This window comes from Callorhinus ursinus, unplaced genomic scaffold (genome assembly GCF_003265705.2).
Source record: "Callorhinus ursinus isolate GAN/ISIS: 27379988/994484 unplaced genomic scaffold, GSC_fseal_2.0 scaffold33, whole genome shotgun sequence".
NCBI lineage: Eukaryota > Metazoa > Chordata > Mammalia > Carnivora > Otariidae > Callorhinus > Callorhinus ursinus.
Window position 1 is genome coordinate 13870871 of NW_027397095.1, and position 70958 is coordinate 13941828.

Below are 70958 nucleotides of genomic sequence, written 5' to 3' on the forward strand. Positions count from 1 at the left end.
CTTGCCTCTGCCAGTGTGGAACCACCTTACCAGCCAGGACAGGGTGATCAGGGTCCCAGTATTTTCAGCCCCACAATGCTTGTTCCTGGTGTGCAGGGCTGCAAGAGTTTCTCCCTCCAGAGGTCCCAAACAGACCAGGCTCGGCCACTCACCACTGATAAAATCCAAAGGCAAAGAAATGAGTGGTAGTGAAAAAAGAAAGGAATTTATTTCAGTGAGGCCAAAACCAGGAAGACAGTGGGCTAGCATCTCAAAGACTGTCTCCAAAGTGCCGAAAATACTTCCAGGTTTGTTAGGAAAATGTGGGGCAAAGGTGGGTGGGCACTTGCAGGTAGGCAGTGAAGGTCAAATCGATCATTATCATGGAGTCAATCATGCGCGGGGTCTTGCTGGCTCAGAGCAATCTGCATGTTGGCATGTGAGAGGTGTTAGGTGTTAGGATGATGTGAAGGTTTTCACCCAAGCAACTGGAAGGATGGAGATGCCATTAAGGGATGTGGGGGATATTGGCGGAGAGGCTCAGGAGGACTTCAGTTTGGATGTGCTAAGTTTGACAGGCCTATTAGACCTCCAAAGGGAGCTGTCCAGGAGGCAGCTGGATCTGTCTGGAACCCAAAGGAAAGTTCCGGGCAGCAGGTGTCCTTGAAGAGAGTGTTTAAAGACTTGAGACTGAATGAGATCCTTGAGGAGGTGAATGCACAGAGAGGCAGTTGAAGGCCCTAGCCCTAGGGCTCTCCAACCACCAGACTCCAGAGGATGGAGGGAGGAGGAGACCACAGAAGGCACAGAGGGCTGACTGACTGGTAAGATCAGAGATAAATCAGGAGAGCTTGGTGTCCCAGAAGCCAAGGGAAGCAAGGGTGGTAAGGAAGACAGAGTGACTGACTATGTCAGATGCCACTGGGAGGTCCAGGAAGATAAGAACTCACCAGGGGGTTCATGGAGTTCACTCAAGGGAGGCCATGGATGACACTGGCAACTATGAATCCTGAGGCTTGGAAGCAGGGTGAACTTTATTAAAGTGAGTTCAAAAGACAGCGGGAAGTAAGGAATTTGGCACTGTCTTCATTTGGCTCTCTCCTCTCTGTCTCACCCCCTTCAATTCATCCTGGAAACTGCTATCAGAGATCTCTCTAAAATGCAAATCTCATCATGCAACTCTTTTGTTTAAAATCCTTCAGTGAGGGCACCTGGGTGGCTCAGTCGTTGAGCGTCTGCCTTCGGCTTGGGTCGTGGTCCCAGGGTCCTGGGATTGGGTCCCGCATCAGGCTCCCCGCTCGGCAGGGGGCCTCCTTCTCCCTCTCCCACCCCTTCTGCTGGTGTTCCCTCTCTCGCTGTGTCTCTCTCTATCAAATAAATAAATAAAATCTTAAAAAATAAAATAAAATCCTTCAGTGATAGTTGAAACAAGATTGACAAAATACTTATCATTGTTTTTTATTTCTGGGCTCTTTATTCTGTTCCATCAGTCTTAATGTCTGTCTGCCAGTACCATACTGGTTTTTTCTACAGGTTTTACTTTTTTTTTAAAGATTTTATTTATTTCTTTGACAGAGAGAGATGCAGCGAGAGAGGGAACGCAGGCAGGGGGAGTGGGAGAAGGGAGAAGCAGGCTTCCCGCGGAGCAGGGAGCCCGATGCGGGGCTCGATCCCGGGACCCTGGGATCATGACCTGAGCCGAAGGCAGACGCTTAACGACTGAGCCACCCAGGCGCCCCTCTATAGGTTTTACTTTTTAAAAAAAGATTTATTTTTAAATACTCTCTACACCCAACGTGGTCTCCAAACCACAGTCCTGAGATCAAGCGTCACATGCTCCACCAACTGAGCCAGCCAGGCAACCCAGTACCATACTGTTTTAATTATTATAGCTTTATGATATATTTCGAAATGAGGGAGTGTGATGCCTTCAACTTTGTTTTTTCTTAAGACTGTTTTGGCTAGGGCACCTGGGTGGCTCAGTTGGTTAAGCAACTGCCTTCGGCTCAGGTCATGATCCTGGTGTCCTGGGATCGAGTCCCACATCGGGCTTCCTGCTCGGCGGGGGAGTCTGCTTCTCCCTCTGACTCTCTTCCCTGTCGTGCTTTCTGGCTCTCATTCTCTCTCTTTCAAATAAATTAAATAAAATCTTTAAAAAAAAAAAGACTGTTTTGGCTATTCAGGATCCTATGTGGTTCCACATGAATTTTAGGATTGTTTTTTTCTGTAAAAAATTCCACTGCAGGGGCGCCTGGGTGGCTCAGTCGGTTAAGCGGCTGCCTTCGGCTCAGGTCATGATCCCAGGGTCCTGGGATCGAGCCCCATGTCCGGCTCCCTGCTCAGCAGAGAGCCTGCTTCTCCCTCTCCCTATGCCTGCCACTCTGCCTACTTGTGCTATCTCTCTGTCAAATGAATAAATAAAATCTTAAAAAAAAAATTCCACTGGAATTTTTTTTAAAGATTTATTTATTCATTTGAGAGAGAGAGGAGAGAGAGTGCTCACGCACACAGCGGGGGGGGGTGGGGGGGCGGGGAGTAAGGGCAGAGGGGGAGAGAGAGAGAATCCCAAGCAGACTCCACCCTGAGCACGGAGCCTGACGTGGGGCTCAGTCCCAGGACCCCAAGATCACAACCTGAGCTGAAACCAAGAGTTGGATGATTAACCAACTGAGCCACCCAGGAGCCCCCCATTGGGATTTTGATAGGGATTGCATTGACTCTGGAGATTGCTTTGGGTAAAAGGGACATTTTATTTTATTTTATTTTATTTTTTAAAGGTTTTTTTATTTATTTGACAGAGAAAGAGAGAGTGCACAAGTGGGCAGAGAGACAGGCCGGGAGGCAGGCAGAGGGAGAGGGAGAAGCAGGCTCCCCACTGAGCAGGGAACCCGATGTGGGGCTCAATCCCAGGACTCTGGGACCATGACCTGAGCTGAAGGCAGCCGCTTAACCGACTGAGCCACCCAGGCGCCCCTAATAGGGACATTTTAACAATATTCTTCCAATCCATGAACATGTGATGTCTTTCCAATTATTTGTATCTTCAATTTCTTTCATCAGTATTTTGTAGTTTTCAGTGTACAAGTCACCTCCTTAGTTAAGTTTATACCTAAGTGTTTCATTTTTTTTTGATGCTATTGTAAATGGGATTGTTTTCCTAATTTCCTTTTCAGATACATCATTGTTAGTATATAGAAATGCAACTGTTTGAGACGCCTGAGTGACTCAGTTGGTTAAGTGCCTGCCTTCAGCTTAGGTCATGATCCCAGGGTCCTAGGATGGAGTCCAGCATCGGGCTCCCTGCTCAGCAGGGAGCCTGCTTCTTCCTCTGCCTGCCACTCTCCCTGCTTGTACTCGCTTGTTCTCTCTCTCTCCTTCTCTCTGACAAATAAATAAATCTTAAAAAAAAAGAAATGCAACTAATTTTTGTATGTCAGTTTTATATCCTGCAACTTTAGTGAATTAGGGTGCCAAAAATACACAATGGGGAATGGATAGTCTTCCCAATGTTGTTGGGAAAACTGGACATCCACTTGCAAAAGATTGAAATTGGACCTTTATCTTATACCATACACAAAACGAACTCAAAATGGATTAATGACTTAAATATAAGACTTGAAACTGTAAAACTCCTAGAAGAAAACATAGGAGATAACATCATGACATTAGTCTTAACAATGATTTCATGTTAAGGACACTAAAAGCACAGGCATCAAAAACAAAAATAAACAAGTGGGACTACATTAAACTCAAAGGCTTCTGTACAGCAAAGGAAACATTCAAGAGGGTGAAAAGGCAATCTAAGGAATGGCAGAAAATATTTGCAAACTATATATCTGATAAGGGGTAAATCTCCAAAATATATAAAGGAATCCTATAACTCAATATTAAAAAAACCCAACTAAATGAATAACCCAATTAAAAAATGGGCTAAGGACTTGATTAGACATTTTTCAAAGATATACAAATGGCAACAGATATATGAAAAGATACCCAACAACACTAATCATCAGGTAAATGCAAATCAAAACTATAATATCACCTCAAACCTGTTAGGATGGCTATTAACAACAACAACAACAACAAGACAACTGTTGGCAAGGATGTGGAGAAACTGGAACCCTTGTACACTGGGAACCCTTGTGCAGCTGGTAAGGAAAACAGTATGGAAATTCTTTAAAAAATTAAAATCAAGGGACGCCTCAGTGGCTCAGCTGGTTAAGCATCTGCCTTCGACTCAGGTCATGATCCCAGGGTCCTGGGATCGAGTCCCACATTGGGCCCCCTGCTCAGCGGGGAGTCTGCTTCTCCCTCTCCCACTCCCCCTGCTTTGTGCACTCTGTCTCTCTCTGGCAAATAAATAAATAAAATTTTAAAAAAAATTGAAATTAAATTAAAATAGAACTGCCATATGATCCAGAAATCCCACTTCTGGGTATTTATCCAAGAAAATTAAAATCAAGATCTCAAAGAGATTAGCACTCTTATGTTCAGCACTATTCATAACAGCCAATATGTGGAGACCACTTAAATGTCCATCAACAGATGAATGGATAAAGAAAATGTATATACACACTATAGAATATTATTCAGCCTTAAAAAAAAAAAAAGGAAATCTGGGGCACCTGGGTGGCTCAGGTGGTTGAGTGTCTGACTCTTGATTTTGGCTCAGGTCATGATCTCAGGGTCGTGAGATCGAGCCCCATGTCTGCGCTCAGCATGGTGTCTGCTTGAGATTCTCTCACTTCCTCTCCCTCGGCCCCTTTCCCTGCTTGAGTGCGCTTTCTCACTCTCGCTCTCAAATAAATAAATAAATAAATAAATCCGATCCTAAAAAAAAAGAAGGAAATCCTGCAATAAGTGGTAACATGGATAAACCTTTAGGACATTATGATAAGTGAAATAAGCCAGTCGCAGAAGGACAAATATTGCATGATTACACTTAGATGAGGTATCTAGAATGGTCAAATACATAGGCACAGAGGATAGCATGGTACGGGGACGTGGGGAGTTGTTAATCAGTGGGTATAAAGTTTCAGTTAAGCAAGATGAATAAGTTCTAGGGCGCCTGGGTGGCTCAGTTGGTTAAGCGACTGCCTTCAGCTCAGCTCATGATCCTGGAGTCCCGGGATCGAGTCCCACATCGGGCTCCCTGCTCAGCAGGGAGTCTGCTTCTCCCTCTGACCCTCTTCCCTCTCGTGCTCTCTATCTCTCATTCTCTCCCTCTCAAATAAATAAATAAAATCTTTAAAAAAAAAAGATGAATAAGTTCTAGAAACATGCTGTACAACACTGTGCCTATAGTTAACAATACTGTATTTTACACTTAGAAATCAATACTGTATTACACACTTAAAAATCTGTTAAGAGGACAGAGCTCATGTTAAGTGTTCTTTCCTTCCATGATAAAATTTTTTAAATTTTAATTTTTTAATGTAAGTGCCAACGACACAATGAAACTGCTAGATAACATATCATTTCTTCTGCCAGCGAATAAAGTAGTAAACAATCATGCAAGCGCACTAGTTTTCTCAAAATGAAATGTTTTGATCTAATAACCTACCTTATCATCAAACTCCAATATCAAAAGTTTCACTGTTTTATTTATTTATTTATTTACTTACTTATTTAATTTATTCAAGTAATCTCTACACCCACCATAGGGCTTGACCTCATGACCCCAAAATCAAGAGTCACATACTCCTCCAACTGAGCCAGTCAAATGCCCCAAAGTTTTCCTGTTTTATTTATTTATTTATTTATTTTAAAGATTTTATTTATTCACTTGAGAGAGAAAGAGAGTGTGTGAGAGAGAGAGACAGAGAGATCACGAGCAGGGGGGAGGGATAGAGGGAGAAGCCGACACCCTGCTGATCAGGGAGCCTGATGCGGGGCTCAGTCCCTGGACTCCAGGATCATGACCTGAGCTGAAAGCAGACACTTAACCGACCTGTTCAGCGGTCGGGATTGAGTCCCGCATCGGGCTCCCTGCTCAGCAGGGAGTCTGCTTCTCCCTCTGACCCTCTTCCTTCTCGTGCTTTCTATCTCTCATTCTCTCTCTCTCTCAAATAAATAATAAAAAATAAAATCTTTAAAAAATAAATAGATAAATAATTATATGGGGTGTCTGGCTGGCTCAGTTGGTAGAGCATGCAACTCTTGATCTCAGGGTCATGAATTAGAGCCCCACACTGGGCATGGAGATTACTTTAAAAATAAAAATTAATTAGGGCGCCTGGGTGGCTCAGTTGGTTAAGCGACTGCCTTCGGCTCAGGTCATGATCCTGGAGTCCCTGGATCGAGTCCCGCATCGGGCTCCCTGCTCAGCAGGGAGTCTGCTTCTCCCTCTGACCTTTCCCCCCTCTCATGAACTCTCTCTCTCTCTCTCATTCTCTCTCTCAAATAAATAAATAAAATCTTTAAAAAAAATAAAAAAATAAAAATTAATTAATTAATTAAAAATGATAATAGATAATTATAAAAGATATGGACACACAAGGTCATTAAAACTTGCTTAGTTGAATGGAGGAATTATGAAACTAAGTACACGTGTGGAGGAAACCAACAACATATAATCCAATTTGTGCTGCAGAAACCCATCAAAGTTCAGGAACTAAAGGCCTCAGCACAAACAGTATCTCACATTATGTGCACCAACTGTAATATGCTGGGAAAAGATCTATGATTTTTGTCAGTCAAACTTACAAGTACTGCTGATACTGCTATGCTTTGTTGCCTACATTCATAATTGAAGGAAATGCTAAATTTCACATAATGGTTAGTGAAAATAAAGATGTAATTCTTTTCCATCCAAGTTCACAAGTTCAACATACCTGTGACCCAGCAAATCCACTCTTAAATATATACCCAACAGAAATACTTGCATAAAGACACATATATAAGAATGTACATAACATTACTTAATAGCCAGAAATTGGAAACAACCCAATGGTCAAAAACAGTAGAATGACATCCAGTAAACAGGAATCTAAGAAAGACAAAGTGAATTTCCGAAATAACATCTATGTAGCAAGCCTAAAGATCAATCAATCCTTACAGGAGTGGAAGGGTAGATGGCAAGAAGAAATATGTCTCCAAATAAAAAACAAAATAAAAACTAAAACTAAAAGATTACCTGATTCCTTTGACCTTGTGGAGTAGGGTTTTACATCTCCGGAGGGGTCTGATGAATAATTACTAATAGGTACAAGAAAACCAGTCAAGGGTGCCTGGGTGGCTCAGTTGGTTAAGCGACTGCCTTCGGCTCAGGTCATGATCCTGGAGTCCTGGGATCGAGTCCCACATCAGGCTCCCTGCTCGGCAGGGAGTCTGCTTCTCCCTCTGACCCTCCCCCCTCTCATGCTCTATCTCATTCTCTCTCTCAAATAAATAAATAAAATATTTTAAAAAAGAAAACCAACCAAACAAAATAACCAAAGTAATTATTAACTCTAGATGAAACAAAATGTCATATTTGAAAAGAAGTATAATAAGAGTATATAGTTAACCCTGGAATAATGCACTGGTTAAGGGCACAAAATCCCCCACACAGTCAACAGTCCGAGTAGAACTTTTGACCCCCCAAGACTTAACTCCTAACAGTCTCCTGTTGATTGGAAGCCTTACTGATAACAGAAACAGTTTGATTAACACATGTTTTGTATATGTATTACATACTGTATTCTTACAGTAAAGTAAGCTAGAGAAAAGAAATGTTATTAAGAAAATCATAAGGAAAATACAATTACAGTACTATATGTATATTTATCGAAAAAAATCCATGCATGAGTGGACCTGTGCAGTTCAAACCCATGTTGTTTGAGGGTCAACTGTATTATATGTCTCAGCTACAAACAACTTTAAATAATCATAATAACGTTAACACTGAATTATGATTTACCAAAAACTGTAATTCACTGGGCTAAGGGGAAGTATATGCAAGACTTTGCATTGTGAATAAATCCCATTAGAAATACTACTATCTTTTACTTGTGGTTTGCCAGTCTGCCATGCCTTGAGTAATTAGTAACAGATACAATTTGTGAGCTGGAACTATTTTCTACAATAGACGTGTTTGTGACATCATGAAATTCTCCAAAACATATTTTACAAGCAATTGGAGCTAATACATGCCTTAACACAGGATGGGTAAAAGCAGATTCTTTAGTAAAAGATTATAAGAACCCTTATCTCCTTATACTGAATGTCAGGGAGGTATAAAAAGAGGTCCCCTGGAGCTTATGATAAAGAACAAAACTAGTCAAATTTACTCTTACTTAGAAACTTGCCTTTGAGATGGTTAGTCAGGTATTAAGTTTTATTTAGCTCCTAGGGTCTTAAGTATTCTCCAGCTTTTTTTTATTAGTAAAATGAGAAAAGCAATCTATAGCAAAGCACATCAATTAACAGAAATTTTAGGTTGAAAAAAGGGTTTTCTGTGCGTTCAATATGCCTTGCCATTTTTCCCTTCTAATTGGGAGTAGACAGTACAAAAGGTTGTATTCTACATTTCTCCTCTCAGACACTCTAACTCGTGTGTGTTTGCTGGAGGTGGTATAGCTGTAAGAGAACTCAATGCTCACCTTCAATAAAATTCAATAGATAATCTCTTTGGCTTCTGTGTAAAGCTGAATAGAAAAGAAGGATTTGGAGAATTAGGCAAATAATCTTTTGGTTTGAGTTTCAAATTTAGGAAAAAAATAACTTTAAAAAAAAGATTTTATTTGAGAGAGAGTGAGAGCACAAGCAGCGGGAGGGGCAGAAGGCAAGGGAGAGGATCTCAAGCGACTCCTGGCTGAGCACAGAGCCAACGTGGGGCTTGATCTCATAATCCTGAGATCATGACCTGAGTCGAAGTCAAGAGTGGGACGCTCAACCATCTGAGCCACCCAGGCGCCCCCCCCAATAACTTTTTTTAAACTGTAGGGTAGGGGCCAAGGGCAAGCCATCTCAAAGTGTGCCACCTGGCATATTGATTATTTTAATTAAAAGTTACTTAAGGGGCGCCTGGGTGGCTCAGTTAGCTAAGCGTCTGCCTTTGGCTCTGGTCATGATCCCAGGGTCCTGGGATTGAGTCCCACATCAGCTCCCTGCTCCAGCGGGCAGCCTGCTTCTCCCTCTCTCTCTGTCCCTCCCCCTGCTCGTGCTCTCTCACGTGCTCTCTCAAGTAAATAAATAACATCTTAAAAAAAAAGTTACTTAAGCAATAGCCAGTGCAAGAATACTGACACTCCCCACCAACTTTGTCTCCAGAAAGCAGGAAATAAATCTTCCATGTGAAAGGTACACCCTCCCTGTACCAGGAGGTAAACAGAAATCCTTATCACCAGAGAGAGAATTCGGAGCCAAGAAGGCTGTATAAACAAACCTTATATTTTACTAATATACTACCCCAGCCCAAATTCTGTTTAGAATTCCTTACTAATTGAAGCTCCTAAACATAAGTTTTCTTTGGCCTGTCAATTCCTCACAGATGTATTATCTCGTTGTCTAAAAAGTATAAAAACTGCCTGCCTTGGTCATTTCTTTAGGTCTCAATTTCATTATTGGGCCTCTGTGCATACGTAATCCGGTTTTTTTTCCTCCTGTTAATCTTCCTCATGGCAATTTAATTCTTACACCAGCTAGAGAGTCTTGAGGATAGAGGAAAAATTTTCCTCTCCAACAGTAGCTGAAAGACTAACTTTTTAAAAAAGATTTTATTTATTTGCGAGAGAGAGCACTAGTGGGGACAGATGTAGAGGGAGAGGGAGAAGCAGACTCCCCGCTGAGCAGGGAGGGCGGGGCTCCATTCCAAGACCCTGAGATCATGACCTGAGCTGAAGGCAGATGCTTCACTGACTGAGCCACCCAGGCGCCCCAGACTTACTTTATTTTTTCTTTTTAATTTTTTTAAGTAATCTCTGCACCCAACGAGGGGCTTGAACTCACAGTCCTAAGATCAAGAGCCACATGTTCTTGAGCTAGCCAGGCACCCCAGAAAAACTAATTTTATGTATGTATGTACGTATGTATGTATGTATGTATGTATGTATGTATTTATTTATTTTTAAAGATTTTATTTTATTTATTTGACAGAGAGAGACACAGCGAGAGAGGGAACACAGCAGGGGTGAGTGAGAGAGGGAGAAGCAGGCTTCCCGCCGAGCAGGGAGCCCGATGCGGGGCTTGATCCCAGGACCCTGGGATCATGACCTGAGCCGAAGGCAGACACTTAATGACTGAGCCACCCAGGCGCCCCAAAACTAATTTTAAAGTATTCATATAGGAGGCGCCTGGGTGGCTCAGTCAGTTAAGCATCCGAATCTTGATTTCAGCTCAGGTCCCAATCACAGGGTTACAAGATCAAGCCCTGTGTTGGGCTCTGCACTGGGCATAGAGCCTGCTTAAGATTCTCTCTCTCCCTCTGACCCTCCTCTTTCTCCTCCTCTAAAAAAAATAAAGTATTCATCTTAACATCATCAAGATAAAGCTTTTCTATTTTGAATACTCTGTTCTTTGCTGATGCCTCTAAATGATTTTACTTTTTTTTTTAAAGATTTTATTTATTTATTTGACAGAGAGAGCTAGAGAGCACAAGCAGGGGAGCAGTACAAGGAGAGGGAGAAGCAGGCTTCCCGCTGAGCAAGGAGCCCGATGCGGGGCTCAATCCCAGGACCCTGGGACCATGACCTGAGCCGAAGGCAGACGCTTAACCATCTGAGCCACCCAGGCGCCCCTAAATGATTTCACTTTTAAACTCACCATTATTCATTACATACTCATATGATTATCTGAACAACCAAAGTTTAAAGTATTTGAAGCAACCAAAAGGCAAAAGATCTCTTAATGTCCATAAAGACAAAATGTGGGGGCACCTGGGTGGCTCAGTTGTTTAAGAATCTGACTCTTGGGCGCCTGGGTGGCTCAGTTGGTTAAGCTACTGCCTTCGGCTCAGGTCATGATCCTGGAGTCCCGGGATCGAGTCCCGCATCGGGCTCCCTGCTCAGCAGGGAGTCTGCTTCTCCCTCTGACCCTCCCCCCATCTCATGTGCTTTCTCTCTCATTCTCTCTGTCTCTCAAATAAATAAATAAAATCTTTAAAAAAAAAAAGAATCTGACTCTTGATTTTGGGGCTCAGGTCATGATCTCAGGGTGGTGAGACTGAGCCCCGCATCCAGCTCCTTGTTCAGCAGGGAATCTGTTTATAATCCCCCCTCCCCGCTGCTCACGCACATGCTCTCTCTCTGTCTCTCAAATAAATAAATAAATAAATCTTTAAAAAAAAGACAAAATGTGAACTATGAGACCTTTTAACATTGGAAGCTCTTTTTTTTCCCCCCCTTTGGGACACTGCCCTACTAGAAATTAGGAAAGTATTAATTTTGAACCATTTTCCCCATTAGGCTTAGTTGTGACTGCTTAGTAGTTGTTTACCATAAATAAATGAGAAACATTTCTGATCTTAATATTTTTGGGTTTGTTTTGTATATTCTTTGATTTTTCTTTTTACTTTGGGTTTTTTTTATAGCTCCAAATCCTCCCAACCTGAATTTCTCTACATTCTGTTATTTATCTAACTGTCTTCCTTTACTTCTATACCTATAGAATGTGTTACAGTACTTGTTTAATATTTGACATGAAATCTCTTCATGTTTTTGTAATCTAATATAAACATCTTTTCCTTTAATTTTTAAAATATTTTAATTTCAGTATAATTAACATATAGTATTATATTGTATTATAGGTGTACAATACAGTGTCAACAATTATATACATTACTCAGTGCTCATCATGGTAGGTGTACTCTTAATCCCCATCACCTGTTTCACCCATCCCCCACCCGCCTCCCCTCTGGTACCCAACAGTTCTCTATATTTAAGAGTCTATCTGGTTTTTTGTCTCTTTTTTCCTTTGTTTTGTTTCTTAAATACCACATATGAGTGAAATCTTATGGTATTTGTCTTCCTCTGACTGACTTATTTTGCTTTGCATTATACCCTCTAGATCCAACCATGTTGTTGCAAATGGCAAGATTTCATTCTTTTTTATGGCTGAGTAATATTCCATTAATAAATATCATCATTTATTTATTTATTTAGGGAGTGCACAAATGGGAGGGGAGGGGCAGAGGGAGAGGGAGAGAGTCCCAAGCAGGCTCCATGCTCAGTGTAGAGCCCTACTCAGGGGTTGATCTCACAACCCTGAGATCATGACCTGAGCTGAAACCAAGAGTCAGACACTTAACTAACTGAGCCACCCAGGTGCCCTGAAAGTGAATGAATTCTTTATGTCATATCATCTACTACCTCTTGTTTTTTTTTTTTTTAAGATTTTATTTAAGAGAGAGAGAGAAGAGAGAGAGAGAAAGTACATGGGGGGGGGAGGGTCAGAGGGAGAAGCAGACTCCCCGCCGAGCAGGGAGCCCGATGCGGGACTCGATCTAGGGACTCCAGGATCATGACCCGAGCCGAAGGCAGTCACTTAACCAACTGAGCCACCCAGGTGCCCGACTACCTCTTGTTTTATGTCATCAGCAGACATAGTGAATGGCTGCTTAACATCTTTTGTTATAATCCTTAGCTGATGGTAAGGTACTTCAAATAATTATACTTTGTAAGCCTCCTTTTTATGTTGGAGTCCAAAGTCCCCAAAAGGGGCACCTGAGGGGCATCTGGGTGGCTCAGTCGTTAAGCGTCTGCCTTCAACTCAGGTCATGATCCCAGGGTCCTGGGATCGAGCCCCACATCGGGTTCCCTGCTCGGCGGGAAGCCTGCTTCTCCCTCTCCCACTCCCCCTGCTTGTGCTCCTGCTCTCGCTGTGTCTCTCTCCGTCAAATAAATAAATAAACTCTTTTTAAAAAATACCTTTAACTTGGCTAATATATAAAATGAAATATTATCCTTTCCTTTACAGATAACATTAAAATCAGCAAGTATTTGTGTGAAATAATTTTCTGTACTTTACAAATTATCCAACTCCTTTCCTAATAGTCTGTTTGGGATCTGGGTAATTTCAGAGCTGGTCTGGGTCAAGAATTAATTACAAACAACAGTGAATACAAAAATGTTTAAATGAAGGTCATTTTGATCTTGAAACAGTGTTAGTCTTACAGTTCCCATTATGCTGGGTGAAGTTGAACACCAAGCAGTCCCACATGATTCCCACAAGTTTTATTTGTGAAAGGAGTTAATATGAAAGGGGCAATACAACTTATAAAAAATGGCCTGCTCAATGAAGGCCAGGGAAGAATTTCAGTAGAATTTCAGAAGAAAAACAGTAAGGTTTTTCTGTGTGTATACAGACATATTCTCTTCTGCTTTTCGGGGTGGGTGGACAACCCCAACCATGATATTGCTCAGCTTGGGAAGTGGAAAGAAGGCTCTTGGACTATACAATGAAACAGTGACAATCAATGGTGTAAGGAACTTCGGGAGAGTTCTCTCCCTCTCTCTCTTTCTGTCTTTTATTCTCCCCTTTAACTGGTGAAAAGGGGCCGTACCACACTCTACCCCCGGGTTTTGTTTTTTCTTTTTCTTTGGAATAAATAATGTATTAACATGGTGCAATAACCAAAAGATTAAAAAGATACACAATGAAAAATATATGAAAAGATGGGCAACTTCATTAATCATCAGAGAAATGCCGAGTAAAACTACAATGGGGGACTCCTGGGTGGCTCAGTCTGTTAAGCGTTTGCCTTCAACTCAAGTCATGATGCCAGGGTCCTGGGATTGAGTCCCGCATCAGGCTCCTTGTTCAGCAGGGACTCTGCTTCTCTCTCTGCTTGTTGTTCCCCCTGCTTGTGAACTTGCTCTCTCTCGGGCAAATAAATAAATAAAATCTTAACAACAACAACAACAACAACAATGGGCTACCACTATATGCTTATCCAGTTTTGGCAAGGGTATGAAGCAACTGGGACTGACACACGGCTATTAAGAATGTAAAATGGTACATGGGGCGCCGGGGTGGCTCAGTCGTTAAGCGTCTGCCTTCAGCTCAGGTCACGATCCCAGGGTCCTGGGATCGAGCCCCGCATCGGGCTCCCTGCTCCGCGGGAAGCCTGCTTCTCCCTCTCCCATTCCTCCTGTTTGTGTTCCCTCTCTTGCTGTCTCTCTCTGTCAAATAAATAAATAAAACATTTAGGAAAAAAAGAATGTAAAATGGTACAAACACATTGGAAAGCTCTTTGGCAGTGTGCAAGCCAAGGGCAGGCTGCATCAGATGTGTCACTTTGGCATAGTGACTATTTAGAATTAAAATTACTTAAGAAAGAGTCAGTGCAAGGAACATTCTGACTTCCCTTTCTCTCCAGAAAGCAGGGAATAAATCTCCCATGTGAAAGGTACCCTCCCTGTACCTGGAGGCAAAGAGACATCCTTATCATCAGAAATAAAGACTTCATAGACAAGAAGGTTGTATAAACAAGTCTTGTTACTTTTACAAGTTTACTGCCCCAACCCAAATTCTGTTTAGAATTCCTTACTAATCGAAGCTCCCAAACATAAGCTTGTTTTTTTAAAGATTTTATTTTATTTATTTGACAGAGAGATAGAGAGACAGCACAAGTAAGCAGAGAGGCAGGCAGAGAGGGAGAAGCAGGCTCACCGCTGAGCAGGGAGCCCGATGCGGGGCTCGGTCCCAGGACCCCAGGATCATGACCTGAGCCGAAGGCAGCCGCTTAACCGACTGAGCCACCCAGGCGCCCCAAGCATAAGTTTTTTTTAAAGATTTTATTTATTCATTTGAGAGAGACACAGAGAGAGAGAGACACAGAGAGAATGAGCAGGGACGAGGAGGGAGAGGGAGAAGCCGACTCCCCGCTGAGCAGGGAGCCGATGTGGGGCTCGATCCCAGGACCCTGGGATCATGACCTGAGCCGAAGGCTGCTTAACTGATTGAGCCACCCAGGCACCCCAAACATAAGTTTTCACTGTCCTGTCAATTCCTCACAGATTTGTTTGCCAAAAAAGTAAAAAAGCTGTCTGTCTTGGTCATTTCTTTGGGTCTCAATTTTATTATTAGGCCTCTGTGCACATGTAAAAAACTCTGGCTTTTTTCTCCTATTACTCTGTCTTATGTCAATTTAATTCTTAGGTCAGCTAGAAGAATCTTAACAGGTCAAGTAAAATTTTTCCTCTATTAAAATGGAACATATGCTTACTCTATGATCCAGCAATTCCAATGCTAGGTATGTATCTGATATAAATGCATACATATGATCACCAAATGATATGTATTGGAATATTCAGAGCAGCACCCCAAATAGTGAAATGGATACACTGTGGTAGATTCATGCAATGGAATATTATACAGCAATGAAAATGAACAATTCAAAGCTACACATGAGAATATAAACAAATCCCTTAGTCATAAATGTTAAGAGAAAGAAGCCAGACATAAAGAATACACACCATATAGTTTAGTTTACATAAACTTCTAAGCAGGGAAAATTAACCAATGGTGTTAGAAGTCAGGAGGGTGGTATTCTTGGTAGAGGAAGTGACCTGGAAGGGAAACAAAGGGGGCATCTAGATTGCTGGCAATACTGTTTCTTGCTCTCAGTGCTAGTTACATGAGTGTGTTCACTCTGAAAATTTATCAAGTTGTACATTTATTATTTGTGCACTTGTCTGTACATGTATTATACCTTAATTAAAAGTTTAATTAAAAAGAAACTTTACATGGGGCGCCTGGGTGGCTTAGTCGGTTAAGCGTCTGCCTTCGGCTCAGGTCATGATCCCGGGGTCCTGGGATTGAACCCTGCACCAGGCTCCTTGCTCAGTGGGAAGCCTGCATCTCCCTCTCCCTCTGCCTGCCACTCCCCCTGCTTGTGCTGTCAAATAAATAAATAAAATCTTTTTTAAAAAAAAGAAACTTTACAGTGTGTGGTAGACAATATAATGCCCCCCAAAGTTGTCTACACCCTAATCCCTAGAAGCTATGACTATGTTAAGTGTTTAAAAAAAAACAAACCCTGATATGGAGTCACTTGCCCCCCCCCAACAGAGCAAACCAAGATTTAATTCCAGTTTCAACATATCCCAGGAATGTGACCTTTTAACAGTCAAGGTGAAATTTCCTGATCAGCACTAGTGAGGTAATCTGCATGATAAACACCCTACCTTTCTTTTCCTCTCAGAAAGATGTCCTGGCCTCAAACGATCATTTCTTTCCTTTTGCTAATAACTTCCTTGCCCCACCCTCCTATCTATAAAAACCTTCCATTTTGTACAGCTCTTCTGAGCATTTCTCTATTTGCTAGAAGGGATACTGCCCAATTCAAGAACCCCTTAATAAAGCCAATTAGATCTTCAAATTTATTTGGCTGAATTTTGTTGTTTATTTTTTTTAAAGATTTTATTTATTTGAGAGAGAGAGAATGAGAGAGAGAGAAAGCACATGAGGGGAGGGAGGGTCAGAGGGAGAAGCGGACTCCCAGCCCAGCAGGGAGCCCGATGCAGGACTCGATCCAGGGACTCCAGGATCATGACCTGAGCCGAAGGCAGTCGCTTAACCAACTGAGCCACCCAGGCGCCCATCCCCCCCATATTTTAACACCTCCAAAATCAGGATGAATCTTAAAATTGATGGTGTGTCATAGTTCAATGGGCATTTTTTTCTTTCTTGCTATGTAAAATAATGGTGGTTTTTTTTTAAGATTTTTTTTTGTTTTTTTTTTCTTTTTAAAGATTTTTTTTAAGATTTTTTATTTATTTATTTGAGAGAGAGAATGAGATAGAGAGAGAGAGCATGAGAGGGGGGAGGGTCCAAGGGAGAAGCAGATTCCCCGCTGAGCAGGGAGCCCCATGTGGGACTCGATCCCGGGACTCCAGGATCATGACCTGAGCCGAAGGCAGTTGCTTAACCAACTGAGCCACCCAGGTGCCCTTTAAAGATTTTTTTTAAGGTTTTTTTAATTTGTCAGGGAGAGGGAGAGAGAGAGCACACACAAGCAGGGGGAGTGGCAGGCAGAGGGAGAAGCAGGCTCCCCACTGAGCAGGGAGCCTGATGAGGGACTCAATCCCAGGACCCTGGGATCATGACCTGAGCTGAAGGCAGATGTTTAACCAACTGAGTGACCCAGGAGTCCCTGGTGGTCTTAGATTCAAATGGTACCTTTGACTCCATGAAATACAAATGCTCTATCATTTAGGGAAATACTTTTCAAATTTTGCATTTTTTTAAACCTGAGGGGTGAACTTGGAAGTTTTAATTTACTTAAAATAAGTCACCAACTTTAAGTGTACAATTCAACAAGTTTACACAAATGTGTGCTGTCATGCAACCACCACAACCATGATAAAGAGCATTTTTATCATTCTAAAATGTTTCCTGGAGTCTCTCTGCAGTCAATCCCTTCTCCCTACCCCTGTCCCCTGGCAATCATTGATCTGCCTTCTATTACTAGTTTTGCCTTTTCTAGAATTTCATATAAATGAGATTGTATGGCATGTACTCTCTGTGTCTGGATTTTTTCACTCAGCATAATCATTCTGAAATTCATTCATGTTGTTAGATGTATCAGTTCATTTTTATTGCTGAGTATTATTTCATTCTATGGATGTATCACATTTTGTTTATCCATTCGCCAGTTGAGATGTTTGAATTGTTTCCAGTTTGCCGCTATTACAAAAAATGAATAATTAGGGGATGCCTGGGTGGCTCAGTTGGTTAAGCGACTGCCTTTGGCTCAGGTCATGATCCTGGAGTCCCGGGATCGAGTCCCACATCAGGCTCCCTGCTGAGCAGGGAGTCTGCTTCTCCCTCGGACCCTCCCCCCTCTCATGCTCTCTCTCCCATTCTCTCATAAATAAAATCCTTTAAAAAATGAATAATTAGCCTTTTTCAAAGCGGGAAAAAGGGTAAACCCATCTAAAGCAAGTTGGGTTATATTTTATTTTCTTCTCCCCGTGAGGTGTTAGTACCATGATAGCATCCTTTTACTTAAAAAAGGATAAGGAAAACAAATCTCATACATTTTGGTCATATCACTCCTTTAAATATCAGTGAATGGTAAGTAACTGTGAATCCTAATCAATGTAAGGAAAAGAAATTCCAAATTTTCTGAAAGTACATTTAGAGTCGATAATAGAAATCTAAAAAGAAAGAAAGAAAAAAAAAACACAAGTCTTTCCCCCAGCGAGGTAAACTTTGGATAACATTGGGTTACCTGAGGAAAACGAAGCCTACAGAACCTAGCTTGCTTTCTTTCTTACTTTTTTTTTTTTGCAAAACCTATCTTTTGATCTGAAAATCACTGAACTTTTTTTTTTTTTCATTTTACTTATTTATTTTTCAGAGAGAGAGAAAGCAAGTGAATACAAGCAGGGGGAGCAGTAGGCTTCCCGCCGAGCAAGGAGCCCGATGGGGGACTAGGATCATGACCAGAGCTGAAGGCAGACACTTAACTGACTGAGCCACGCAAGCGTCCCAAACACTAAACTTTGAATAGTAAAGATTCTATTTACTACAAATAGAGACACTGAGCTAAGGCTCCAGAAAGCCCGGCCAGAAGCGGCTAACCACTTTGTATGCCGGGATTTGTAGTCCGCGAAAGAGTCGTTCTAGCCAAGATGGCGGAGTTGTTAAAGACGCGAGAAGAGCGGCCCCGAGGGAGTATGGGCCGCGAGGGGATTGGGCGGTGCAGGGATTCGATAGGCGGGAAGTTAAGACCAGGTGCTAAAACCTTTCCATCAAAGGAAGCCTGGCGCCCTGAAGTCTCGCGAGATCCTGGAGGGGCCCAATGGAACGTGGGGCCCGGCTTATCACTAGGGGCGTTTGTTGGGGGCGGAGCTCGACGGGAGTGGGCCGGGCGTCGTAGGTGCCCGGCGTAGCGGCGTTTAGGCCCGGCAGCCGCTGTGAGGAGCGAAGCCGTGGCCATGAAGGAGGAGAAGGAGCATAGGCCTAAGGAGAAGCGAGTAACCCTGTTGACTCCCCCGGGGGCCACAGGCAGCGGCGGTGGGGCTTCGGGGGACAGCACCAAAGGGGAAGATAAGCAGGATCGAAATAAGGAGAAGAAAGAGGCGCTGAGCAAGGTGCCTGGCCGGCGGTTGGCCCGGGAGAGGGCGGGACGGGTCCGCCACCCGCGAGGATGGTTGGGAATGGGGCTGCCCTCTTCCTCCCCCAGTCCGCGCTTCTGTTTCTTCACCTGAGTGAAAATCGCGTCACCTTCTCTTCATCCATTCGTCCGAGATGGGGGCGGGGGGAGAGCCCCTTTCGGCCAAGCCCCGGGGTGCGAGTGAGGGAAAAGGAGGGGATTCCCAGACGAGAAGGTTTAGGTCAGAGCCGTGAGATGATAGTGGGAGGGGGAGCGATAGTAAAGAGAATGAGGAATTAAAAGGTTGATTGGGGGGAATTACTAAATAGTGAAGGGGCCAGCAGGGGTGGGAGTAGTTTGTGATAAAGAGTATTAATGGAGGCGAGTTGAGCAAGAGTGGGGGGATTAATGGTCGGGGGGCCAGGTCAGTTTCACCCTATCTGGGGAGCAACGAGGGAACTTTGAGTATTCCGTGGAGTTTTGAATTCTTTACGCCGAATGAGGAAGGATTTTGTTTTAGGATGTGTCGGATGTGGTAGGGCGATAATAAGTCAAATGTTCGTGGCACCTACAAAGATCAGGGTTAGCCTACTAATTTCTTGCTAATATATCTATTGAAAAATGGGTGCTAGAAAATGATGGCGAAAACCAAGTGAACTGCGGGGCTTCCGTTTAACAGAACCTGAGATTTTCCTTGCTCCTTGCAGTTCTCATTTCTAAGAGTTTATTAAAAAAATTAATATTTTGTTTGACTAATTCTCAGCATTAGAATAATATTCTCCGGGTTTTTATAAGTGAGCTCATCTTTTAAAGACCATCTATTTTCAGAGACAGTGAGTCTTTCGGGTATGACAGAAAATTGATCTGTTCTAATTTTATTTTCCTTATTCATTTCTTAAGGTGGTAATTCGGAGATTACCTCCCACTTTGACCAAGGAGCAGCTTCAGGAACATCTTCAGCCTATGCCGGAGCATGATTATTTTGAGTTTTTTTCTAATGATACTAGGTAAAATGAATAAATAAAAGAGGGCGGGGGTAAATGAAAAATTTTCTTCCATTCTTTTTTATCCTACTGTTTTCCATTTGATTTTTGAACCTGTCTCTTTAATATATGCATACTTGTAATTCAGCCAGACACCTGCAAGCACATTTACATAATTGCTTTCCTCTCTGCAGTCTGTATCCTCATATGTATGCCAGAGCATACATCAACTTTAAAAACCAAGAGGACATTATTTTGTTCAGGGATCGCTTTGATGGTTATGTATTCCTTGACAATAAAGGTGAGTCCTTATAACTGAAGGGGAGTTTCTTTGTCATTTGTATGTTTAAGACAATGTGTGTATCGCTGTTTTCTCAATGCCTTCGTAGCTTTTCTAAAATTCTGGGTGATAAAGTTTTACACATTTGCTGAGCTTACTGTAGTCTTATAAACAGATGTGTGACTTTTCACAGCCCTTGGGTATTTTTATTAACCTGTTACTTCTGTAGTTTGATCAGCTGAATGAAATTGCCACTATTTTCTCTTCCTGTGGCAAATTTTTTTGCCCTGGATTAGATGATCTGTTGTTTTGACTATTTACTAGTTGGAGCAGTAATACTGATAAATGACTCTTTGAACTTGTATGACACATTTTAAATACTTACTTGTCATCTTGCTTCAAGGACCAACATTGATTTATTTTAATGTAAATCCTTTAAGCCAGTTGGAATACTGTTCAACTTTCTAATTTGTATTTGTACTTAAAACATCGAACTTGATGATTTCCCACTTTGTATCCAGGAGTCTATAGAGAAGAAAAACTTCAGCCTTAACTCTATTTATTATCTGCCCCTTGCAACATTTAGCCAGAGAATGTCCAAGCTGCCATTTACCACTTTTCTTTTGGCTTTGTGATCATAGGTAAATGACGTGTCTTTTTGTTGGGCTGTTTCTCAGTGTCAAATTAGGTAAAAATGAAATCTTTGTCAGGGAATATGCCAGTAAAAGTTGAAGAATTGCCACCGGGTTTGACCAGCTTTTATTAATCTCCGCCCCCCCTTCCCCCACCAAAAGCAGTTACTTCTGTACTCCAACTTTATTCCAGTAGATAGCAGTGTGTTCCTGGAAATCTGAGTTGTGTTTTAACTTTTTCTGATCTTTCTTATCCCTTATATTTAAACACGTGATGAATCTTGTCAATTTATTGTTTTTAAATATCTCGCTCATCTATTTATACTCTAACACTGTGTCCTTCCCTCCTAATGCTTAGACAACCATTGTCTCTAAACTTACAGAATTTTCCTTTTTTTTCATTTTTGTCTAACTCAGTCTGTTATATTGCCATGAAATTAATGTTTTTGAAAATAGTGATTTAAGATAGCAGTTGCAGGGGAAAAAGGTCCAAATTCCTTAGCCTGGTAGTCAGAGTCCTTCAGAGCCTCGCCTCACTGCTGGTTTTTTGTTTGTTTTTGTTTTTTTCAGCCTCTCTTCCACAGTTCCTTCTGCTTCAGTCTGGTTTATCTGTTCCTTCTCAAATAGATCAGTTAATAAGCTAATCTGATTCTGCATTCACTAGGATTTCCAAAATCATGTTTTCTCCCTGACCGCTTTGTGATGCCTTCTGGTCACTTCTGCTTATTCTATTCTGGCTTACATCTATGTGCCAATGATAGTATTTTATACCCTTTATGACATTATTCTATAGCAGGGATCTGGTGTATTTTCTTTTTCCCGCAGTCACTTGGTCTTTTGTATTGAGATATAACTTACATACCATAAAATTCAGTGGTTTTTAGTATATTCACAAAGTTGTACAACCATCACCACTATGTGATTCCAGAATGTTTTCATTATTCCAAAAAGAATCCTATAACCGTTAGCAATCATTTCCCCTTCTCCCTCTTCTGGACAAGTCATATAATATGTAGCCTTTGTGACTGCCTCTTTTACTTAGCATGTTTTCAAGATTCATCTGTGTTATTGCATATATTACCTGATTTCTTTTTTTTGTTTACATTTTTAAATGTGGTAAAATACACATAAATAAAATTTACCATCTTAACCATTTTAAGTGTATAGTTCAGTAGTGTTGAGTACATTCACACTGTTGTGCAACCAATCTCTAGAACTTGTTTATCTTGCAAGACTGAAACTCTATACCCATTAGATTAAATTTACCCAGTAAATCCCCATATCCCCATTTCTCCCTCCTCCCAGCCCCTGGCAACTACCATTCTGTCTCTGTGAACCATCATTCTGTATAAAGTTGACCATTCTAGGTACCTCATATGAGTGGAATCATATACTTTTTGACTTTTTGAGATTGGCTTATTTATTTAGCATAATGTCCTCAAGGTTGATCCATGTTGTAGGGTGTGTCAGAAATTCCTTTTTAAGCCAGAGTAATACTCCATTGTGTGTATATACACACACTGCATTTTATTTATCCATTTATCTGTTGAGGGACATCTGAATTGCTTCCACCTTTTGGCTATTATAAATAATGCTCCTATGAATGTGGGTGTACAAATATCTGTTCAAGTCTCTGCTTTCACTTCTTTTGAATATCTACCCAAAGGTGGAATTGCTGGGTCATATGGTAATTCTATTTTTAATTTCTTGAGGAACCACCATATTGTTTTCCAAGCAGCTGCACCATTTTACATTCCTACCAGTAATGCACGAGGGTTCTGAGTTCTCCATGTCCTTGCCAACACTTGTTATTCTGTTTTTTTTTCCTTTAATAGCTACCATTCTAATGGGTGTGAGGTGATACCTCATTGTGCTTTTGATTTGCATTTCCCTAATGATTAGTGAGGTAATATTTTAATCTTTTCATATGCGTGTTGGCCATTTGTATATCATCTTAGTAGAAATGTCTATTCAAGTCCTTTGAACATTTTTTAATTGGGTTTTTTTGTTACTGAGTTGTAGGAGTTCTTTATATATTCTGTATATTGGCCCTTAATCAGATAAATGATTTGCAAATATTTTCTTCCATTCTGTAGGTTGCCTTTTTACTCAGTTTTGTCCTTAGATGCACAGAAGTTCTTAATTTTGATGTAGTTCAATTTATCTATTTTTCACTTTTATTGCCTGTGCTTTTGGTGTCTCCTGGTGTAAAAAGAGCTTTATTGAGATATAATTCAGATGCCATAAAATTCACCCTTTTAAAGTGGTTTTTAGTATATTCATAGAGTTGTGCAGCTATCACCACAATCTAATTTTAGAATACATCTAGCACTCCAAAGAAACCCCATATTCATTAGTTGTCATTCCCCACTCTCCCCCAACTATGCCCCAGCTCTAGGCAATCACTGATCTTCTTTGTATCTTTATAGATTTGCCTAGTCTAGAGATTCATGATGTATTTTTGAATGAAAATTGATTTGTAGATTGTTTTTTCCCCACAAATCAAAATATCACACTTTACAAGTTGAATTTAAATGAATATTTTACTTCCCTGCCGTATCTTTTTCATTATGTGAATTTGGGGCTCCTTTGGTAACACATCGATTTTAGTTGTGCCCATGTGATTTGTGCTCATGTGATTTATGCCCATTGAGAGGCCCTATTCCGATGACTCCCATCAAAGGCCTAGAGAGCGGTGGGTTGACTCTCTTGTATCCACTTTTTGACTTTTTTATGTTATAGCAAGTGTGGTATTTTTTCTAAACAGGTCAGGAATATCCTGCTATAGTAGAATTTGCACCTTTTCAAAAAGCTGCAAAAAAGAAGACTAAGAAAAGAGATACCAAAGTTGGGACTATCGATGATGGTACAGTATAGCTCTAGTTATGTAATGCTATTGCCATTAAAAAATATTATCTTTGTGGGATTTAATTGGATTCCAATCTTCTAATAGGAAAACATAGAGAATAAGGTTCACGAGAAATGTAATTCACTGATGAAAGCTTTGTTTAATTGTTAGAATGGAAGTGGGTTTCCTGTGGAAGTCCCACTCTTCCAACTACTGCCATTTCATTCCTCCAGCATCAAGCAATGTATTGTTGACTGTTGAGCAGTAAATTACCTTTGGTTTGTTGATTAGAAGACAATGGGGAAAAATGAGATGTATCAAAGTACAACAACTCCTTAAGGTCTCATACTATTTTATGACGATTTTTTTGGTTTCCATTTTTGAAAGAGGGGAGGTTTATCACTGAGAGGTGGGATGGAAAAATTTCTATACTTCAGTAACTCAAGTAACAATATAAAGTAGCTGAAGTGGCCTATTTTTTTTTTAGGCTTTAAATATGCGGCTAACTGCACACATAGTAATTACATTGAACTGGCATAGAGGAACTGAAAAACTAGAATAATTGCCATGTAGGGTAAACTGGATCCAGATTTTGAGCTCTGTAAGGTTATGTTGGATAAGACTTAGCTGTAATATTTTATATCTGATTGACACTTTGGAATCATCTAGTTTGATTTCCATTATTTATTATAGTGGGTATTTTATAAAGAAAACATGGAAAAGATTTCACCACACAGGTACTTACTGATTGTATCAAAATTCAGATATGGGAGACTAGATCAGTGACATGCTCCACAGTGTGCAGAAACTCCACAAGTACAAGCAATGGAATGACTCAGATGTGTTACCCTTTCTGATGTCGGATGCATCTAAAAAACAACTCCAGGAATTACCATAAGCTCCAGTGCAACATCTAGGACCTCAATTTATCTTTCTGGAACACCTGATTTTCAGACGTTCGGTTTACTTAAAGCGAGGTGTACCCATACAGGAATTGCTTACATGCTATCTATAATACTGTGAAGGTCCCATAATTATAACTTTCAATTCTCACATAAGTGTGACTTTGGGTTGGTTAGAGCAGTGACTTTTAAAGCAAACTACTGAACATTCCTGTGGTGTCTGATTATCCCTGACTCCGTATTATACCAGACTCCCTTAGTGCATATAGGGAATAGGAGTTCTGAGAGTAAGGGACCGATAAAGCCCTAAATAGTCTAGTGGGTATGTTTAGGTTTATTTTTAATCTTCCATGATGTAGAAAGTTTTTTTAAGGTCTATATTTTCTGTTTACTTAAACAATGGTTTAGATCCAGAATATAGAAAATTTTTGGAAAGTTATGCTGCAGATAATGAGAAAATGACATCTACTCCAGAGACACTGCTAGAGGAAATAGAAGCAAAAAATAGAGAATTAATAGGTAAGTGGGCAACAGGAATTAAGGACAATGGCTTTTTCCTCAGAAGACTTGTCTGACTCCCACTTCTGGCACTTGCTGTGTGACCATGGGGAAGGCATTTACTTCTCTGAGACTCTGTTTCTTTTGCTGTAAAATGCATATAGTACCTCCCTCACAGGGTTATGTAAATGCATTGATAAGATGGGAAAAATTCTCTGTGACCTGTTTTAATGCCACATAAATATAAGTAGAAAAAGTTTAAAGACTCATGGGACCTTTAGATGTTGGTAAGCCTTTGAAGATCAACTGGTATTTTCTAGTAACAAGCAGCTCACATTGCTGAAAAAAATTTGAAAATACCAAAAGGTGAAATTAGTTACTGCAAAATTGAAAACTTTTTGAGAAAGTCTAGTTTGGATGTTCTAGTAGTAAATTGTCACTCTTCTAGTAATAAATGGTCACTCCTCTATCAGCTCTAAACATAAGCAAAGCCCCTGACCCAAGATTTCCACTCCTAGGAATTTATCCAAAGGAAGTATGCTTTCAAAAACCTAACTATAAGGCGGGGTTCCTGGGTCGGTCAGTCAGTTAAGCATCCCGACTCTTGATTTAGGCTCAGGTCATGATCCTCAGGGTCATGAGATCAAGCCCTGCGCCGGGCTCCACACTGAGCATGGAGCCTGCGTAAGATTCTCTCCCCTCCCTCTGCCCCTCCCCATTCTCTCTCTCTCTAAAAACAAAACAAAACACCCCAAAACATTAAAAAAAAACTATTTACAAGACTAGATAGCATTATTCAGGATATTGAAAATTACATATTCTAAAACTTTTTTTTTTAATATTTTATTCATTTATTTGAGAGAGAGTGTGAAAGAGAGCACGAGCGGTGGGAGGGGTGGAGGGAGGGGGAGAGGGAGGGAGAAGCAGACTCCTCAATGAACAGGGAGCCCATAGGGTCCAATCTGAGGACCCCGAGATCATGACCTGAGCCAAAGGCAGACGCTTAACCAACTGAGCCACCCAGGTGCCCCTAAAATGGTTTTTATTAATAGATGCAGAGTATAAGCCCATCTCTGATGATTTCCTTAGAATAAATTCCCAGAAGTGGAATTGTAGGGTCAGAAAGATTAGATGTTTTTAGCTCCTTCCTCCAATTTCTTCCCAGTTGAACAAATTTATATTCCCATCTGTAAAACAAGAGAATGTCCTTTGCACTCAATTCTCACCAACACTGGGAATTACTGTTTTAAGAAATTGTTTTAATTTGAATTTCTTCACTTTTTAAAAAGTATTTTAAACCTTCAGAATTGAAGTAGAATATCGTGAAACTTCTTTCTGATAACGTACTTGTGAACTGTTTTAAGGGGTATACTTTCCCCACCTTGGGTGGTTGGCAGGGAATGTCAGAAAATGGAATCCTTTCTAGGGGTTGATAAGTATTATTAATAATCTGTTTACATTTATGTAGCTAAAAAGACAACCCCACTTTTGAGCTTCCTGAAAAACAAGCAGGTAAACCTTTTGTTTTTATAGTTCTCTCAGTACTTTTATTTCATTGGTTCATAGTCTGTAAACATACGAGCATTGGGTTCCTAGAGGAGAAATAGCTGCTTCTTCCACCATTATTCTTTAAAGATTTAGCTCATTGGCCTCACTCTCTGGCCCTCTCCTTCAGTCTGGTTGTTGGGCCAAGGATTCACTCTGCAAACCCAGAGAGTCTTTAGCTTGTTCCAGAGACACTCCCTTGATTTTCAGAAAGCCTCTGGAAATATAGCAAGGCAACAGTGGGAGACTCTGATACTCGCAGGCTCTGGTCTTTATTCTCATATTCATAATGGGATGGGGAAGGGGGTTAAAGAGATAGGATGCCACTTTGTAGAAAGTAGGAAGGAAGGACGATCCAATTTAGTGGGTTCTCACTATACCTTTGGGATTAAGTTTTTGGTGATGATTATCTTGTTTGCAGCCTTATGTTGATGTTTCTTTCCAGAGAATGAGAGAAGAAAAAAGAGAAGAAAGAAGGAGACGAGAAATAGAAAGGAAAAGACAAAGAGAAGAAGAGAGGAGGAAATGGAAAGAAGAAGAAAAACGAAAAAGGAAAGATATAGAAAAGCTAAAGAAGATAGACCGAGTTCCAGAAAGGGAAAAAATAAAGGATGAACCAAAGATTAAGGTATGGAAAATCACTTAAATAGACTGCATGTTGCTAAAAATTGCATGTATCTACTTCTTTAAATATGCATGCATCTTGTGTTGGTGTAAATACAATTTTTTGGTTTTGTTGTCTTTTTTGGGGGGGAGGTGAACCAATAGGAATCTTTACTATAATGCTAATAGTATTATTTTTTAAAATTCTTGATAATTTAAACAGATTACATAACTTACATATTTCTTCAGTGAATATCTGCGTTATTTTTATCATTGAGAATGTTCAATGTTTGGATTATTATTCTCTCAGTTCTTCATAAGTAAGGGCTTAGGGCTGGCTGGCATGAATTATGGGTTTTATGCAGCTTTTCCTTCATATTTGATACATGAAGTTGCCTCATCTGTTTGTTTTCCACTGTCTTCAGGTACACAGGTTTCTGTTACAAGCTGTGAATCAGAAAAATGTAAGGACCAAGTACATGATACAGAGCACCTAGTATCATGTCACACACACAGGTCTTAGTTAATAATAAGTCCTTTCGGTGGTGGTGGTAGTGATACCTGTAGAAAACTCCTTCAGACTGACTTGAGTCTTATTAAAATCTGAGCCATTTTAAATTCCTACTTTAGAAGGAAGCCCAGATGACTTCCTGATGCTCTGCTGGGTACCCAGAAGCTTCAACAGTATACAGCTAGAGGATAACTGTGCCTAAATAGCTCTTTCTCTTCCTGTGCCTCTCCTAACGGGCTGCCTTATGGGAATATTAGGGATAAATATCCTGTATCCCATGCTTCCCCTCTCACATGATTCTCCCTACCTTCTCTCATCTACCTGGGAATCTGTGAGCGGCAGATTCTGATTAACACACTGCATGTAGGAAGAGGAAAACTTGTAGAAAAATCCCAGCCTTACTGCTTCCCTTCTGAGGGCATGGCTTAGGCAGCTTCTGCTCCCACAAACCTCTTGGGGAAGTACTAGTACCTAGTACTTCAGAGAAAGTCAGAAAAAAATCTCACAGAAATGGTGGCAGGGTCTCCTTTTACCTCCTCAAAATTAAGCACTTTACGTGGCCAGGGCCTGTTCCCCCAAGGCTCTCCCGGGCTCATTATTGGCGATAAGGAGCTTGGTAGTGGGGTGGAAAGGTTCCCATCTTAATTCCTTCTAGTGATCTCTCTCTCTGCCATGCCACAAGTGACCTGACTGGCTATTCCTATCAGCAAGGCAGAAGGTAGAGCCAGCCATACTAGAAACATGCACTAATGTTCTTAATAGAGTAATGAACATCCTGGCTTCCAACAAAGATGTTCATTAGAAAAAAACACTTCCAGTGAAACCTGCCTCACTTTACATTGGTGCCTCCTCAGTGTCCAGTCTGGACTCGCCATTTGCAGTGGCTGTGTGCTGAAATACTTCATGCTTAAGTCTTGTGGTGCTTTGCCTTTTGCTTGGTGACTTGTGTGATGCCTTCACCCTGAGATGAAACTTTGTATGATGCCTTCACTCTGAGACTTGAAATTCTTCTATTTTGCCTAAGAATCTCTCTGAATATCCAACGCTTGGGGGTATTCTAGAGAGGTTTGTGGCAGTGGTGACAAACTATTTTGATAGCAATTTGGACTTTATAAAGCACGTTTATTTTAGAATTCCATTCTGTCATATATATGTGTGTATCTCATATATATGTATATATATGTATGTGTGTATACATATATATATGTGTATATACATAGTGACATTGAGCAGAGTTCCTACTCAGTAGAGATGGAACTTCACTGTTCTGTGAGGTATTTGGATTTTTAAATCAAATAATGAAAACTGTGATTGTACCATCATAAGTGTGTTATTCTCAGGCTCAAGGCAAAGTTATTCTTGCAATGGATCTCTCCTTTGGTGACAAAGGTATTTGTCATTCCAAGTACTACAAGAAAACGGTCCAACAGTAATCTGCCTAGAATTTTAAATTGTGGCCAATTTTCTCATCAAGTTATATCAGTATGCTAGTTGGCTACAGAAGGCGTACTTGGAAGTGGGCACTGGTTCACTGAAAGGTTGACCCATCTAAAGCCAAAGGAGTCTTGATCCTGTTGCCACAAGTGACTAAACCACTTTGAGTGGATAACACTTTCACATTAATAGCATCCTTTTAGTCAATCACTGCTCTTGTGCACTATTCACCTGTAAGTTGAAGAGTACCTGCAGAAAGAGGCCTTCTACAGCCTAGATTTAAAATATTTAGTATATTGTTTTCTTTATAGAATCAGAAGAGAATGTCCCACCCTTCAAAATAATAAATTTGTTCTCTTTAAAGCTACTCAAGAAGCCAGAAAAGGGAGACGAAAAAGAATTAGATAAAAGAGAAAAAGCAAAGAAACTGGACAAAGAGAATCTGAATGATGAAAGAGCCAGTGGGCAGAGCTGTACACTGCCCAAGCGCTCTGATGGTGAACCTAAAGATGAAAAGCCTAAGAGGTCGGTAGCTGAGGGCTCTTTGGTACACTTGTTTTCAACATGTTTCTACGTGCTACTTTTCCTGCCCTGTCCTGGACGCGTGCCTGAATTATGAGGGGTGGGGGGATGAGGAGGAAAGGTTTCAAATACTCTAGCATCTTAACCTGGGTGAATGACTTCTGGTGTGCACTTTTTGGTTTGTTTGTTTTTTTTTTTTGTTTTTTTTTTTTTTACTGGTTTTCAAAACGCTAGTAGTTTTTGACTCGGCTCCAACAGTGCCGCCTCACTGTAGCAGCCAGGTGCTAATCAGAGCACTGGTGCGTGTGCGACTAGATGGGCTCTGAGGGCCCGCTCAGCTCTGTTTCCCACGCAGGCCCGAAGAGGAGAGTGGCAGAGACTACCGCGAGCGGGAGCGGGACTACGAGCGAGACCCGGAGCGCGTCCTGCGGGAGAGGGAGAGGCTGAAGCGGCAGGAGGAGGAGCGCCGCAGGCAGAAGGAGCGCTACGAGAAGGAGAAGGCTTTTAAAAGGAAGGAGGAAGAGCTGAAGAAAGAGAAAGAAGCGGTCCGGGATAAAGGAAAGAAGACTGAAAGTACAGAAGCAGTAGGCGGCTCCGAAAAAACTGAAAAGAAAGAGGAAGTGGTTAAGAGAGATCGCATAAGAAACAAGGTGCTGCTTTTCGTTCTGTTTTCGTGAGGACTTTTTTTCCCCCCTGCAAGTGTAAAGGAAAGGGCTAGCTCCCCGTTTATGACAGACTTTGTAAAGGGCAAGTTGAACTGTCTGCAACTTTTTTTCAGTCTCGGTTGGGTCCTTTCATTAACATTGTGGAAATTTCAAAAGGACACAAAAGTAGAACAGAGTTTTTAAAGATAGATAGATAGATAGATAGTTAGATTTATTTATTCGAGAGAGAGTGAGCACAAGCAGGAGGGGCAGAGGGAGAGGGAGAGAGAATCTCAAGTAGACGCCACACTGAGTGCAGAGCCCGATGCGGGGCTCGATCTCACAACCCGGAGATCTGGACCTGGGCTGAAATCAAGAGTCAGACGCTTAACTGACTGCGCCACCCAGGCGCCCCTGGATTATTTTTAAGCAAATCCTAGACATACCATCTTCTTTAAATACATCAATATTAGAGACAGATTCTTTTTTTTTTTTAAGATTTTACTTATTCTTTTGAGAGAGAGAGAGAGAGAGAGCACAAGCAGGGGGAGAGGCAGGGGGAGAGGAAGAAGGAGGCTCCCCGCAGAGCAGGGAGCCCGATGTGGGACTCGATCCCAGGACCCTGAGACCATGACCTGAGCCGAAGGCAGATGCTTAACCATCTGAGCTACCCAGGCGCCCCAGATTCTTTTTCTTAATACAACCCCAATAGCATTTTCATACCCCCCCAAAAAACCCTAATAATAATTCCTTAATGCCCTACCTTCTGTGTTGTTTTTTGCAATTGTCTCACTAATAACTTCTTTATAGGCTCTAAACATGGTCTTGTATCCTTAAGTGTCTTTTAATCTAAACAATCCCCCCTTCTTTCGTTATCCTGCCATTTATTTGCTACAGAAACCTGTAGTTTGTCCTGAGGAGCTATCGGCTCTAAATTGGTTGGGCTAATTATATCCCTGTGGTACCATTTAACATGTTTCTCTATCTTCTCTGTTTCTTTGAAAACTAGTAGTTATACCTAGGGCAGGGGTCAGCAGATTTTTTCTGTAAAGGGCCAGATGGTAAATATTTTAGGCCTTGTGGGCCATATGGTCTCTATTAGAACCACTAAGCTCTGAAGGAAAGCAGGCATAAATATGTAAAAGAATGAGTATGGCTGTGGGCCAATCAGACTTTATTCATAAAAACAGGTGGCTCCTCACCTACAGGCCTGAATATATTCAGGCTCAATTTTTGGCAAAAATACTTCATAGATTGGGGCACCTGGGTGGCTCAGTCAGTTGAGCGTCTGACTCTTGATTTCAGCTTGGGTCATGATCTCAGGGTCGTGGGTTTAGGCCCCACCATCAGGCTCTGCGCTTAGTGGAGTCTGCTTCTCTCCCTGCCCCTCCCCATGTACTGTCTCTCTCTCAAATAAATAAATAAATCTTAAAAAACAAAGAATACTTCATAGATAGAGGGGCGCCTGACTGGCTTAGTCAGTAGAGCATGCGACTCTTAATCTCAGGGTTGTGAGTTCAAGCCCCACATTGGGTGTAGAGATTACTTAAAAATAAAATCTTAAAAAGAGAATACTTCGAAGATTGTGTTGTGTACTTCCTATTGCATCATATCAGGAGGCATGGGACATAAAAGGGTGTCTTTCTAGTGTAATGTTCTGATCAATAGCAATTGTATTGTGGTTATGGAACAGGATGTCCTTGTTTTTCGGATATACAAGGTGAAATATTTAGGGATGAAAGGTCATGATGTCTGCAACTTACATTTCTATAGATTTAAAATTTCTCAAGGTGATAAAGTTGAAAAAACCATTGATCAGTAGGTTCAGGTATTGTAAGCCTGATCCATCTACTATAAAACATTTTTAGCCTGAAATTCAGTTTATATAGGAAAGGCGGGATAAACACTTTCCCTTTATGTACCAGCATTCAGAGTAATGAGTTGGTATCCCAGCCGCTTCTAGGTAATCAGTGTTTTGTTTTGTCTGTAATAATTTGTGGATTTAGAAATATTTGGTGTATTCCAACTTGTTATTATCAGTTATTGTCCTTGTTGAGGTTTACATTGTCCCATCTTTGCACAGTGGGAGCCCCATCATCCATTTCTTTAAATACTATGCAGGAATCTTACCTGTTTCAACATTTTGTCTTATAAAAATAGTGAAACATTTTGCTGGAATTATTCAGTTGAGAATAATGCTTTAAGGCTAACTTTTTTTTTTTAAGATTTTATTTATTTATTTGAGAGAGAATGAGAGATAGAGAGCACGAGAGGGAAGAAGGTCAGAGGGAGAAGCAGACTCCCTGCTGAGCAGGGGGCCCGATGCGGGACTCGATCCCGGGACTCCAGGATCATGACCTGAGCCGAAGGCAGTCGCCCAACCAACTGAGCCACCCAGGCGCCCTACGGCTAACTTTCATACACTAGGGAGAAAGAGTCAGGAAGGCTCATGTAATTTTTTGTTGAATTCTAAAAAGGGCCTATACATCTAAGTTTTCCAGGATCATACTGTCATAAACCACACACGTTACTTGAACTGAGAGGTACGTGATGACTTTAATTGGGGCTTATTTAGGAATCTGAGATCTAAAATGCCACCTAGAGAGTCTCAGGCTGGGGTGTTAAGTTGCCATACATGAATTAAGAAATAATCATGTTTGTGGCAAGTTGCATGGGGTCTGAGCTCGTAATTTCAGGGAGGTCTCCACTTAAGACTTTGCATTCTTTATTTACTATTTTTTTTTTAAAGATTTTATTTATTCATTTGACAGAGAGAGAGCACAAGTAGGCAGAGTGGCAGGGAGAGGGAGAAGCAGGCTCTCCGCTGAGTGGAGAGCCGGACGCGGGGCTGGATCCCAGGACCCAGGGATAATGACCTGAGCCAAAGGCAGCCGCTTAACCGACTGAGCCATCCAGGCGCCCCTCTTTATTTACTATTTTACTCCAAAAATTTTCTTACGTGGCAGCGAATGTTAAAGTCAATTTAGTGATGGGGAAGAGAGACAGGCAATGGCTGAGGTTTTGAAGTAAAGGAAATTCAAGCTAATTCAGTTCATCTTGAAATGGTTAAGAAAATTACTGAAAACGTACCGTAGGCTTAGAAAATAATACTTACAAAATGGTTGCTTTTATTTGGAGATAGGGGAAAGGAAGTGGGCAGTTAAGAGGCAAGTTAACCATCAGCACTGTCAGGGACTGTGCCCTCACATTTTTGATCTCGTAGGAGTTGTTTTTGGTATATATCAATACACAACGTATGACTCTGAAAATCCCCTGTAAATGTTTAGTAGCAGTGTTGTAACATTAACATTTAATTTTATTTTAGGATCGCCCAGCAATGCAGCTTTACCAACCAGGAGCTCGAAGCCGAAATCGACTCTGTCCGCCTGATGACAGCACCAAGTCTGGAGATTCAGCAATAGAAAAAAAGCAGGAAAGTGGTATTAGCCATAGAAAAGAAGGAGGAGAGGAGTGATAAGTCCAAAAGGCCTTAGGTGTCCTGACTGTCTAGGCAGCCAAAGAGCATGTATTAAGCAATCCAGAAGTGCCTTCAGGGCAAAGGAGTAGAGAGAGAGAAAGGGGATCGCTGTGCTGGTGGGGTACACTGCAGAGGAGTATGTTTTTTTCTTTGCGTCAAAGCAGGAACCTGATCGCAGGTTCAGGTTGGAAGTTCAATTTCATTTTTTATGCAGTTCCTACAAATTAATTTTCAAGTGTCAGACAAAGATGAGGGAGAGGACATGCATTGCAGTTTGCAGGCAGGAAAGGTCCGGTGAGGACTTAATTAGGTATGACATGAGAAGGGGGAAAAAAAAAGACAGCTGGTTCTAAAAGCAAGGTTTTGTTAAATCCTGGATTGAATTTTCTTAATTTGAGTGGAACAGAGTCACTGTGAAGTCTTGTTCAGATCTAGTTACATTCATTGTTGATGATAACTGTTGACTTTGTGTAGTGTAGATGCAACAAGCATGTAATTGTAGTACAAGGACAGTGGAGGATATAACAAATTTTCGTCTGTACAAAAATTTAAAGTCATGTCGTGTCTATATCCTGTGTCCTAAAATTTTAGGATTTAGTTTTTTGTTTGCTTACGTGAGCTTAGCATAAAGAGTATTTTTAAACATCTCCTTTTGCCTTTAGCAGTTTTTATATTAATAAGTAAAATTTAACCCTTGTTTGTTTCTTGACAATCCAGTCTTTGTTTTAATCTTAGGTCTCATGATCTGAGTGCATACCCTCTCCAGGAAGGAAACCGTATCAATATTTGTTCCTGTCAAATAGCAACTTTTAGTCCTGGCTTGTTTTGCATTGATGTCAATAAATATCAACATCACTCAAGTGTGAAGCCAAGTGTATTTATTAACTTTACTAAATTAGCTATTCATTTTGAGACATTAAACTTTTGATACTGAATTAACCCCTTGGGTATTTTGAAAGGGGAGGAAGGATGCTTATTTCTGCCTTCACTAGCATTATTTTATTTTGCCCACCAAGATCAAATCATGGTTCACTACTCTTGTTCCACAAGAACCAAAATGTGTGGACAACATCCTTGAGCTGCTGCTTAATATTCATCCTGACAGCTTCTCCTAATGTGGCGTCAGTCTGCCTTTACTTAATAAGCCACTGCTTTAGTTTTACTCAGCTTTTAGAAACCGGTATCCCAAGAGGCAGGTGAAGAGGACTGAAGATGACTAAAAGAATGGTCCTCAACTGGGAGAGAGGACTAAAATACAGGAAGGGAAAATTTCAAAGAGAATGGCTGGCAGTGGTCTGTGCCACAGAGCGGTCAGGGAAGCTGAGATGCGCTCACCGGGCTTGGCAGCACTGAGGTCAGTAGTGAATTGCCGAGGCAGCAGAAACCATGTTACGGTGAGGGGTGAGTGGCGGGTAGGAAATGCAGATGGGGCAGCTGGATAATTGGACCTTGGAGCTCAGAGAAGAGATCTGGGCTGGAGATAGAGATTTGGAATTCATCTAGTTCTAGGTGATCATTGAAGCCATGGGTCTAGATTTAGTCACTTAGGGAAAGAGAGTGAAGAAAGAACAAGCAGACCTAGGGCCCAGCCTTGAGGAACCCTAAGGTTACAGGTGAGGAAAGTATCTACAAAGACAGAAAAGGAGGAGCCAGAGAGTAGGTGGGAAACCAGAAGACTCCGACATTCCCTAACCCAGGAGAAAAGACTGAAGAAGGCGAAGGAAGTGGCCATTAGGGTTGGATGCTGCTGGAAGGTCAAGTGTGATGCTCAAATAAAGGCCACAGGTTTCAGTGACTTAAAATCTCTGATGACCTGGAATCCTAGGGCGTGGAAGCCAGACTGAGGTTGAGAATGGAAACAGCACAGAGAGAAGTTTGGCAGTGAGAGAATGAAGACCGGTGAATGGTGGTGATATGAAGGATTGTTTTAAATAGAACTACTAAAGCCTGCTTGGAAGCTGAAAGGAAAGCTCTGAGAGGCCCCAGGGGAAGCAATCATCAGTAGCGTAGGTCTCCCGGGAAGGCAGGCGAAAGCGGGGCAGCACAGGGGACAGCAGGCCTGCGGAGAAGTGGAGAGGCGACGCTCCGCAGCCCGCAGCCCTGAGCTGATAGCGCCTGCCTCCCTCCCCAGCCTGGGACCCACAGCCAGCCCTCTCTGGGCTGTTTGCCCATCGGCACCTCCCTCGTTCGTTCTGCTTGCCTTGCCAGTCCGACTCGGTAACCACACTTCCCTGCACCCCTTATATTTTTTCCATTTACGTTCATTTTAGCCAACATTTACTAATCACTGACGGTGTGCCAGGCCCCGGGGCGGGGGTGGGTGTCAAGGACTCAAGTCGCTGTCTTTGAGAAACCATGGTCTAGTGGTGGCAAGAAACAACTAGAAATAACCAGAGCACGGTGCCCCGTTGTGAGCAGGGCTATGATGGCCTGGCCGGGTGTGGGAGTCTCCCGCCCCTAAGCTGCCAAGTGTTGCTGGAGAAAATCCCAAAAGAAGATCGGCTGCTGAGACTACAGGCGGGCCCTCCGTCCTGCTGAGCAATTTAAAACATCCATGCTCACTTCCTTTTCCACAGGGCCGCCTTGCTTTCCCTAGTTGGCTCCCCTTCCTCCTAACTCATCCTTTCATGGTCTTAGTGAAAACCAACTGCTGTAAACAATGCAAAAGTAAGCATTCATTCCATTTTTGCCTACTTCAGACAAAGGTTTGGTTTGTTTGGGAACAACGACAGGATGGAGACAGCTGAGACGTGGGGTATCGGAACATTCGCTGAGCATCTCGTGTGTGCTGGCACCAACACTGTGGTAGTGAACAAGGTCCCTGCCCTCACGATACTCACAGCCGTGCGGAGCTAGCTGCTCTGGTGGACAGTGACACTAAGGGAAGCAGGCAGGAAAAATTCAAGGGGCGAGGGCAGTGGAATTCGGTCCCTTCAGGGCAGTGACAAACAGATGGCTTTGGGCATTCAGGCCTTCAAAAACAGAAACCGCACCCCCTTTCCCCAGCAGGCCTACATAAGGTAGTCCTGAGGCTGTAACTGAACTCGGGTAGTAAATGAAGATCTAACTCTCCGTGGTATTCACAGATGCCATCTTTAATTCCATAGGGGAAAGGTTAAGAGTTTTGTAGCCTTTTGTTGGTATACAGAAACTCCGTGTATGTTTTATGTTTTTATGGGGCCTGCCCAGAATTTTCTTTATAATCTCTGGGGCCGTATTCTATACCACAAAAATCTATTATGATCACTTACGTCATTATTAAGGAAGGCAAGGTAGCAAAGATAGGTTCACATGTGGTGAGTCCTTGGAAAGTATATATTGACAGCTACGTACATAGGATTAGCCATCCTTAGAAAACTCATGTTCATTCATTCACCAAATAATTATCAGTAATTACCAAGCTCCTACTATGGAGACATGGGTAAATACATAATTGTTCATTACAACTGTAATATATGGTAGATTATATTTCCAGACTTTAAGGTTCTCTTCCGTATCTCCGGCCCTGACCACCCCCCTAATCTCAGATGCAGCTGCCTGCTAGACATCTGTACCCAAATGACCCACAAGTATTTCTGGTCCCAAACAACTCAGGTTCCTCCCCCTCCTGTCGAGGATGTCAACCACCTATCCACTCAGCACTGAGGGTCATACTTGACTCCATCCTCACTCCCTACAGCCAATCACTATCGTTTGTCCAATTCCTCTCCCTCCTCTCCATTCCTTCGCTGCCCTTGTTCAGGTTACCATTATTCATTCATTCATTCACTATTTTTTGAGCATACACCATGTGCCATTTATGTTCTAGACTCTGGAGTTACATCAGTGACTAAAACACAAAATTCCTGCCTTCGTGGAGCTTACATTCAAGTGGAGAAAGTCAATAAAACAAGCGCAATAAGCATTGTTAGAAAGTGACAGTTGCGGGGCACCTGGCTGGCTCAGTCAGAGCATGCGACTCTTGATCTCAGGGTTGTGAGTTCGAGCCCCATGTTGGGTGTAGAGATTATTTAAAAGAAAGTGACAGGTGCTTGAGAGAAATAATAAATGAGGGAAAGGGAATATGATGTTCATGGTTGGGGAGTTGAGAAAGGCCTACATGAGAAGGTGACTTCGGAGTAAAGACTTGAGAAGGTAATGAGGGAGCTAGCTCCATGGGCGTCTGGGGGTACAAGCCTCCAAAGGAAAAAGTATGTGAAAAGGCCCTGGGGTAGAAGCGTGCCTGGTCTGCTCAGGAATGGCAAAGAGGCCATAATGGCTGGAGTAGAGTGAGCAAGGAGGAGGGCAGCCAAAAGGGATGGAGTGAAGTCGGAGAGCTAACGGGCAAGATCCTATAGGTCAGAGTTAGGACTTGGGCTTTTCTTCCCAATGATATAGGAACCACCACAAAGTTTTGAGCAGAGGTGTGATATAATCTGACTTAATACTTTAAAAATAAACGGATCCCTCCGGCTGCTGTGTTGAAAACAGACCAACGCAGGGGAAAGAAGGACAAAGAGAGGATAAGCTCTTGCAATAGTCTAGTGGAGAAATGATGGTCGCCTGGACCGGATGGTGGCAGTGGAAATAGTCAGAAGTGATCACATTCTGAACATACTTTGTAGGTAGAGCCCCCGGAATTTGCTGACTGACCAGATGGGGGGGGGTGAGAGAGTCAAAGATTTTTTAAGCAACCGGAAGGATGGAGAAAGGATTCAGATGGGGAAAACTGCAAGAAAAATGGTGTGTGTGTGTGTGTGTGTGTGTGTGTGTGTGTGTGTGTGTGTGTGTGGTTGGTTTGGTGGTGCAGGGGTTATCAGGGGCTAGGTTGTGGACATGTGAAGCCATGAGATGGAGATCATCATGGGAGTAAGTATAGACTGAAGGGAAGAGATTTGGGGCTGAGGTCTGGAGCGCTCAAGCATTTAGACATAAGATAAAGAACCAGAGAGGGCGCCTGGGTGGCTCAGTTGGTTAAGCGACTGCCTTCGGCTCAGGTCATGATCCTGGAGTCCTGGGATCGAGTCCCACATCGGGCTCCCTGCTCAGCGGGGAGTCTGCTTCTCCCTCTGACCCTCTTCCCTCTCGTGCTTTCTCTCTCTCAAATAAATAAATAAAATCTTAAAAAAAAGATAAAGAACCAGAGGAAGAGATTTTTTTTTTTTTTTTAAGATTTTATTTATTTACTTGAGGCAGAGAGAGACAGCACAAGCGGGGAGGAGGATCAGAGGGAGAGGGAGAAGCAGGCTTCCCGCCGAGCAGGGAGCCCGATGCGGGGCTCGATCCCAGGACCCTGGGATCATGACCTGAGCCGAAGGCAGACGCCCAACCCCCTGAGCCACCCGGGCATCCCCCAAGAGAAAGAGATTCTGAAGGAGCAGTCAGCAAGAGGGGAAGCAAACCAAGCAAGTGTACTGTCCTGGAAGCCAAGTGAGGAAAGTTGATTTCAAGAAGTCAACTAAGACAAATGTTGCCGACATGCCAAATTAGATCCTATCAGAGAAATTAAGTTGGGATTTAGCAACAGAGAGGTCACGGGTGATCTTCAGAACAGTTTCAGTTTGCGTGCTAGGTGAAAACCTGATTCGAGTGGGTTCCTGAGAGGATGGGCACCCACTAGGATGGCTATCAAATTTTTTTTTAATGGAAAATAACAAGCATTCACAAGGATGTGGGAAATCAGAACTCTCCTACATTACTAGAGGGAATGTAAAAATGATGCAACCACAGTGGGGAAAAAACAGTTTGGGAGTTATTCAAAAGGTTAAACATTAAGTTGATAAGTTATCATGGGACCCAACAATTCCACTGCTAAGTATATACCTCCAATCACTGAAGACAGGTGCTCAAACAGATAATTGCACACCAGTGTTTACGGCATTATTCACTAGAGCCAAAAAAATGGAAGCCACCCTCGTGTCCATTGACTGATAGACAAAATGGTATGTCCATACAGCAGAATATTATTTAGCTGTAAAAAGGAATGAAGTACTAACATGCTACAACGTGAAGGCCCCCTGAAAACATGATGCTAAGTGAAAGAAGCCAGACACAAACGGCCACATAACGTATGGCTCCATGTATATGAAATGTCCCGAATCTACAAAGCCATAGAGAGAAAGTATCTTAGTGGTTGCCTAAGGCTGGGCAGTGAAGGGGCATGGAGGGTGACTGTTAACAGGTACAGGCTTCTTTTGGGGGTAATGAGGTATTCTGGAATTAGTGGGGATGGTTGCAAGCCTTGTGAACCTCCTGAAAAGCACCGAATTGTATACTCTGAAGTGGTAACTTTTATTGTCTGTAAATTATATCGCAAAAAAAAAAAAAAAGAGAAAAAGGGAAGAGAGTGACCGGGAATGGCAGCTATAGACAAATCTTTCCCAGTGTTATTGTAAAGGGAGGAAGGGAAAGAGCTGTAGTTGGAAAGAGAGCTGGGGTAAAGGGCAGGTTTTTAAGATGGGAGAAGTGACCCTGTGTATTCAGATGTGGATGGGAACGATGCCATGAGAAGTGGGGACAGAAAGCGAGGAATTGCCAGAGCCAGGTTCTCGAATAGGTGACAGGGGTTAAAATAGAGGCTGGTTGTGGCAAGGACACTTCATCGGTAGGAAGGGGGACAAAGGCAGGGGAGATGGGCACAGATGCCCGTGGCTGGGACGTGGTGGGTGAGCTAGGCAAGTTCTCCCGTGATGGCTTACGGTGCCTCTCGGACTAGGGAGCAAGGCCATCAACTGCGAGAACAGAGGAAGGACTGCAGGTCTGAGGACAGGCGAGAGGCTTGAAACTGTCATCCAGGCCACAGGCTGGCTGTGGACCACACTTGGCCACTGCACATTTGTGCACAGCCTGCAAGCTAAGAAGGGTTTTTGTATTTTTATATGGTTAAAAAAAAATCAGGAGAACTGCTTGCGACAATCACAAACTCTCTGAAATTCACATTTTAGCCTCTCTAACGAAAATTTTATCGGGACGCGGCCACACCCCTCGGTTTACGTATTGTCTAGCTGCAACAGCGGAGTTGAACGGTTGCAGTAGACGCAGGTCGCCCGCAAAGCCTAAAATATTTACCATCAGAAGAAGTTTGCCAGCCTCTGGTCTGGGCCCTTGCTACTCAAAGTGTGGGTCCCCGGCCCAGGGTCACACGTATCACCCGGGAAGTTGTCACAAATGCAGACTCCGAATCTGTATTCTGCCAAGACCCCCAGGTGACTGGCTTGCGCATGAAACCTTGAGAAGAACTGCTCTAGGAGAAGGGAAGCGAGGCTAGATGAAAGGGATGTAGGGCTAGCGCTGAGGGGGCCGAGGAGCTGAGCGGCACGGAGAGCGAGAATGGGCTAACGCCAAGGTCAGAGGTATGGCAAGGGATCGAGTGGCTGCGGTGTGGGGAGGACAAGATCACCGGAGGACAGGAGCCCAAGGAGCTGGAAGCATCTTCATGGATATTGCACTCATCAGGAATTAGGACAGGCTGGCTCAGTCGTTAAGTGTCTGCCTTCGGCTCAGGTCACGATCCCACGGTCCTGGGATCGAGCCCCGCATCGGGCTCCCTGCTCAGCGGGGAGTCTGCTTCTCCCCCTCTCTCTCTCAAGTAAATAAATAAAATCTTAAAAAAAAAAAAAAAAAAGAATGAGGACATCAGTGGTGTTCGAGAGAGTGCCAGCGAGCCAGGAGCTAAGTCGCCAAGGAGTGAGAGGGAGAGACCCAGGGACCACTAGGCAACTGCAACAAAAGAACATGGTGGCGTGGGGGCTGTGGCGCTAGCCCCCCATGGGTCTCTTTGTTTCCACTCCTGCCTCCGCCCCCATCTGCTCTCCATACAGCTGCCCATAGGGTCTCTCTAAAATACTTCCATAATTGCCACTTACCCTTCCAAAGCTTTCAATGGCTCCCATTTGCCTTCAGTAGTTATTTTCAAACTACACTGAGGAACCTTCTTAGCTGGGCCGAAGTGCCTCAGGGGTTCCTCAAAACAAGAAGTGCCCAGGCCAAGCAGTGAAGATGTAAACTGCCCCGAGGAGCCTGTTCTTGTATTTTGGCTGGTTGGTGTATTAGACTCCATTCATCCATTCTTCAAATGTTTACTGAGCACCTTCTGTGGCACTAGTCTAGGCTCAGGGAAAACGGCAGTGAACAAAACATAAGACCTCCCAGGATTTACATTTGAGCCCCATGTTGGGTGTAGAGATTACCAAAAAAAAAACTTAAAAAAAAAAAAATACCCACAGGGGCACCTAGTCAGTTAAGTGTCTGCCTTCGGCTCAGGTCATGATCCCAGGGTCCTGGGATCGAGCCCCCATCAGACTCTCTGCTCAGGGGGGAGCGTGCGTCTCCCTCTCCCTCTGCCCCTCCCCCTGCTTGTGCTCTCTGTGTGTCAAATAAATGAATAAAAAATCTTAAGAAGTTGCAGATTGTTGGCCTCCAGGATAAAGCTCAGACTCCTGGGCCTGCCCTGGGAGGCCCAGAATACCTGCTCCGGGTCTCTAGACCTTTGCAAATATAGAGTTCCCTCTTCCTGGAAAGCCAGAAAGCCGTCCCTCACTCCCCTTGTCTGCCCCTTCCTATTCCTTCGTCAGGATTTCCCTCAAGCAGCCACTTCTCTGAAGACCTTTGCCCCGACCTTCTCCTGCCCGGGCTGGGGGAAGGGGGTGCTCTGCGCTCTCCCAGCATCCCATGCGTCCCTCTCAGCACATGGGCTACACTGGGCTGCAGATAACAGTACCGTCCATCCCACTATTGCACGCAGTAAGGGCATTCGACTTCCCCAGTAAACACACGCAGCCATTCCACATCCTTTCCCCTTCCTCCAGATGCCTTTCCTCCCCGCAGAAGGCTGGTGAGCCTCATTTCCTACACTCCACTCCACCTGCTGTGCACTACCCCGGCCTCCTTCCATCCACCACAGGCTCTCCTGTATGTGCCAGGCTGCTTTTGTCATAGGAAGGCAGGGGCGGGGGTTATTCAAACAAATATATGAATATCTGAAATAACATGAAAATGAAAATATTCAGGGGGCGCCTGGGTGGCTCAATCGGTCAGGCAGCTGACTCTTGGTTTGGGGCTCAGGTCATGATCTCGGGGTCATGGGATGGAGCTCCAGGTCAGGCTCCATGCTCAGTGGGGAGTCTGCTTGAGATTCTCTCTCCCTCTCCTTCTGCCTGCCCCTCTCCCTGCTCATGCTCTCTCTCTCTCTCAAATAAACAAATCTTAAGAAAAAAAGAAAATATCCAGATATTTTCCAAAAGAAACAACGGAAGGAGAAATCGGCAACCAAGAAAAACTGCCTACGGGGACAAACTAGCCGATGGGGTGGCTGGGGCAGACTGGGATGGCAGAAAGTCCTCTGTAAATTGTTTCATCTACAGCCTCGTCTGCAGACCCAGGGAGATGTGTTCTGAACTTTACGCTGAAACAGAACCCCCGTACAGAAAAGGGCGCAAACCCAGAGCGTACAGCCAGATGAACTATCACAAAAGTGAACACAGCCACGGAAACAGCACCCAGAGCGAGGACCAGAGTATGACCAGCGCCGCCTCCCCGCAAGGATCACCACTATCCTGACTTCACATGGCACAGAGTCCGTTCTCCTGGCTTGGGCCTTTCCGTAAATGGAATCGTACGGTATGCGTGCTTTTGTCTGGCTTCCTTTGCACCACGTTCTTGCGGATGTTTATGAGATCAGCCGTGCCGCTGTGGGTAGTTGGAATTCATTTTCATTGCTGGAGAGGAACGGTTGGCAAATGTTTTTGTCTTTTTTTTTTTTTAAGATTTTATTTATTTATTTGACAGACTGAGAGAGAGAGCACAAGTAGGCAGAGCGGCAGGCCGAGGGAGAGGGAGAAGGTGGCTCCTCGCCGAGCAGGGAGCCTGATGCGGGGCTCGATCCCAGGACCCTGGGATCGTGACCTGAGCCGAAGGCAGATGCTTAACCCACTGAGCCACCCAGGCGCCCCCAAATGTTTTAGTCTTAAGCCTCCTTTACACTTAAAAATCACTGAGGAGGGGCACCTGGGTGGCTCAGGCATTAAGTGTCTGCCTTCAGCTCAGGTCATGATCCCAGAGTCCTGGGATCGAGCCCCACATCGGGCTCCCTGCTCGGTGGAGAGCCTGCTTCTCCCTCTCCCGCTCCCCCTGCCTGTGCTCCCTCTCTCGCTGTGTCTCTCTGTTAAGTAAATAAAAATAAAATCTTAAAAAAAAAAAAATCACTGAGCACCCCGGAGGACCTTTGTGTGGATTACATCTACAGATACATACTGTAGGACACATACTGTATTAGAAATTGAAACAGTAATATTTAAAACACACGAGCATGCATTCTATTGTCATCAGATCAAGGAAGTCATTCTGAGGCGTGGAGCCTCTTGAAAACTCCACAGTACACTTAGGAGAGCATGAGAGTAAAAGAAGCAAGTAGCTTCTTTGTATTATTATAAAAATAGTTTTGACCTCGCGGACCCTCTGAAAGGGTCTTAAGGACCGCTCCCTAGCCGTCCGTGGATCACACTTTGAGAACTGCTCCTGTCTAGCAGCTCTTGGTAAATGTGCAATGTATCTGTTTACCTGGTGATAGATTTGGACCGTTTCCAGTTTGAAGCTGTTACAAAGAATTCTGCTACAAGCAGTTTAGTATCTACCTTTGGATGCACATGTGTTCACCTTCCTCTTGGAGAAACACCTTGGAGAGGAAAGGGAGGGTTATATAGGATGGAACCATGTAAAATATTTACAGAATTTAAAAACTAAGTTTACAAAAAACATTCTCTTCATGTCTTTCTTCTTCCCTCCCACTGCAGGAAACGACTGTTCTCCTCTCCAAGGGAAGCTCCTCTCCGGATGCCCTTCAGCCTGCCCCCACGTGTCCTCCGAGCTCCCCCCCCAGGACCCACTATACCTGCATTTCCTTGCATCTTTAATCTCTTTGCTTCCCATCTTCTCCAAGATCTACCAAAAAAGACCAACTCTTGAGCTCACCACCCTCTCTTACGGCCCTTCTTTAGCTCCTTCCCTTCACTCAGACGTCCTAAAAGCATCTCCTCCCCTCAAGCCCTGCCCCACCGCACCACCCAGTCTTTCCCCTTCTTGCCACCTTCCTCACTTCCCATCTATGTGGCCCACCTTTCACGGGCACCAAGGAACACCTGAGGGCAAATCCTGGAGCCTCTTCCCAGCCCTTGTCCCTTCTGACACCTGTGGGACCCAGCTCTGCTGGATTCTGGTCCCTGAAATTTGCCTCTCCTGGCTCCAGCCAATCGCAGTGTACTGCACATCCATTCTTGTGGCGTGCTGCACCTTCTGGCTGGAGCGCCCTGCTCCCCAACTCCCCACGTCCTGTTCCTACCTGTACTCGTCTGGTAGGGCTGCCATAACAGAACGCCAGACTGGGTGCCTCAAATGACCAAAATTTCTCACAGTTCTGGAGGCTAGAAGTCCAAGGTCAAGGCATCGGCAGGTTTGGTTTCTCCTGAGGCCTCTCTGATTGGCTCGCAGATGCCCGGACACCTTCCACTGTGTTCTCACGTGGTCTCTGAGCATCCCTGCGGTCTCCCTGTGCATCCTAATCGCTTCTGATAGGGACACCAGTCGGATCGGACTAGGGCCCACACTAGCAAGCCTCATCTTAACTTAATCACCTCTGTTAAGGCCCTAACTCCAAACAGTCACATTCTGAGGTCCTGAGGGCTAGGGCTTCCACGTATGAATTACAGGGGAACTCAGGTCAGCCTGTAACACCACCACTCCCCTTCTAAGGCTGGATTCAAATGCCACCCCCTCCCCTTAGCTGGCAATCAGCACCCCTTCCACATTCTCGTAGTAGTTTATTTGGCTCCGAGCACTGTCTGCCCTGTTACAATACAAGGGAATGAAAGTAATCATGACTGCTGTGTACGGAGCTGGGTGGCTCTGATGGGCCAGGCGTATCCGGACGCAGGGCTTACTAGGTGCTTAACATGTCTTTTTTTTTTTTTTTAAGATTTCATTCATTTATTTAACAGAGAGAGAGACAGCGAGAGAGGGAACACAAGCAGGGGGAGTGGGAGAGGGAGAAGCAGGCTTCCCGCTGAGCAGGGAGCCCGATGCAGGCTCGATCCCAGGACCCTGGGATCATGACCTGAGCCGAAGGCAGACACTTAACGACTGAGCCACCCAGGTGCCGCTTAGGTGCTTAACATGTCTTACCAGTGACCCTGAACCCTTGCCACAGCACTATGAGGTAGGTAATAGGATTTCTCCCCATTTTCCAGAGGAGAGAACTGAAGCACAGACAGGCTCAGTGATGGATCCAAGGACACGTGGCTAGTGTTTTGCACTGCTGGTATTCGGACTCAGGTTGTCCTGGCTTCACAGTCTACCAGCCTTCATTTAGTGCCCTTTTCAGTTCAACGGACACCCAGGCCTACCATGTGTCAGGCTCAGGTCTTGGTGCTAGGGATACAGGAGCAAACACATCCAACAAACAAAAACACAAACAAAACCTGCCCTCGTGGAGGCTTGTGGTAACGGTACAGTTCTGTATTTTAGCGTGGTGGTAGTTCATGAAGTTACACATGGAATAGAACTCTATAGACCCATCCATACACACACACAGACAAGGTGAAATCTGAGTAAGCTCTTTGGATTGTTCCAACGTCAATTTCCTGGTTTTGATATTGTATGTTAGTGACACAAGACACTGACGCTAGAGAAGGCTGAGTGAAAGGTGCACGGGACTTCTCCGTAGATTTGGGGGAGTTCTTACGGATCCCCGATTATTTCAAAATAAAGGGTTAAAAAAATTCTCTCTGCCCTCACTGAGCTTCATTCCACTGTGGACTTAGATGATAAATAAGTGATATGACAGGATGAGAGGTGTTAAGTATTACCAAGAAAAGCAGGGAATGGGGCTACAGACTGTTGGGGGGATGGTCTCTCTTAAATGGAGACATCTGAGCCTTGACTTGTAGGAGGCGAGGAGACCAGCCACGGGCTACCTGGGGAAATGGGAGTCCCAGGCAGAGAGAACACCTAGTACTAAGACTGTGAAGAGAACTGTGTCTAGTGTATGTAAGGAAGGGCAAGGAGGTCGGTGAGGCTTTAGCAAACTAAATGAGAGGTAGAGTAGCAGGTGGTTGGGTCAGAGAAGTAAGGTAGTCCAACCTTACTTATTTGCCACAGCAAATTCCTGTACTTTCTTTTATCAGGAGAGGGAGAGGGAGCCATTGAAGAGTGTTGAGCAGAGGAGTGAGGTGATCTGCCTTGGGTCTTGAAAGGGTCACTCCGAGCCGGAACAGAAGCAGAGAGACCAGTGAGGAGCCTTAAGATCATCTAGGTGAGAGCGGGTGGCTTGGACCTGTGAAGAGGTGATGAGAAGTCCTCAGATTCTGGATAAAATTTCAAAGTCAAGCTGACCAGATTTGCTGACAAACCAGATGCGGGATGTGAGAGAGAAGAGTGGAAGATAAATTTTGGCCTAAACCACGGGAAGAACGGAGGTGCCATTTGTTGTAATGGGGAGACTTTGAGTGACCCAGTTGGGGGGGGGAAGATCAGGAGCTCTGCTGGGGACATATTAAGTTTGAGGTATCTATTAGACATCCAAGTGGCTGTTGGGAAGGCAGGAGTCAAGGAAGGTCCAGATATATGTTTGGGTATCATCAACCAAGAGTATTTAGAGCCATGATACTGGATGAAATCGCCAAAGGAGGGAGTATATATAGAAAAGAGAAGTCCAAAACGAAACATTGGGGCTCTCCAATGTTAAAAAGGAATTGAGATAAGGAAGAATAAGCAAAAGAAACTCAGAATGGGTAGCGTGCAAGGCAGAAGGAAAACCAGGTGGAACGAAGAGCACCCTACAAAGCTGTAAGAATTAAAAAGATGATTTCCCCTCCTCAGTACCTGTTCCCGGTGGCCCTGAGGGTGCGCAGGCCAAAGAGTAGGAGGCAGAGGGGAGCTGGTGTGTGGACCTAAGTACCGTAGAGGTGCACTCCTGGCAAGAACTGGGAGCAGGAGGAGGAGACCGCAGGAGCAGGCTCAGGACCAATGGCATCCAAAGAGTAACAAACAGTAAAAAAAATCTCAACGTGGAAAATGCCAACCAAGAAAACAAAATAAAACAAAAGGACGGAAAGGAGCAAGTTGCCAATAAAGGAGAGCCCTTGGCCCTCCCTTTGGAAGCTAGGTGAATACTGTGTGCCTAGAGTCAGTGGTCGGCGGTTCCCTGTTAGGCAGCCCAGCCTGCAGTATGGGTGGGCCCTGATTCAGAGGCTTGGAGAGCGACAGGTAAGGATGAGAGAAGAGAATATAGAAAGGACTGGGGAGAAGGGGAGACAGCCGAGGGAGAAGTTGAAGGGGGGGTGGGGAGCAATTCAGTCACAGTCTGTGGGTGGTTAGCGCCGACCCTCCTTACCGTGACCATCATGATGAACACATCAAGATTCAAGACGTTCGCCTTATGTCTTGAATCTTGATGTGTTCCCTGAAGTGAACAAAGAGACACACCTGCTTCCTAAACTTACATGTTCTCAATGTATCCTTGTTGTAATCCTTTTGTTACATGTCTCCTGTGGGTCTCCTATTACTTCTCCCTCTGCCCCTCCCCCCCACTTGTGCATGTTCTCTCTCTCTCTCAAATGAATAAATTAAAATCTTTAAAAAAAAATAAAAAGGCAAAAAAAAAAAAAAAGATTTAAGGGCGCCTGGGTGGCTCAGTCGTTAAGCATCTACCTTCGGCTCAGGTCATGATCTCAGGGCCCTGGGATCGAGCCCCGCGTCGGGCTCCCTGCTCTGCAGGAAGCCTGCTTCTCCCTCTCCCTCTGCCTCTTCCCCAGCTTGTGCTCTCTCTCTCTCTCAAATAAATAAAATCTTTTTTTTTAAAAGGATGATTTATATAAGCTCTTAGCAGTGTCAATCACACCTTAAACTTGAGGTAAATAGTAGCTATGATGATGATGATGATGATGATGATAATTTAGCAACTAAAGGTTTATCTGCTGCTCTTTGGGCCACCAAAAAGAAAATATTGGCTCTCAAATAAACAGTAAAAATCTAGGTTAAGAAGCCTGAAGTCTCACTTCAATTAAATGTAAAATTATCTGGATGATGAAAAAAATTTATCTGGATGACAGTCTGAATTTAAAAACTGGATGGGGGGGCGCCTGGGTGGCTCAGTTGTTAAGCGTCTGCCTTCGGCTCGGGTCATGATCCCAGGGTCCTGGGATCGAGCCCCGCATCGGGCTCCCTGCTCAGCAGGAAGCCTGCTTCTCCCTCTCCCACTCCCCCTGCTTGTGTTCCCTCTCTCGCTGTGTCTCCTCTCTCGCTGTGTCTCTCTGTCAAATAAATAAAATCTTTAAAAAATAAAAAAAATAAAAAAATAAAAACTGGATGGGATTAAAGTAACTAAACATTTGCTGTTAAAAAATGCTTATTAAGTTGGGCTCAAGCTTCCTATTGTTTGTATATTTCCTCTCTAGACCTAAGGCACCAGCATCCAGTTGCTCAAGACAGAAACTTGGAGACCAAGTCCTGTTAATGTCACAATCTTCTCTTGATTTTATTTCTTCTTATTCAACATCCTGGGGACTACTTGACTTCGGGCCACCCAACGTGGGGCTTGAACTCCCAACACCAAGATCAAGAGTCGCATGCTCTACCAATTGAGCCAGCCAGGCGCCCCATGGGCCATCATTTCTTGCCCAGACTATTTCCAAAGTCTCCTACTAGTTTTTTTGTTCTACCATCTGTCACGATATGCCAATACAGGGATTCCTAACCATTTTTGTGCCATGGAATCCTTTGGCAGTCTAATGAAGTTTATTTTCAGAATGTTTTTAAACGCATAAAACAAAGTACAAAGGATTACAAAAAAAAAAAAACAATTACACTGCAATACAGTTATCAAAATATTTTCTAAAAGGAATGTGTGCTGTAGTAACTTACGAGCTTCTTTTTTTTTTTTAAAGATTTTATTTATTTATTTGAGAGAGAGAATGAGATAGAGAGAGAGAGCATGAGAGGGGGGAGGGTCAGAGGGAGGAGCAGACTCCCCGCTGAGCAGGGAGCACGATGCGGGACTGGATCATGACCTGAGCCGAAGGCAGTTGCTTAACCAACTGAGCCACCCAGGTGCCCCACTTATGAGCTTCTTAACACAGTTCTCCTTAGGGGTCTAATAACTACAGTTGACCCTTGAACAACACAGGGGTTAGGGGTGTCAACCTAGCATAGTGGGAAATCTGCATGTAACTTTTGACTCCCCCAAAACTTAATAGCCTACCGCTGACCGGAAGCCTTACGGATAACATAAACAGTTGGTTGATACATATCCTATACAGTATACATATTATATACTGTATCCTTACAACAAAGTAAGCTAGAGAAAAGGTTATTAAGAAAATCATGAGGGGGCAACTGGGTGGCTCTCAGTCAGTTTGATTTCGGCTCAGGTCATGATCTCAGGTTTGTGAGATCAAGCCCTCTGATGGGCTCCGTGCTGGGCCTGGAGCCTGGTTAAGATTCTCTCTCCTTCCTTCTCTCTCTGCACATCTGCTCCCCTCTCCTGCTCTCTCTCTCAAAAAAAAAAGGGGGGGGGCGCCTGGGTGGCTCAGTCGGTTAAGCATCTATCTGCCTTCCGCTCAGGTCATGATCCCATGGTCCTGGGATCGAGCCCCACATTGGGCTCCCTGTTCAATGGGGAGCCTGCTTCTCCCTCTCCCTCTGCGGCTCCCCCTGCTTGTGCTCTCTCTGTCAAATAAATAAATAAAATCTTAAAAAAAAAAAAAAGAAAATCATAAGGAAAACACATTTATAATATTGTACTGTATTAATCGAAAAAATCCACCTATAAGTGGACCCATGCAGTTCAAACCCATGTTGTTCAAGGGTCAACTGTACCGTAATTTCAAAGAAGTGATGAATGTATAAATGATATTTCAAGACGTCTGCGTCAACTGCAGTGTGATATGAAACCATCTTTGATTTCTATTGGTGACAAAGTCATAGGTACTGTTAATGCCACTACAGTTTGCTGCTTACGTTTGTAAATAAAGAGAGCACTAAATTTCAGACAGTTCGATAAAAACGAAGTTGTGATTTTTTTTCCGCATCCAAGTTCATGTATTCTGTGAGTTCTATACATGGACCATTTGGACCATTAAAAACCCTTACCTTAATCTACTGGTGCAAAAACTGCTTCAGGTGACTGCAAAGATACAGAGAGGTTTTTGTTTTTAAATGTGGAGAAGAAAAACATGAAAACGGGGATCATTAACATCCAAAACGTATGCCATTAATTCCTATACATTTTTGCAAAGTGGGCTAGAAGCCTGGGATTCCTAGCAGCCAAGGAAAAGGTTGTCCCGAACTTTCTCAGCTTAGACCTCGATTAGCCACCTCTTGCCTAGGCTTACCGGACCCTCCTAGCGCAGCCCCCGCCGCCCTCTCCTGCTTCCTCCAGCATCACCATCCCTTCCCGTCCAGCACGGCCCAGCCAGGTCGGAACGACTTCTCGAGGTCGAGACAGGACCGAGACGGGCGCCGCCGGCCCACCCCTGCGGAGGTTAGCCCTCGGGCCACTCCCTCCGGAGCCCAGGCCCGAAGTCCCTTGCACTCGGACGTGACGTCTCCGCTGCCCGTCCTGGGAGTCAGCCCCGCCCGCTCGGCTCCCGCTGCCTTCGGGAAGGGTTACCACTTCGGGATCTACCGCGGGCTGGGTGCCTCACCCACGAAGCACGGCGCCCGTGGCACACTGACCGGCTCCTGAGGGACGCACTTACGGAAGCGCTGCAAAGCCAATTCCATTTCTCCCGGACGGTCCGGTTTGCCAAGTTCCCACAGGAGCGCGGGCGCGCGCGGGGGGCGGAGTGGGGGCCGCCACCCGCGGCCTTGGGCCTCTGGCACAATCTTCTAAGCTCCGCCCTCGGCGGCGTCTCCTAAATACGTCCTTCCGCCCTCTTCCTCCTCTCTCTTTTTCGCCGCCATCCTGCTCTGCGTGGCTGGCTGCTTCTCGCCATGGTAAGTGCATCCGTTACCATCGGCTCCGGGGTGGTTTCCCGAGACCTGAGGCCCCTGCGAGCTCGCTGGCGCCGCACACTGCGTCGAGGTGCGGGCGCCTTTTAGAAGCCTTTTTCCAGGGAAGGTCGAGTTCGGCCACCGCTCCGGTCCGCGGGCCTAGCGGGGAGCTAGCAGGCGTTCGAGGAGGGGCCGGCTGAGCTGGCCGTGCGAGGTCGGAGGGGTGGTGCTTTGTGCGCCGCCCAGGCTAGCAGGGGTTCCCGCTGCCCTTCGCCCTTCTGGAGCGAACTGTGATTCTGGGGCAGGGAGAGAAGTCGGGGAGGGGGGGGGTCCACTGCAGAAACCGTGGCCGCCACGCGCGCCGGGCATCGAGAAGGGAATGGGGTCTGCTGGTTTTCGGAAGATTTTTTTAAGTTGGCGGCCAGGATCACACCACGTTATGAGCTTACAGAACTTGTTAGTCCTTTGTTAGGGACTTGGGCATCTCCCCGTGGAAGCACCTGGAAGGAGGGGTGCTGCGGTGTGGATCAATATGCCATTCGGGCGTTCTTCGTAAAATGCAAGCTGCGGACAGTTATGGTCGTGGGTTTTAACCTGTGATCGTTTTCTGAGAAATTAAAATTGCTATATGCTTCTAGGTGTGGAGAGGATCGGTATCTGGTTTTTTTAGTTGGCAGGAAATTTACAACTGCTACGGTGAGCTGGGAGAGAGGAGTGTAGTCTTCGCCTTCTTTGTAATGGGCCCCTATTATGCAAGGTGCAAGGGTGTGTCGGACCACGTTGGCCAGGCTTGAGACTACCTGCCATTTCTGGGTTGTCCCCCAAACTTGAGCGGGAGTGGCTGGGGTTGGACTTGGATGACCCAAGTTCTTAAAACCAAAAAATGAAATGAGAAATTGGGAAAGTCGTCCTTGAAAACGATATTTTAAGTACAGGAGAATTTATACCAAAATGGTCAGTGATGGGGGTGCCTGGGTGGCTCGGTTGTTCAAGCGGCCCAGTCTTTGATTTCGGCTCCGGTCATGATCTCAGGGTCCTGGGATCCAGGCCTGCATCTGGCTCCGCCCTCAACGAGGAATCGGCTCCGCTGGGGAACTGTCTCTCCTGCCCCTCCCCCTCGCTCTGGCGCACGCGCTCTCCATGTCGTTAGCTACCCCTGTTTTACATAGTGCGCCGAGACTCATTGACTCGCAAGTGCTAGATTGTTCTGGTTGACAAAAAGCTGGGTTCTTTTGTGAAAACCAAGTTCCCCAGCCATCCCCAGTGGTCCGCTGGGTCCTGGGGTGACAGCAGGGAAGGGAAGATGGGAAGGTACCCTAGCCTTGGAAGCATAGATGACCTGGGTTTGAATCCCAGCTCTGCGCATTAGTAGTAGGTTACTTACTTGCCTGACTTTTATCGCTGATTTTTATTCGAACAATGGGGATTATGGTATCTGCCTCCAGAAGTTGTGAGGAACAGCAAAGGGCATGATGGGTTTGGCATTGAGGTTGTTCTTGGTATAGATGAAGCATTCAAATGTTTGTGGATTGAGGGCGTTCCTGACTTCGGATCAGTGGAGCAAGCTCTGGTGCTGCTGTCTAAATTGATTACGTTTCCTTCCTAGTCTTCTCACAAGACTTTCAGAATCAAGCGATTCCTGGCCAAGAAACAAAAGCAGAATCGTCCCATTCCCCAGTGGATTCGGATGAAAACTGGTAATAAGATCAGGTAAGGACCCCCACAACCACCTGCTTGTTTTTGTGGTTGCTACTTTATTTTTTTAATTAATTAATTTATTTTTTGGTGGGCAGCAAAGCAAGGTTTATCGGGCGATAGCGAAGTGATAGTACGAAGCTTCCGAGGAGGGAGGGGACCCGAGAGGATTGCCCTGTGGTGGTTCTTTTAACGCGCTTCCTCAGTGTTTCTGGACAGCAGCCCAGCATTGGCTCCCTTTTGCAAGATAGAGACTTTGAAGCTGAGGAGTGCAAGACCCTGACACCAGTATAGAACTCTTGATTTGATTGAATTACAGATCTAAGTGGGATTAGTTTGCTGGTGTGAAGACTAAGATGTGAATTGGGGGCCTGTTTCCTTAATTCTTTTAGCCAGTTAAAAACACAGGTGAAAATCACCACACGCTGTCGCCTTACAGGCCAGTTAGTTGCTGCCTTTAGTTTATCCTATACTGAACACTGGCTTTTATTATTTATATTAATATGTATAGGAGATGTCTCACTGTTAGAAGTGCAATGAGATCTTAAAACCCCTGGTGTTGCCTCATAACAATACTGAGAAAAGAGCATTGAGTCACTTGGCAAAATGGTTACTTTGGAGCTCAGCCCTTGTACGAGCTTGATGAGTTTCTCTTGAGAACCTCAGACATCATAGTAATGCCCCTTTTTAATGTGTTGACATGAACATAGGCTTCTGTGTCACATCCCCATCTGGTGGTGGGACTTACCGTTCCCGGGTTATTGTGCGCAATGAAAGTGTATGGTGAAGAGTATACACTCAGCCCGGAGAACTGGCAACAATTGATTTTTCTATTACCTCAGCTGTCTTGCAACTTTTTGAAGTTACTGAAAGCAGGTTGCAATTACAGTGCTTCCTTCTGTGGAAGTACTGACATTATCCTGCTGAAAGAAAATCTGTCAGTCATGTTTGATTTTGCCTTAATGAGGGTAAAGTCGTGACCGACTGACATGGACAATTCTGAGGTGGCCTTAGCTCTACAAAGCTCTTGCTTTGATTTTGAAATGATTGGGTGTGTTAATCTCTTGTAAAATTTAGTGTGGGGGCTTTTATATGTGTGTGACCCATGATGTAGATAGGTTGATTTTGATGAAGTTTAGAAGGGGGGGGTTCAATGGAAATGTGTCTGGGTCTACCCCCCAGGTGTGTTGAATCAAAAGCAGGTGGGTGTACTCTTGGGAGGGGAGGGAGCTTCCCCACCCGTCCTGTCTCGATTAAGAACCAGTGTGTTTTCCTAGCCTGGAATCATTTTGAGGTAAAAATTTGATTTGACGAGTTCTTAAACACATCTAGCAAATCACTTTTTACTCTCTAAAGAGAGCTCCAAACCTGTTAAAGGAAGGAAAAATGGGACCCTTTGCCTTCCAAGGATTTTATGGTACTGACAAGGCAGAGTTTGTGGTGAATGAAGGCAGCGAAACTGAGGTCAGACCGCCTTTGTAACCTGCAGTTTCTTTCTGTGCAGGTACAACTCCAAAAGGAGGCACTGGAGAAGAACCAAGCTGGGTCTGTAAGGCGTCACACGTCATGAGATGACACCCCTAATTGGCATACATATTTAATTAAGCTGCGTGAAGATCATGTGTTCTGTCATTCTGTAAACATCCTTCCTACCTGGCCATAGACTTGTCTTATCATGGAAATGATTTTTCTCTCTTGACTATGCCCCTGCACCAGTAGGTTGGTTCAGTAATAAATGTGAGACCTCTCGGCTCTACTACTATTGTGTTTCTGATTTGCAAAGTACTGAATTCCCCACCTGTCAGATCATGCACAGCACTGTCAGAACTTCCTGCAGTGATAGAAATGTCCCTTGACAAGCAAGTATGTAAAGTGTGGCTAGGGGGTGCCTGGGTGGCTCAGTGCCTTAGGCCCAGGTCATGATCTTAGGGTCCTGAGATGGGGCTCCCCACTGAGCAGGGTATCTGCTTGCCCCTCCCCTGGCTCGAGCTCTCTCTTCTCAAATAAATAAAATCTTAAAAAAAAAAAAAAAAAAGTGTGGTGAGTTTGAGTAAAGAACGGACTTGAATTTTTATTTAATTTTAATTAAGAAGCTCCCTGTGGCTAATGGCTCTTAACACCTTATGGGAAGTGAGTATGTGTGTCCTCATACCTCTGGGTAGCACATTCTTTTTTTTTTTTTTTTTAATTTTTTATTGTTATATTAATCACCATATATTACATCATTAGTTTTTGGTGCAGTGTTCCATGATTCATTGTTTGTTCATAATGGGTAGCACATTCTTAAATAGCATCTTTAGCTGCTGTTCTGTAACGCCAGTCTTCTTACAAGTCTATATTTGTAAAAAAATCTACAACTAAAGCTAATTTGATTTTTAAAATCAAAGTTCATTTAGTGATAATGTACAGTTTATAATAAAATTGTAAAATACAGTTGATGGTTGAAACAATATCATTCATGTAAAAACATTGCATGTAAAATTAGAAAGTTCATAGCTCACAAAATTATATATATTTTGCTGGTAGCTCATGAGAACGTTACAGTAAGTTTACTCAGGATACAGAACAAAATTCACAGGCTTGACATTAGTACTGTAAGGTTTTACACTGAATCCATTGACATTTCTGTTAAGGTACACTTGAAATAATTGATTCAGACTACCAATGAACTGACATTTTATTGTATACCAAGATCTATTGGTTTTACAATATGGCTAGTAATCAGTTATTTCACCAATAATTTAAATGAGAGATCTAGTTTTAACACCACTGACATCCACCCTTAGGATAACTAAAATGCACTAGCAGCTTTGATTTTCATTTTCATGAATACATACAAATCTGTACTTTTATAGTTAAAATTTGTACGAAAAGTCAAGCTCTGAAGTATTTTACCCCCAAGAGAAAAGTTCAGATGTTAAAACATTGTTAAAAAAACAAAAAGTAGTATGTGAAAGGATTTTTACTTACTGTTGAACCCCTGCACCACTTAATAAATGAAATTTAACCTACGTGTTAACATTTTGCCGTTCTAGAGTCAAATTTCTATACCTCACAAGGTTAAAGCCGGAATGCCATTAACGAATAGCGGTATAGAAGAGGAAGGACTTGGTGAATTCAACAAAAAAGTACATTGTATTACATAACGTGCAGTTGATAGTTCAGTGGTAATCTAGTGGTAACGTGAACAAAGTATTCTAAGTGACCTTCAAGACTTCCTTGTATCTTTACCATGAGAGAAAATAGCACTTAATTGTTTCCGTAGCATGCAACTGTTAAAAGGTACCCATTCTAGCCCTACCATGAAATTAGTAACTCCGAGAAGTAGCCATAAGCCACAGGAAACTTAGGCCTGCTGCAGTGCTCGTGCATGTTGTACAGGGAAATCAGGCGAGGAATAGAAGTCAGCAAGCAGCCTTACCCTTTGCTTAATTCTAAGTGGGTGCGTTGGAAAGTAATAAATAGCCTCATAAAATAAATGGCAATAAACTCTACCTGTCCAAGGTGAATATATTTTTTTCATAAAGTGTAGGCAGTGTTCCTAGAAATCCCATTAGGGAAAAACCAAATACGATAAAAAAGTGGCCAAGTTTGTCCTGTGTGTAAAAGTCTCTGGGTGTGTTTTATAATCCAAAATGATTCATACTACTCAAATACATTAGCAGAGTATAAAAGCACACCAACAACAAAAGGCATGATTTCCAATGAGATGGGAATGAGGATTAGAGGAGATTAAGGGAGTCTTACATATTACCAGTTGATGGAACTGCCTTTTGTGTCATTAGTTAGACACATGGAATGAGTCTGTAAATGTGACATAGGAAGAACAAGCTTTGAACTTGAACAATGTTACAGGTTCTTAATTCAGGAGCATGGCTTCAATGCTTTATGACATAGGAAGCAACTCCTCCAAACAGGCAATTGGTTTGATTTCTTAGATACTAGGGGAAAAAAAAAAAAAAAACCAGCACTAAAAATATTACTTGTGGGATGCCTGGGTGGCTTGGTTAAGTGTCTGCCTTCGGCTCAGGTCGTGATCCCGGGGTCCTGGGATCGAGTCCCACGTCAGGCTCCTTACTCAGGGAGTCTGCTTCTCCCTCTGCCTGCCGCTCCCCCTGCTTGTGTGCTCTCTCTCTCTCTGACAAATAAATAAAATCTTAAAAAGAAAAGAAAATATTACTTGTAACAATTAGCAACAGAGGAACAACATTAAAAAATCAAAATAAAATACAGGGAACATAGGAGCTGAGGTCCCCAAGGTACCAAAGGACAGAATCAGACTTCTTCACATTAGAATTTTTAAAAAATACAGTTAAAGGAAAAGCTAACTGGGCTCCGCACAGCAGGTTAAATACACAGCAACTTCGAACGGAAGTGATCTGGTCCTCTCATAGTTATGAGAATGTGCGCTAACATCCAGTGCCCTAGAGACAAAAATAGCAAAAGCACAGGGCGCCTGGGCGGCTCAGATGGTTAAGCATCTGCCTTCGGCTCAGGTCATGGTCCCAGGGTCCTGGGGTCGAGCCCCGCATCGGGCTCCCTGCTCGGCGGGAAGCCTGCTTCTCCCTCTCCCACTCCCCCTGCTTGTGTTCCCTCTCTCGCTGTGTCTCTCTCTGTCAAATAAATAAATAAAATCTTAAAAAAAAAAAAGACTCTTCCCTGAAACTTCTATGCCGTTAACTTCTAAAATTTCATCATTAACAGCTAATAATCCTGTGCTTTGAGCCAGATTTGGTCTGCATATAAAAATCCCTGGGACCTTCTCTAAGCCATGCTGTATGACCCTGACAGTGGAGCCATCCCGGATGTAGAACCCTAAGGGTTTCTCAGTGCGGTATTTGTCAAAAGACGAACCCTACGATGTGTTTCTGGGAGAATATCCACATCTGTAATAGAAGACACAGGTGTGAAGTCTTGGGGCATACTGGTGACTATATGTGGCTTTTTTCAATGGTTGTCAGGACGCAATAGATTGGTTAAAAACATTTTTCTTCTTTATTAGTGTGTCTGTACCAAAGGCACTGGAGTCTGCTTCTCCCTTTTTTTTTTTTTTTTTTGGTATAAAAATCCTAAGCTAGTGGATTGGCCATTGAAAGAGCTTTGTGATAATTATCATCATTATAGGTAGTAAGTCTCCATGGATGTCTGTGTAGCCTACTAAAACGTCAATGTTGGGTATCTTCTGAACATGTCGCAGTAATCCGTAAAACCCAAATTTTCCAGGTTTTGATCTGTCCAGTGAATTCAGCTCCAAACTTGCTCTTCCCCTCCATGGTGTCCAGGCAGCTGCTGGCCGGCCCGTGCCAGTGGCTGTGGTTCATGCTGAGGCCCGGCCGCCCCTCGGGAGCGCAGGGAGCAGGGAGTGAGTGCAAGGCCCGCGGGTTGGGGACGCGGCACCTGCGGAGGGGCGGCCTGGGCTCGGGTCTCTGCGCAGAGCTCCGCTCAGGGGGCTCCTCACGCGGCAGGACCGAGGGTCAGACTAATGCCCGTCTTCAATACAAGTAGGAATCCTCTGATCCAGGGGTTATCAAACTGGTCTGCCTGGTCTTGTAGAGCCTGTGAACTAAATTTCTGCATCTTTAAATTGTTGAGAGAAATCGAAAGACCATTTTGGCATTTACTAAATTTAGATTTACTGGGCATTGATGTGTCAGGCACCGTTCCCTAATTACCTGTGGAATGAAGGTGAAACTATAGCAAGAGAAAAGGAGGGGAATCAAGTTTGGTGGCAACCCCGTATCTAGTTTGTAGGGACCCCATGCTGGGCATAGCAGAAGCAGCAAGTGGTAGGGGTGGCATGGCACCAGGGGTCCCTAACCTAGGACCCCGTTAGCAGGCTCTGATGACCATAATCCTTAAGGACCAGGGTTGGCCAGAAATCGGAAGAGTGGGCTACAGAATACCAACTAGCCAGCCTGGGAAGCTGGGACCTGCGGCTGTGTGGCTAGCAGTAAGCGTTGGCCTGCTATAGATGCTCTCCCGGGCCAAAGCGGAGGGACTTGGTCTAATTGGCAGCCATGTGATGTGATGTTTTGGAGCCTTAAAAATACCTTAGCCTCACTCTTCAGGGGAGGTTGGCACAGGGCGAAGGTGGCACTGATGCAGAGGGAGCTTTCCTACAGACCTTACATAGGTAGTATTAGAAATGAGAGGGGAGGGGCGCCTGGGGGGCTCAGTCGTTAAGCATCTGTCTTCGGTTCAGGTCAGGATCCCAGGGTCCTGGGATCGAGCCCCGCATCGGGCTCCCTGCTCCGTAGGCAGCCTGCTTCTCCCTCTCCACCGCTTGTGCTCTGTCTCAAATGAATAAATAAAATCTTTAAACAAAAAGAAGAGGGAGACTTAGCCAAAATCATACCTACCTTGGGTTTGTAAGGACTGAAAATGTCTGTAAAAGATCAGTTGTACGAGGTGTTCTCGCATTGTACAGATTCAAGAAGGCTCTGCAGCTTTCATTCCTGCTAAGAATAGCAACTAGCATTTTGAGTGCTTAAGCTGCCCAGGTAGCTGCTGTTAGCAGGAGTGGCGATGAGACCCAGATGGAACAGAGTGAAATATTAACCACGTACCCTTCACTGAACCTGTTCCATTCCAGAGAAGTGAACATCAAACCCCTGCCCACACAAAACCCTGATGGGTGTTTGGGCAGCCAGAGACGAGTATGACCTGCAAGAGTACTGTGGTCAAGGCCACGTGCACCTGTGTATGTGTCTGTGTCCATCATATGTGCATGTCTGGGAACGGAGGGAGGGACGGTGGCAGACCCTCATCAGAGAAAACTGATTGGCCTGACCGAAATAAATGGTTTGACAGTCATTCTTCATTGGGAGCGATTTTGCTGCTGGAACCCTCCCTGCCCTGTCCAGAGGACATTTGACAATGTCAGACCCCTTTGCTTAGACAAAGGGAAAGAAGGTGCCACTGACAGCTAGTGGATAGAGGCCAGGGATGCTGCTAAACATTCTCCAATATGGGGTGCCTGGGTGGCTCAGTTGGTTAAGCATCTGCCTTCGGCTCGGGTCATGGTCTCGGGGTCCTGGGATCGAGCCCCGCATCGGGCTCCCTGCTCAGCGGGGAGTCTGCTTCTCCCTCTGCCTCTCCCCCTGCTCATGTGCTCGCTCGCTCTCTCTCTCAAATAAATAGATAAAATCTTAAAAACAAAAAAACCATCCTTCAACGCACCGGGCATTCCCCCAAAGCAAAGAATTGTCCGACTCCAAATGTCAAGGGCGACGAGTTGGAGAAATCCTGGCTTCCTAGCACAGCAGCCAGCCAGAGTGAGCTTTTTGAGACACCGATCTGCTCAGCACACCGCTCCCCTTTTGAGCCACTTCACACTACCCGCGGGGCAAGTCTTAAAACGACCCCAAAGAAGCATGGCATGGCTCCTAGCCCCTTTTCACTCTAAGCTGGATCCAGCCACACTGGCCTCTTCGTCTCCCAGAGCACCAAGCTCCACCCTGACTCAGAGCCTTCCCACGTGCTGTTCCCTGTAAGGAATGTTCTCCCTCTTCACCTGGTGAAACTCCCATTCGTGCTGCAGGTCTCAGCCTACTTCTCACTCCACGGAGAGACCTTCCCTGACTCCCCCTCTCTCCCCTCCTGGGTCCTTCTGCTTAGTACCTCGGAAATCGGCCCGTGGGTGTCCTACACACTGTCACTGTGAAGAAAATGTGTGTGTGGTTCATTATGCGCCTCCCTCACTAGACTGGGCTCTGCAAGGATAGGGGTGCGTCTGTCCTGCTCCCTGCTCATTGTCTCACCTAACCCAGCATCTGACGCAAAGGAGGTGCTCCAGCAATGTACGGACGGAGCAAGTGAGTGGATGATGGGGGAAACAGGCATGCAAGTGAGCCAGAGGAGTACAAACAGTGGGCCTTAACACGTAGACAAGGAGTGATGGGGCAGTACTTGCCAGGGGACTTGGGGAAGGCCTCAGCCAGGTTCCCAGCGGCACACACTGTGAGCTCCACCCCCCACATGCCCAGTGGGTAGGTAGCTGGAGTGTGAGGGCCTAGGGAAAGGATCTGGAGAAGGGGGCATATCAGGCATGGCACGGTTCACACCACTCACCCTCGTGTAGGAGCCCCTCCTTCGCCACACCAGCAGGCACCTGAAGTACGGTCTCTAATGAGGCCACTTGGGGCTGCTGACGGAGACCGGCTGGGGCAGCCAGACGGGCACTTGGCTTGGCTCTCAGCCGGCCCTTAAATGCAACTGTTCTCTTGATCAGTTTGAATAATTTAGATTCCAGCGGAGCTGATAATACAGATCGTTTAGAGAGGCTCCAGAAAGACAGAGATGCACAGAACAAGTAGCAGGGAGGGAAATGTTAGAAAAGCAAAGACGGGCAGCGTAGGCCAGACCCAAAGTCATTTCCTAGGAGAAGCAAAGAAAACGAGAAAGTTTAAAAAAAATTTTTTTTAAGATTTTATTTATTTATTTGACAGAGAGAGACACAGCTAGAGAGGGAACACAAGCAGGGGGAGCGGGAGAGGGAGAAGCAGGCTCCCCGCGGAGCAAGGAGCCCGATGTGGGGCTCGATCCCAGGACCCCGGGATCATGACGCTTAACGACTGAGCCACCCAGGCGCCCCGAGAAAGTTGAAAATTTAACGCCTTCCTCCCCCCCAAAAAAATTCTGGAATTAGAGGCTATTTTAAAAATTCTATTAAAATATACAGGGACGCCTGGGTGGCTCAGTCGGTGAAACATCTGCCTTCGGCTCAGGTCATGATCTCAGGGTCCTGGGATCGAGCCCCGCATCGGGCTCCCTGTGCTCAGCAGGGAGTCTGCTTCTCCCTCTTTCTCTGCCGCTCCCCCTGCCCATGCTCTCTCTCTCTCACTCTCAATCTGAAATAAATAAATAATCTTTAAAAAATAAATAAAATATAACATAAAGAAAGGTGCACGTATCTACTCTAAGTGTATAGCTTGATGAATTTGCACAGGGTGAATCCAGTTGTGTCACCACCATCCAGGTCAGGAAACAGAGCGTGATCAGCATCCCAGAAGCCCCTCCTTTTTCTTTTTTAAAGATTTTATTTATTTATTTGACAGAGAGAGACACAGCGAGAGAGGGAACACAAGCAGGGGGAGTGGGAGAGGGAGAAGCAGGCTTCCCGCCGAGCAGGGAGCCCGATGCGGGGCTCGACCCCAGGACCCTGGGACCATGACCTGAGCCGAAGGCAGACGCTTTAACGACTGAGCCACCCAGGCGCCCCCCAGAAGCCCCTCCTTGAGCCCCCTTCCAGTCACAATCACCCTCGAATGTAACCACTGTCCCAACATCTAACGGCAGAGGGTAGTCTTGCCTATTTTTGCCTTTTATATGAAGGGGATAATTAACTTTGCCCTTATTGTGTCTAATTTCTTTTGCTCATTCACCATCATATGAGATTTTGTTATTGCGTGCAGTTGTAGATGATTCATTCTCATTGCTGTATAATATATTAACCTTAAAAAAAATAAAACTCAGTTAGGGGCACCTGGGTGGCTCAGTCGGTTAAGCGTCTGCCTTCAGCTCAGGTCATGATCCCGGGGTCCTGGGATGGAGCCCTGCATCGGGCTCCCTGCTCAGGGCGAGCCTGCTTCTCCCTCTCCCTCTGCCATTCCCCCCGCTTGTGCTCTCTCTCTCTCTCAAGTAAATAAATAAAAATCTTTAAAAAAAAATAAAACTTATTTTACCAGCAAAAATGAGTTTATTCAGGAATAGCAGAGAATTGCATTTCAGGACATGCAAACTAAGGCAAAAGCAGCAAACAACGATGAAGGCTCTTTTGGAGAGGAAAGGAGAGAGTTGGAAGGGGCTGTTATAAACAAAAAGTCCTTTGGTGTAAACTGGGAATTCAAAGTGTGGTGGCTTTTCACTGGCTGAGTTGTGACAGTTGCTCATTGGCAAGGAGAAAATCATTCTTCTTCCTCCTAGGGTAGTAAAGTATAGGCTTCCTCCTGTGGGCAATGCAAGGTACATCTCTTCCTGTTGGGGTCTGCAATTGACCATGAATGGTAGGGCATGGGAGCTCACCTTTCTGGCCGCCTGACTCCATTTTATTTTTATTATTTTTTAAAGATTTTGTTTATTTATTTTGAGAGAGAGAGAGAACGAGGGCGGGGCAGAGGGGAAAGGAGACGGAGAGGACCAAGGATCCAAAGCGGACTCCACCCTGAGCGAAGAGCCCGTGGTGTGGCTCAACCTGGGGCTTAGTCCCACCACGGGGAGATCGTGACCTGAGCCGAAACCAAGAGTCAGACACTCAACCGACTGAGCCACCCAGGCGTCCCCCCTGACTCCATTTTAGATAAGGTTTCCTTTAATCAATTTTCACAAGTGTTCCAGCGTGTGACTATAACACAGTTTATTTCCCCATTTTCCTCTTGATAGGCATTTGGACAGTTTCCAGCTTGGGCCTTTATAGAGCTGCTATGAACATCTCTGTACATGTTGAACATGTGTATGCATCTCATTACAAGTGATTTAGTTTTCATTTTATATTTCTCAGGATGTATAGACCTAACAAAAATGTTTTTATGATGAGAAGAAAGCTAATTAAAATTTCTACAAGGAACATGTGTTTATAATCAGAAAAAAATTTCTTTGTAAAGAACAGGAAAAGTAAACTTAACTTTCGGGGTTAGAATGGAGCCACTCACATATGTTGCCTTTTTGTGTGTGTGTTTAGTGGGGGCCTTCATACAAGCCTGCAAAGATGTCTTGTGGAGCCCAAGGGCAAGGGACAGCCAGACTTCGAGAAGAACGAGAACCAGGGTCTTGAAAGCCCTTAAGCCAGGCTGGTCTCCCTCTGGGGCCTTTCTTTCAGCTTCTTTCTGAATGTCCACTTCACTCTTGTCCTTCTTGACAGACCTGTTTCCCCTGTTTCTCTTAGAGCAAAGCCAGACGTGGCAGCCACTCTTTCCCAGAGAGAAACGGGTGGGAATCTCTGAATCGCAACAGCAAGATCAAGAGAGATCTTGATCAAGATCAAGAGCCTGAGGGAGTTGACAGTCAAGAATCAGTCAACTATAGGGACGCCTGGGTGGCTCAGTCGGTTAAGCGGCTGCCTTCAGCCCAGGTCATGATCCCGGGGTCCTGGGATCGAGTCCCACATCGGGCTCCTTGCTCAGTGGGGAGCCTGCTTCTCCCTCTCTCTCCCTCTGCTTGTGCTCTCTCTGTCAAATAAATAAAATCTTAAAAAAAAAATCAGTCAACTATAGATGAAGGGCAGGGTCCTATGGAAGCATGACTGCCCAGTGGGTGGGCTGGTGCCTAGAGAGTACAGTACGAACAGAGGGGACCTGCCCCAGCTCCGAGCTGGGAACAAGACACCTGCACACGAGGCCTGGTGTTGCTTCCAGCAATATCTTCCTTCTCTGGGCCTCTGTCCTCTTTTGGCTGCTTCTCTTCACCCAGGGCTTTCTACAGTTCTTTATGTTGGTTTTTGTTTAAGTTTGCTTTGCTGTGTGTATTTTCAGAAGTTTCCAAGAATACTGAGATGTGGGAAAGACGACATGTCAAGTAAACAAGAGAGAAAGCTGTGGGATTTGAAAAAGACATACCCTTTTGACCTTAGACCAAATTCTTAGTTTGGGCCACAAGGCCAGTTGGAAGTTGAAGCTAGAATAAAATGTTACTTCTCTTTAGAGACTCAGGGATGAGTCCCATGTTCTTATCTGGAGCTGCTTGTTCTGGAAGAAGCCCTCGTGGCCGCCTTATACACTACAGCCTGGCATCCGAGTCCTCTGAGACATGTATTTTCTTTTTAAAGATTTTATTTATTTATTTGACAGAGAGAGAGACACAGCGAGAGAGGGGCACACAAGCAGGGGGAGGGGCAGAGGGAGAAGCAGGCTTCCTGCTGAGCAGGGAGCCCGACGTGGGGCTCAATCCCAGGACCCTGAGACTGTGACCTGAGCTGAAGTCGCTTAACGACTGAGCCACCCAGGCGTCCCCTGAGCCATGTATTTTGATGGGTTCCAAACAGCACATGATAGAGGCAACTTGTTTGATTGCTATCAATTCATTATTGTGGTTGTGTTTGAAAGCATTTTTTGAAAGATTTTATTTATTTATTTGAGAGAGAGAGAGAGAGAGAGAGAGAGAGAGCCGAGTGGGGTGGGGGAGGGGCAGAGGGAATGGGAGAAGCAGACTCCCCGCTGAGCAGGGAGCCCGTCCCAGGACCCTGGGATCATGACCTGAGCCAAAGGCAGCCGCTTAATGGACTGAGCCACCCAGGCCCCCTTGTTTGAAAACATTTAAAAAATACAGTAACCATAGGGGAAATTGCATGCGGGACATATGGGAACTCTCTGTAATATTCTTGCAACTTTTCTGTATATCTAAAACTATTTGAAAATAAAACATTTATCTAAAAATAGAATGAAATAGGGGTGCCTGGCTGGCCCAGTCGGTAGAGCATGCAACTCTTGATCTCAGGATTGTGAGTTCAATCTCCACGGTGGGGGTAGAGATTACTTAAAAATAAATCTTTAAAAAAATAGAATGAAATAACCAACCAAACACCTAAGCCTAGGGGTGAAATTAATTAAGTATGCATTTTAGGGGTGCCTGACTGGCTCAGTTGGTAGAGCATGCAACTCTTGATCTCGGGGTTGTGAGTTCGAGCCCCATGTTGAATGTAGAGATTACTTAAAAAAAAGTTTTTTTTAAAAAAACCAGGCATTTTAAAGTGTGGTGCTCAAGAAAGCATGCTGATGGGAAAGTGAGTTCCTGGTATGTTTACAAATCACCCAAAGCTGTTGAGGTCCACTGATGACGTCTACATCATTAACACCTATCTTAAGGTTGTGTCTACACAGATTGTTTCCCCATTGGTTGACAGACAAAATGTACTATTTGTAGGCTGTCTGGTCTGAGTAGAAGCCTCTGTGTAGGTGTTTCGGTTAATTGTGTGGGAGCAGCAGAAGAATGCAGAAAGTTCATGGAGTTTTGGAGCTGGGCAGGTCTGGGTTTACATCATCTACCTTTCACTGGCCCGCTGGGTGACTTAGGGGAGTTACTTGACCTCCCTGAGGACATATGAAGTGGAGGTTAATGCTGTGTTACAGACTTGCTGTGAAAATTAAATGAGATGGTATGTCAAAAATACCTGGTCTGTTGTTGGGACTTAGTAAATGGTAACAATTTATCTTTAAGAGTTCTGGAGTAAATCTGTACCAATATTTTTTCTTCTTTCTCTTTTCTCTCTCTTTTTTTTAAAAGATTTTATTTATTTATTTGAGAGAGAGAGAATGAGAAATAGAGAGCATGAGAGGAAAGAGGGTCAGAGGGAGAAGCAGACTCCCTGCTGAGCGGGGAGCCCGATGTGGGACTCGATCCCGGGACTCCAGGATCATGACCTGAGCCCATGACCTGAGCCCATGACCTGAGCCAAAGGCAGTCGCTTAACCAACTGAGCCACCCAGGCGCCCTCTTCTTTCTCTTTTCTCTTCTCTTCTCTTCTCTTCTCTTCTCTTCTCTTCTCTTCTTTTCCCTTCCCTTCCCTTCTCCTCCCTTTTCCCTCCCCCGCACTCTCCCCTTCCCTTCCCTTCCCCTCCCTTCCCCTCCCCTCCCCTTCCCTTCCCTTTTCTTTCTTCCTTCCTTCCTTTCCTTCCTTTGCTTCCTTCTTTATCTTTTGACTGGCTTGGAGGAGGGATGGACGGTTTCTGTTTCAGCAGGCAGTTAACAGAAAGCTCACACTGGTGCGGATATTTAGGAGCAAACTGAAAACTAAAGACTGAAAGTGAATGAATAATAAATAAGCTGCTGTAAGACTCCCTAATTTATGGAAGGAGTGGAAGCCTGGAGCCCAGCGTTATTAGGAAACAGTAAAGGGTCCCAAGAAGATGGGGATGTTCATCTCCAAATAGGAAATGTCAAGAATAACATTCACTCATGTAACAAATATTTTAGTAACAAATATTTTCTCATGTGTCAAATAGCATATGCTGGCTGCTGGGGGTACAGTGGTGAGCAGGCTAGGCATGGACACTGTACTGGGATCTCACAGTCTAGTCCAGTAGACACACACAGACACACACACACCTGCAAGTTTCTTGACTTAACACTTGTGTGCAACACATACTCATTTTTATTTTATTCTATTTCGTTAAAAAATACATTTCATAACCCATTAATAAGTTGCATCCACAGTTTGAAAAACATTGATCTAGTCAGGGGGTTAGACACACAGACTGTTAATTATCCGACACTGTTATAAGAGCAGCGACAGGGCGCCTGGGTGGCTCAGTTGGTTAAGCGACTGCCTTCGGCTCAGGTCATGAACCTGGGGTCCCGGGATCGAGTCCCACATCGGGCTCCCTGCTCAGCAGGGAGTCTGCTTCTCCCTCTGACCCTCTCCCCTCTCGTGCTATCTCTCATTCTCTTTCTCTCTCTCAAATAAATAAATAAAATCTTAAAAAAAAAAAGAGCAGCGACAGAGGGGTATTTCTAGGGGCCAAGGGGAGTATTCTGAACTCACATATTTTAAATTAAAGGGTCTGGTTAAATCTGGTGCCAAAACAGCATATGTCCCTAGTGTCAGCTGCCTTTTTTATCTTTTTTTTTCATTTTTACATTTTTTATCTTTCTGGTGCCAAAACAGCATATGTCCCTAGTGTGAGCTGCCTTTTTTATCTTTTTTTTTCATTTTTACATTTTTTATCTTTAATCACCAAAGTGACATTCCTATGTTTGTAATTTGCATAGAACCATATATTTTGTATGGAATTTGGGGGTCCCAGCATGGTAGCATTTTATTCAAATAAAAGCTTTGTGCTTTAAAAGCTTTTCACTGACATTTCAAAACACACTAAAGACAGTACATTTTCCCATTATCTATTGCTGGGTGACAAACTGTCCCCAAAATTAGTGGCCTAAAACATTTTGTTTCCATCATCATTTTGTGGGTCAGGACCTTGTATAGGGGCCTTGGCTGGATGTAGAGGGCAACAGGGACTGGAGGATCCCAGGATGGCGTCTTCACTTAAATGTTGAGAAGGAAAAATCTCCTCTACCTTTCAAAGTTCTTCTGGCTGGTCTAAGAAGTGTCTTGACATGAGACAGATTCACAAGGGAAAATCAAATTTAATTGTGTATGGATGGGGAATCCACATAAACATGAGCGACTCCAATGACAAGTGAAACAAGGTGTATATGTTGTCCTGAACCAAGGAGAAGAGGGTAGGGACCTGGGACTTCAAAGGGAAGGAAAGCAACCCACAGGAAGATAGAAAAGAGAAAATGTTTGGTAAACCAGTGTTTGCTGGGCCACACAGAAACAAGGGGACACAGAACTTGGATCAAACAGGCCTTGCTGGGTGCCTCCTTGTCTACCATACTTAGTTCATATTATACTGTAGCTATATACGGTGTTAGCTCTCTTTCTGGAGCAGGTTCTTTATCCAAATTCTTTTAGGCAGTTGAGGGGAGGGTCAGAGTTTCTTCCCGAGTCTTTTGGGCCTTGATTGTTTTCAGCTCGAAATAATCTGTGTGCAAAAGTGGCACATCTTGGGGTGATCGTTCTGAACCCCGACACTAACATGCTGAGCACCTTGGCACTCCTCGGTCTGTTTCCCTCCACATGGCAACTCATCCTCCAGGGCCTCTCCATGAAGCTTGGGCTTCGCACAACGTGGTGATCTCAGGCTAGTTGACTGCTTATGTGGCACCTGGCTTAACTGAATGTTCCACGAAACAGGAACCGGATGCTGCTGGCAGACTCTTCTGACCCGAGCCCTGAAACTGGCAGCAGGAGCATGTTCATGGTTGTACAGACTGTGTAACCACACAGGGCTCCACGCTGAGTTTGATCCCCTGCTTTCTGCCGTCCTGAAATTCTTTTTTTAAATTATTCTATTTTTTTAAAGTTTATTTATTTATTTTTAGTAATCTCTATACCCAATGTGGGGGCTTGAACTCATGATCCTAAGGTCAAGAGTCCCATGCTTTTCCAAACTGAGCCAAGTAGGCGCCCGCCCTATTGAAATTCTTTTTTTTTTTTTTAAAGATTTTATTTATTTGAGATAGAGAGCACGAACACAAGCCGGGGGGAGGTGGAGGGAGAGGGAGAAGTAGGCCTCCTGCGGGGCAGGGAGCCCGATGCGGGGCTGGATCCCAGGACCCCGGGATCATGACCCGAGCCGAAGGGCAGACGCTCAACGACTGAGCCACCCAGGCGCCCCTGAAATTCTTAATAAATGCTTAGAAGGGATCCTACATTTTCAGTTTGCGCTCTGCCTAGTATATCTCTTTTGCTGTATTGTTTTGGTCTAAGCAGTTACAGAATCCACTGGGATGCAAGGGAAGGGCATATAGAGCCCCCCATTGGGAAGAGTGTCAAAGAACTCATGATCACCTTTAATCCATCACAGCATGGTGTAAGAGAGGGGTTAGAGTGCGAGAATCAAGAAACCTGAGGTCTGGGGGCACCTGGCCGGCTCAGTCAGAAAAACATGTGACTCTTGATCTCGGGGTCATGAGTTTGAGCCCCACATTGGGTGTAGAGGTTACTTAAATAAATAAACAAACTTAAAAAAAAAAAGAAATCTGAGCTCTAGTCCCAGTTTTATAGCTACAACGGGCCTGCCCCTCAAAACCACTTCAGCTCTTGGGACTTCAGTTTCCTTCCACTTGAAATGAGGAAATTGGTTCTAAAGTCATGAACCTCTAGTGCCGCATTTGTAACTCTCTAAATGTACATCTGATACAGTATTCGTTAGAAAAAGTGTTTCCACGGGGCTCACCAAAGGGAGAAAGGCATGGGAACGGAAGGCAAATGAACTACAAAACAGTGATTATTAGTTTAATCAGGAGGACCGTGGATCTAAATTCAAGGTCAACTGCCTCCGTCTGCCACTTGTTCATTCCCGAAACACCCGTTACAGACTGTGAGGCAGACCCACAGTGCTGGGTACTGGGCTGCAGTGGTGAACCACATCCACAGGCGCCCATCTTCACGGGTTCACAGTCTACAGGCGAGCATGCAGACAGTTGCAGCCCCGAATGCTAAGTGCTGTGGTGGGGAAGGCATGAAGTCCTTGCGTACCTGTCCTCAACAGGGGAGGGGCTGAGGAAGAGCAAGCTGAGCTCTGCGGCTGAAGAGGAGTTAGGTCTGGGGAATGGAGTGTGGCATGTTCATATCCTCTGCAGAAGAAAGAGACCGTGAAAAGGCCCAGTCAAGAGGAAGCTGGGAGACTTTAGGGAACTGAGAGTCACTGTGTGTGGTGGTGCTAGTGCAGACGGGACGTGTTCGGTGGTGGCTGGAGAGAGTGCTGACAGGAGTAGGAATGAGGCTGAAGACATAAGCAGGGTCAGATCTTGGGGAGCCTCTAAGTCTTGAGAGGGAGTTTGGATTCTATCCTGAGGCCCAGAAAAACATTGAAAGTTTCAAAATTGGACAGTGGTCTATCTGGTTGGGGTTTAAGGAATC

The 70958-nt window shown here is 44.3% G+C and overlaps 1 protein-coding gene, 1 long non-coding RNA gene, 1 other non-coding gene and 1 pseudogene across 6 annotated transcripts; 3 read left to right on the plus strand and 1 right to left on the minus strand.

Moving 5' to 3' along the window:
* The first annotated feature begins 18726 nt into the window (after window positions 1-18726).
* Window positions 18727-34740, plus strand: UPF3B (UPF3B regulator of nonsense mediated mRNA decay). 4 transcript variants are annotated; one of them, XM_073879214.1, is made up of 12 exons: window positions 18727-18998; window positions 19901-20007; window positions 20178-20284; window positions 23663-23761; window positions 25054-25164; window positions 26612-26655; window positions 27134-27316; window positions 27717-27755; window positions 29601-29761; window positions 30114-30408; window positions 33728-33833; window positions 34614-34740. In XM_073879214.1, the coding sequence occupies exons 1-12, from the start codon at window positions 18843-18845 to the stop codon at window positions 34622-34624; spliced, it is 1419 nt and encodes a 472-aa protein (XP_073735315.1). In that variant the 5' UTR covers window positions 18727-18842; the 3' UTR covers window positions 34625-34740. The 4 variants fall into 4 exon arrangements, with proteins under 4 accessions (XP_073735315.1, XP_073735314.1, XP_073735316.1 ...); XM_073879213.1 differs by having other exon boundaries at window positions 18728-18998; window positions 33728-34740; XM_073879215.1 differs by lacking the exon at window positions 23663-23761 and having other exon boundaries at window positions 18728-18998; window positions 33728-34740.
* A 16722-nt stretch (window positions 34741-51462) lies between these two features.
* On the plus strand, window positions 51463-55292 carry LOC112809425 (uncharacterized). Its single transcript, XR_003204583.2, has 3 exons — window positions 51463-51844; window positions 53448-53551; window positions 55041-55292. It is a non-coding gene; the product is annotated as an uncharacterized lncRNA (long non-coding RNA).
* LOC112809494 (small nucleolar RNA SNORA69) lies at window positions 54406-54535 on the plus strand. Its single transcript, XR_003204602.1, has one exon. It is a non-coding gene; the product is annotated as a small nucleolar RNA SNORA69 (small nucleolar RNA).
* Window positions 55293-58172: 2880 nt separating the features above from the next.
* On the minus strand, window positions 58173-58857 carry LOC112809453 (partitioning defective 6 homolog beta pseudogene; annotated as a pseudogene).
* Between the last annotated feature and the right edge of the window lie 12101 nt (window positions 58858-70958).

Bases quoted from the DNA above. Each gene is read 5' to 3' on its own strand.
- UPF3B (XM_073879213.1), top strand. From the start codon at position 18,843: ATGAAGGAGGAGAAGGAGCATAGGCCTAAGGAGAAGCGAGTAACCCTG. The intron at 27,317-27,716 runs GTATGGAAAATC...CACTGTCTTCAG, and splicing joins AGGATGAACCAAAGATTAAG to GTACACAGGTTTCTGTTACA. The intron at 29,762-30,113 runs GTCGGTAGCTGA...TTTCCCACGCAG, and splicing joins AAAGATGAAAAGCCTAAGAG to GCCCGAAGAGGAGAGTGGCA.